This window comes from Danio aesculapii, chromosome 1, assembly GCF_903798145.1.
Source record: "Danio aesculapii chromosome 1, fDanAes4.1, whole genome shotgun sequence".
NCBI classification, from domain to species: Eukaryota; Metazoa; Chordata; class Actinopteri; order Cypriniformes; family Danionidae; genus Danio; species Danio aesculapii.
In genome coordinates this window covers 33,321,184-33,377,206 of record NC_079435.1, presented here as the reverse complement: position 1 = coordinate 33,377,206, position 56,023 = coordinate 33,321,184, and the positions used below count along the sequence as shown (strand labels likewise).

At 35.7% G+C, this 56,023-nt stretch overlaps 4 long non-coding RNA genes across 4 annotated transcripts; 3 read left to right on the top strand and 1 right to left on the bottom strand.

The window, feature by feature from the left end:
* The first annotated feature begins 11,350 nt into the window (after nucleotides 1-11,350).
* Nucleotides 11,351-11,863, top strand: LOC130245120 (uncharacterized). Its single transcript, XR_008839301.1, has 3 exons — nucleotides 11,351-11,432; nucleotides 11,524-11,598; nucleotides 11,719-11,863. It is a non-coding gene; the product is annotated as an uncharacterized LOC130245120 (long non-coding RNA).
* Nucleotides 11,864-12,011: 148 nt separating this feature from the next.
* LOC130220872 (uncharacterized) lies at nucleotides 12,012-12,526 on the top strand. Its single transcript, XR_008836239.1, has 3 exons — nucleotides 12,012-12,087; nucleotides 12,162-12,263; nucleotides 12,442-12,526. It is a non-coding gene; the product is annotated as an uncharacterized LOC130220872 (long non-coding RNA).
* A 229-nt stretch (nucleotides 12,527-12,755) lies between these two features.
* On the top strand, nucleotides 12,756-13,266 carry LOC130245064 (uncharacterized). The gene is made up of 3 exons (XR_008839289.1): nucleotides 12,756-12,882; nucleotides 12,975-13,068; nucleotides 13,154-13,266. It is a non-coding gene; the product is annotated as an uncharacterized LOC130245064 (long non-coding RNA).
* A 7,022-nt stretch (nucleotides 13,267-20,288) lies between these two features.
* On the bottom strand, nucleotides 20,289-20,935 carry LOC130220877 (uncharacterized). Its single transcript, XR_008836240.1, has 3 exons — nucleotides 20,858-20,935; nucleotides 20,473-20,516; nucleotides 20,289-20,350 (listed from the first exon to the last, which is right to left on the bottom strand). It is a non-coding gene; the product is annotated as an uncharacterized LOC130220877 (long non-coding RNA).
* Between the last annotated feature and the right edge of the window lie 35,088 nt (nucleotides 20,936-56,023).

Below are 56,023 nucleotides of genomic sequence, written 5' to 3'. Positions count from 1 at the left end.
CTCATTTCACTCAGTATTCCCTTGCAACTTGTTAAAACATGTTTAATACTGCATAGTATGTTGTTAAAAACAAAAACATTGTTAATTTTCTCTGTTTTGAGTGATTTTTATCACTTTGCTGTTTTTGGCCTTAGAAAGCTGAAATAAGCTGATTTCTGCAATGCAGAAATAGGCTGTTCTGCAAACTCTCTCATTTCACTCAGTATTCACTTGCAGCTTTTTAAAACATGTTTAATACTGCATATTATGTTGTTGAAAACAAAAAACATTGTTCATTTTCACTGTTTTGAGCAGTTTTTTACACTTGTTGTTTTTTCCCTTAGAAAGCTGAAATAAGCTGATTCCTGCAACGCATAAACCGGCTGTTCTGCAAACTCTCTCATTTCACTCAGTATTCACTTGCAACTTGGTAAAACATGTTTAATACTGCATATAATGTTGTTTAAAACAAAAACAATGTTCATTTTCACTGTTTTGAGCAATTTTTATCACTTGCTGTTTTTGGCCTAAGAAAGCTGAAATAAGCTGATTCCTGCAATGCAGAAATAGGCTGTTCTGCAAACTCTCTCATTTCACTCAGTTTTCAATTGCAACTTGTTAAAACATGTTTAATACTGCATATTATGTTGTTAAAAACAAAAACATTGTTCATTTTCACTGTTTTGAGCAGTTTTTATCACTTGCTGTTTTTTTCCTTGGAAAGCTGAAATAAGCTGATTCCTGCAATGCAGAAATAGGCTGTTGTGCAAACTCTCTCATTTCACTCTGTTTTCACTTGCAACTTGTTAAAACATGTTTAATACTGCATATTATATTGTTCAAAACAAAAACATTGTTCATTTTCACTGTTTTGAGCAGTTTTTATCACCTGCTGTTTTTGGCGTTAGAAAGCTGAAATAAGCTGATTCCTGCAATGCAGAAACCGGCTGTTCCGCAAACTCTCTCATTTCACTCAGTTTTCAATTGCAACTTGTTAAAACATGTTTAATACTGCATATTATGTTGTTAAAAACAAAAACATTGTTCATTTTCACTGTTTTGAGCAGTTTTTATCACCTGCTGTTTTTGGCGTTAGAAAGCTGAAATAAGCTGATTCCTGCAATGCAGAAACCGGCTGTTCTGCAAACTCTCTCATTTCACTCAGTATTCACTTGCAACTTGTTTAATACTGCATATAATGTTGTTTAATACTGCATATAATGTTGTTGAAAACAAAAAACATTGTTCATTTTCACTGTTTTGAGCAGTTTTTTTCACTTGTTGTTTTTTTCCCTTAGAAAGCTGAAATAAGCTGATTCCTGCAATGCAGAAACCAGCTGTTCTGCAAACTCTCTCATTTCACTCAGTATTCACTTGCAACTTGGTAAAACATGTTTAATACTGCATATAATGTTGTTTAAAACAAAAACAATGTTCATTTTCACTGTTTTGAGCAACTTTTATCACTTGCTGTTTTTGGCCTAAGAAAGCTGAAATAAGCTGATTCCTGCAATGCAGAAATAGGCTGTTCTGCAAACTCTCTCATTTCACTCAGTATTCACTTGCAACTTGTTTAATACAGCATATAATGTTGTTTAATACTGCCTATACTGTTGTTAAAAACAAAAACATTGTTCATTTTCACTGTTTTGAGCAGTTTTTATTACTTGCTGTTTTTGGCGTTAGAAAGCTGAAATCAGCTGATTCCTGCAATGCAGAAACCGGCTGTTCTGCAAACTCTCTCATTTCACTCAGTTTTCAATTGCAACTTGTTAAAACATGTTTAATACTGCATATTATGTTGTTAAAAACAAAAACATTGTTCATTTTCACTGTTTTGAGCAGTTTTTATCACCTGCTGTTTTTGGCGTTAGAAAGCTGAAATAAGCTGATTCCTGCAATGCAGAAACAGGCTGTTCTGCAAACTCTCTCATTTCACTCAGTATTCACTTGCAACTTGTTTAATACTGCATATAATGTTGTTTAATACTGCATATAATGTTGTTGAAAACAAAAAACATTGTTCATTTTCACTGTTTTAAGCAGTTTTTTTCACTTGTTGTTTTTTCCCTTAGAAAGCTGAAATAAGCTGATTCCTGCAATGCAGAAACCGGCTGTTCTGCAAACTCTCTCATTTCACTCAGTATTCACTTGCAACTTGGTAAAACATGTTTAATACTGCATATAATGTTGTTTAAAACAAAAACAATGTTCATTTTCACTGTTTTGAGCAATTTTTATCACTTGCTGTTTTTGGCCTAAGAAAGCTGAAATAAGCTGATTCCTGCAATGCAGAAATAGGCTGTTCTGCAAACTCTCTCATTTCACTCAGTATTCACTTGCAACTTGTTTAATACTGCATATAATGTTGTTTAATACTGCCTATAATGTTGTTAAAAACAAAAACATTGTTCATTTTCACTGTTTTGAGCAGTTTTTATTACTTGCTGTTTTTGGCCTCAGAAAGCTGAAATAAGCTGATTCCTGCAATGCAGAAATAGGCTGTTCTACAAACTCTCTCATTTCACTCAGTTTTCAATTGCAACTTGTTAAAACATGTTTAATACTGCATATTATGTTGTTAAAAACAAAAACATTGTTCATTTTCACTGTTTTGAGCAGTTTTTATCACTTGCTGTTTTTGGCCTTAGAAAGCTGAAATAAGCTGATTCCTGCAATGCAGAAATCGGCTGTTCTGCAAACTCTCTCATTTCACTCAGTATTCACTTGCAACTTGTTAAAACATGTTTAATACTGCATATTATGTTGTTAAACACAGAAAGACATTCATATTTCACTGTTTTGAGCAGTTTTTATCACCTTGCTGTTTTTGGCCTTAGAAAGCTGAAATAAGCTGATTCCTGCAATGCAGAAATAGGCTGTTCTGCAAACTCTCTCATTTCACTCAGTATTCACTTGCAACTTGTTAAAACATGTTTAATACTGCATATTATGTTGTTAAAAACAAAAAAATTGTTCATTTTCACTGTTTTGAGCAGTTTTTATCACTTGCTGTTTTTGGCCTTAGAAAGCTGAAATAAGCTGATTCCTGCAATGCAGAAATAGGCTGTTCTGCAAACTCTCTCATTTCACTCAGTATTCACTTGCAACTTGTTTAAAACATGTTTAATACTGCATATTATGTTGTTAAAAACAAAAACATTGTTCATTTTCACTGTTTTGAGCAGTTTTTATCACTTGCTGTTTTTGGCCTTAGAAAGCTGAAATAAGCTGATTCCTGCAATGCAGAAATAGGCTGTTCTGCAAACTCTCTCATTTCACTCAGTATTCACTTGCAGCTTGTTTAAAACATGTTTAATACTGCATATTATGTTGTTAAAACAAAAACATTGTTCATTTTCACTGTTTTGAGCAGTTTTTATCACTTGCTGTTTTTGGCCTTAGAAAGCTGAAATAAGCTGATTCCTGCAATGCAGAAACCGGCTGTTCTGCAAACTCTCTCATTTCACTCAGTATTCACTTGCAACTTGGTAAAACATGTTTAATACTGCATATTATGTTGTTTAAAACAAAAACAATGTTCATTTTCACTGTTTTGAGCTATTTTTATCACTTGCTGTTTTTGGCCTAAGAAAGCTGAAATAAGCTGATTCCTGCAATGCAGAAATAGGCTGTTCTGCAAACTCTCTCATTTCACTCAGTATTCACTTGCAACTTGTTTAATACTGCATATAATGTTGTTTAATACTGCATATAATGTTGTTAAAAACAAAAACATTGTTCATTTTCACTGTTTTGAGCAGTTTTTATTACTTGCTGTTTTTGGCCTCAGAAAGCTGAAATAAGCTGATTCCTGCAATGCAGAAACCGGCTGTTCTGCAAACTCTCTCATTTCACTCAGTATTCACTTGCAACTTGTTAAAACATGTTTAATACTGCATATTATGTTGTTAAACACAGAAAGAATCATAATTTCACTGTTTTGAGCAGTTTTTATCACTTGCTGTTTTTGGCCTTAGAAAGCTGAAATAAGCTGATTCCTGCAATGCAGAAATAGGCTGTTCTGCAAACTCTCTCATTTCACTCAGTATTCACTTGCAACTTGTTAAAACATGTTTAATACTGCATATTATGTTGTTAAAAACAAAAACATTGTTCATTTTCACTGTTTTGAGCAGTTTTTATCACTTGCTGTTTTTGGCCTTAGAAAGCTGAAATAAGCTGATTCCTGCAATGCAGAAATAGGCTGTTCTGCAAACTCTCTCATTTCACTCAGTATTCACTTGCAACTTGTTAAAACATGTTTAATACTGCATATTATGTTGTTAAAAACAAAAACATTGTTCATTTTCACTGTTTTGAGCAGTTTTTATCACTTGCTGTTTTTGGCCTTAGAAAGCTGAAATAAGCTGATTCCTGCAATGCAGAAATAGGCTGTTCTGCAAACTCTCTCATTTCACTCAGTATTCACTTGCAAGCTTTTTAAAACATGTTTAATACTGCATATTATGTTGTTGAAAACAAAAACATTGTTCATTTTCACTGTTTTGAGCAGTTTTTTTCACTTGTTGTTTTTTCCCTTAGAAAGCTGAAATAAGCTGATTCCTGCAATGCAGAAACCGGCTGTTCTGCAAACTCTCTCATTTCACTCAGTATTCACTTGCAACTTGGTAAAACATGTTTAATACTGCATATTATGTTGTTTAAAACAAAAACAATGTTCATTTTCACTGTTTTGAGCAGTTTTTATCACTTGCTGTTTTTGGCCTAAGAAAGCTGAAATAAGCTGATTCCTGCAATGCAGAAATAGGCTGTTCTGCAAACTCTCTCATTTCACTCAGTATTCACTTGCAACTTGTTTAATACTGCATATAATGTTGTTTAATACTGCATATAATGTTGTTAAAAACAAAAACATTGTTCATTTTCACTGTTTTGAGCAGTTTTTATTACTTGCTGTTTTTGGCCTCAGAAAGCTGAAATAAGCTGATTCCTGCAATGCAGAAATAGGCTGTTCTGCAAACTCTCTCATTTCACTCAGTATTCACTTGCAACTTGTTAAAACATGTTTAATACTGCATATTATGTTGTTAAAACAAAAACATGTCATTTTCACTGTTTTGAGCAGTTTTTATCACTTGCTGTTTTTGGCCTTAGAAAGCTGAAATAAGCTGATTCCTGCAATGCAGAAATAGGCTGTTCTGCAAACTCTCTCATTTCACTCAGTTTTCACTTGCAACTTGTTAAAACATGTTTAATACTGCATATTATGTTGTTAAAAACAAAAAACATTGTTCATTTTCACTGTTTTGAGCAGTTTTTATCACTTGCTGTTTTTGGCCTTAGAAAGCTGAAATAAGCTGATTCCTGCAATGCAGAAATACAGCTGTTCTGCAAACTCTCTCATTTCACTCAGTATTCACTTGCAACTTGTTTAATACTGCATATAATGTTGTTTAATACTGCATATAATGTTGTTAAAAACAAAAACATTGTTCATTTTCTCTGTTTTGAGCAGTTTTTATCACTTGCTGTTTTTGGCCTTAGAAAGCTGAAATAAGCTGATTCCTGCAATGCAGAAATAGGCTGTTCTGCAAACTCTCTCATTTCACTCAGTATTCACTTGCAACTTGTTAAAACATGTTTAATACTGCATATTATGTTGTTAAAAACAAAAACATTGTTCATTTTCACTGTTTTGAGCAGTTTTTTATCACTTGCTGTTTTTGGCCTTAGAAAGCTGAAATAAGCTGATTCCTGCAATGCAGAAATAGGCTGTTCTGCAAACTCTCTCATTTCACTCAGTATTCACTTGCAACTTGTTAAAACATGTTTAATACTGCATATTATGTTGTTAAAACAAAAACAATTGTTCATTTTCACTGTTTTGAGCAGTTTTTATTACTTGCTGTTTTTGGCCTCAGAAAGCTGAAATAAGCTGATTCCTGCAATGCAGAAACCGGCTGTTCTGCAAACTCTCTCATTTCACTCAGTATTCACTTGCAACTTGTTAAAACATGTTTAATACTGCATATTATGTTGTTAAACACAGAAAGAATCATAATTTCACTGTTTTGAGCAGTTTTTATCACTTGCTGTTTTTGGCCTTAGAAAGCTGAAATAAGCTGATTCCTGCAATGCAGAAATAGGCTGTTCTGCAAACTCTCTCATTTCACTCAGTTTTCACTTGCAACTTGTTAAAACATGTTTAATACTGCATATTATGTTGTTAAAAACAAAAAAAATTGTTCATTTTCACTGTTTTGAGCAGTTTTTATCACTTGCTGTTTTTGGCCTTAGAAAGCTGAAATAAGCTGAATCCTGCAATGCAGAAATACACTGTTCTGCAAACTCTCTCATTTCACTCAGTATTTACTTGCAACTTGTTTAATACTGCATATAAGGTTGTTTAATACTGCATATAATGTTGTTAAAAACAAAAACATTGTTCATTTTCTCTGTTTTGAGTGGTTTTTATAACTTTGCTGTTTTTGGCCTTAGAAAGCTGAAATAAGCTGATTTCCTGCAATGCAGAAATAGGCTGTTCTGCAAACTCTCTCATTTCACTCAGTATTCACTTGCAGCTTTTTAAAACATGTTTAATACTGCATATTATGTTGTTGAAAACAAAAAACATTGTTCATTTTCACTGTTTTGAGCAGTTTTTTTCACTTGTTGTTTTTTCCCTTAGAAAGCTGAAATAAGCTGATTCCTGCAATGCAGAAACCGGCTGTTCTGCAAACTCTCTCATTTCACTCAGTATTCACTTGCAACTTGGTAAAACATGTTTAATACTGCATATTATGTTGTTTAAAACAAAAACAATGTTCATTTTCACTGTTTTGAGCTATTTTTATCACTTGCTGTTTTTGGCCTAAGAAAGCTGAAATAAGCTGATTCCTGCAATGCAGAAATAGGCTGTTCTGCAAACTCTCTCATTTCACTCAGTATTCACTTGCAACTTGTTTAATACTGCATATAATGTTGTTTAATACTGCATATAATGTTGTTAAAAACAAAAACATTGTTCATTTTCACTGTTTTGAGCAGTTTTTATTACTTGCTGTTTTTGGCCTCAGAAAGCTGAAATAAGCTGATTCCTGCAATGCAGAAATAGGCTGTTCTGCAAACTCTCTCATTTCACTCAGTATTCCCTTGCAACTTGTTAAAACATGTTTAATACTGCATAGTATGTTGTTAAAAACAAAAACATTGTTCATTTTCACTGTTTTGAGCAGTTTTTATCACTTGCTGTTTTTGGCCTTAGAAAGCTGAAATAAGCTGATTCCTGCAATGCAGAAATAGGCTGTTCTGCAAACTCTCTCATTTCACTCAGTTTTCAATTGCAACTTGTTAAAACATGTTTAATACTGCATATTATGTTGTTAAAAACAAAAACATTGTTCATTTTCACTGTTTTGAGCAGTTTTTATCACCTGCTGTTTTTGGCGTTTGAAAGCTGAAATAAGCTGATTCCTGCAATGCAGAAACCGGCTGTTCTGCATACTCTCTCATTTAACTCAGTATTCACTTGCAACTTGTTTAATACTGCATATAATGTTGTTTAATACTGCATATAATGTTGTTGAAAACAAAAACATTGTTCATTTTCACTGTTTTGAGCAGTTTTTTTTCACTTGCTGTTTTTTTCCCTTAGAAAGCTGAAATAAGCTGATTCCTGCAATGCAGAAACCGGCTGTTCTGCAAACTCTCTCATTTCACTCAGTATTCATTTGCAACTTGTTAAAACATGTTTAATACTGCATATAATGTTGTTTAAAACAAAAACAATGTTCATTTTCACTGTTTTGAGCAATTTTTATCACTTGCTGTTTTTGGCCTTAGAAAGCTGAAATAAGCTGATTCCTGCAATGCAGAAATAGGCTGTTCTGCAAACTCTCTCATTTCACTCAGTATTCACTTGCAACTTGTTTAATACTGCATATAATGTTGTTTAATACTGCGTATAATGTTGTTAAAAACAAAAACATTGTTCATTTTCACTGTTTTGAGCAGTTTTTATTACTTGCTGTTTTTGGCCTCAGAAAGCTGAAATAAGCTGATTCCTGCAATGCCGAAATAGGCTGTTCTACAAACTCTCTCATTTCACTCAGTATTCCATTGCAACTTGTTAAAACATGTTTAATACTGCATAGTATGTTGTTAAAAACAAAAACATTGTTCATTTTCACTGTTTTGAGCAGTTTTTATCACTTGCTGTTTTTGGCCTTAGAAAGCTGAAATAAGCTGATTCCTGCAATGCAGAAATAGGCTGTTCTGCAAACTCTCTCATTTCACTCAGTTTTCAATTGCAACTTGTTAAAACATGTTTAATACTGCATATTATGTTGTTAAAAACAAAAACATTGTTCATTTTCACTGTTTTGAGCAGTTTTTATCACCTGCTGTTTTTGGCGTTAGAAAGCTGAAATAAGCTGATTCCTGCAATGCAGAAACCGGCTGTTCTGCAAACTCTCTCATTTCACTCAGTATTCACTTGCAACTTGTTAAAACATGTTTAATACTGCATATTATGTTGTTAAACACAGAAAGAATCATAATTTCACTGTTTTGAGCAGTTTTTATCACTTGCTGTTTTTGGCCTTAGAAAGCTGAAATAAGCTGATTCCTGCAATGCAGAAATAGGCTGTTCTGCAAACTCTCTCATTTCACTCAGTATTCCCTTGCAACTTGTTAAAACATGTTTAATACTGCATAGTATGTTGTTAAAAACAAAAACATTGTTCATTTTCACTGTTTTGAGCAGTTTTTATCACTTGCTGTTTTTGGCCTTAGAAAGCTGAAATAAGCTGATTCCTGCAATGCAGAAATAGGCTGTTCTGCAAACTCTCTCATTTCACTCAGTTTTCAATTGCAACTTGTTAAAACATGTTTAATACTGCATATTATGTTGTTAAAAACAAAAACATTGTTCATTTTCACTGTTTTGAGCAGTTTTTATCACCTGCTGTTTTTGGCGTTTGAAAGCTGAAATAAGCTGATTCCTGCAATGCAGAAACCGGCTGTTCTGCAAACTCTCTCATTTAACTCAGTATTCACTTGCAACTTGTTTAATACTGCATATAATGTTGTTTAATACTGCATATAATGTTGTTGAAAACAAAAAACATTGTTCATTTTCACTGTTTTGAGCAGTTTTTTTCACTTGCTGTTTTTGGCCTAAGAAAGCTGAAATAAGCTGATTCCTGCAATGCAGAAATAGGCTGTTCTGCAAACTCTTTCATTTCACTCAGTATTCACTTGCAACTTGTTTAATACTGCATATAATGTTGTTTAATACTGCCTATAATGTTGTTAAAAACAAAAACATTGTTCATTTTCACTGTTTTGAGCAGTTTTTATTACTTGCTGTTTTTGGCCTCAGAAAGCTGAAATAAGCAACCCAGGCTCATTAGAAAAACGTAGGCCTGACTACATTTCTAGAGAACCAGATATACGTACAAATAGGTACGCTTCCCTGCACTTTTTTAAAAATAACATCCGCTAGAGGCGCTAACTCGTTTTAAAATGCCTCCGCTTTAGATCATGCGTGTTTATTAAAAATAAAAACAAGGAAATTAAGGTTCGATCTTCTCTGTGCACACTCGTTTTAATGTGAATTAAGTGAGTGAGGAAAGACGTGTGGTATTTCAACATTCAACCTAGTTTGCTGGGATATACTCGGGATATAAACTACCGTGCCATGTTAGTTACATACCAAACAGCACAAAATTATTATTGAACAGCGATAAAATATTACTTTGTATGTGCATCTTTTGTTCGTTTCTCACATTAACGGGAATGACAACGTAAATGTAAGTCCATCTTATTTAAAATAATACGAGGAAAGCACGAAGAAATAATTTAGATAAAACGTAGCAAAGTTACATTTCAGTCAGGTGGTTTTATGTACTCCTGAAACGTACAAGATTTCTAGCAGATACTCGCTTCAAATGGTGAACAAAATATGATTTGTACGAGCAAAAAATTGACACGCTCATTTTTTCAAATTTTCTTCTTAACAAATGTGTTATATTTTAATTTGCCTGTTTCATTTGTTCTTTCATTTACAACGACAATTCAAGACTATTTTGAGCGATTAAAAGCACAACGTTTTCAGTCTAACAAATTAATAACTGTTTTATTTCGACTTGATTTAAATTTTGTCATATATTTGAAAAAAAAAAGTTAAATTGTGAGAGTAACCTATATGTAATACCTTATTATTAGACGGGTTTACTCCATAACACGCTTGTTATATATATATATATATATATATATATATATATATATATATATATATATATATATATATATATATATATATATATATATATATATATGCTTGTTTCGTTTTTTTGGCACTTTTAATTTATTTAAGGACAGCGGTGATCTGTTTAGACGATGATGTATATATCGTGCGTCGAACAGCTGGATATTGCAGAAACAGCGTGATCATTCAGGTAACCGTCATGTACTGTATAACGTTACACTGCTTTAAAATATATTATTATGCATGCCTCTGTGTTAGCTAGGTTTTATTAGTGTAATTATATTGTGAGTGATGTATAGAAATCATTTGATGTGCACTATCAAAGACAACCAAGTACTTATCAAAATAACCGTGCATATCAAGCAAATATAATATGCCGTAAATCATAGTATTGATTTTATTGCAGTTACATACTGTAGAAATATGCAAAATAATTACATGTGTTAGTAGTTTTTCTGCAAAAAAAGTTTATTATGCCACTGTAGGGTGTCTGAAGGAAATACAATTTGCTCTTCAAAACATTCTGTTGTATTTGTAGTTATAACCCAATTTAATATCTATGTGACAAAGAGTCTAATTTCACTATAGTCTGTCTTTGACTACATGAGCCAGGTTTTTACTGTGAAAGTATATTCAATAATTTATGACTTAGAACTGTAAAATAGGATCTATCAAGACTAATATTTTATATAATCTGTGCATACATACTGTAAATAGTATCTTGGCTTTTTGTATTTCTAGGAATGCTTCAAAGTACAAAAAAACAATTAGGATAATGGCCACCAATGATGATCATACCACCACAGAAGACATGGAAAGGGAATTACAGCTCGACATTGATGAAATAACATCTGATTTGCAAGAGTTACAGGTATGAATATGTTTCACAAACGCCTTACACAATATACTTAGTATCATTGTTATTAGAGTTTTTTTTTTTCTTGTTATGCACTGTTATGGTTAGGAGGAGACCGCTCCTAAACCGAGGCCTAAAAAGAAAAAGAAAGCTGTTCCAATTATTAGATGGAAAAAAAGAGACAAAAAAGGTCTCCTGGAGTATACAAAAACAGAACCCAAACGAGGAAGACGAGGCAAGTGATAATATAATAAATTGTTTTCATAAATTTCCTGTCTTCACAAACCTTTATCACCATCTTTACAGATAAATCCAGAGCTTCAACGGACAAAACATCAAGTGATGGAACTATGATTGATCCTGGTAAACCATATTTGTAAATATAGTAGTAAACAATAAATAAATCTAATGTATATATTTTTTAATCAAAAAATGTTTTTTTTTTTTTATATAGCAACTTCAAGTGGCACTGAGTGTTCAGTAAATGATTTTCCTGCAGATATGGGAACCCATGCGCAGCGTGCCATTGGTAAGTTACAAAATAATTTCTATCTTGTCAGAAGTTTCCTAAATGTTGGACATTTAAAACACTGTACACTAAGGACATTCACATTTTTGTTTTCTTAATATGGCATTTTTGTCTTTTAAGATATACAGTTACAGGAACTGAGTCAAGCGCTTATCTCAGACAAAAGTGTGTCTGCGTCTCACAATTGGACTTTAAGACAAGTATTATCTGAAAGCCATTGGTTACAAGCAAGACAAACCCTCTTGGACTACTCCCTAACATCAGAGATGGTAGAGTGCTTAGATTGTGATCACTGCAGAGCCAAAGCAGCAGTAATAAGGTGCAAGGACTGTTTGCCAAAACCACATTACTGCAGCAGCTGTGATGTGTCAGCTCACCAACACTATACTCTGCATAACAGAGAGTGTTATTTAGAAAACTTTTTTAACCCTATTCCTCCGTCAGCCGTTGTGATAGAAATCAATGGGAAGCAAACATTATGTGAGCAAGGTAAGCAACACTTTCGTTTGGGTATATGTTTTAAGTCATGCCTTAATATTAATATGGTTTTTATATTTCTTTAGCATGTTTGTTACCCATACAAGAGCCACGAAGTATTTGTGATTGTGAGGACCAAAACTTGTCTGTTAGCACTGGTCGATTAATACAGCTCATCAACATAAATGGTTTGTACTCCTTACATTTAAAATGTATCCTTTTTTGTATGTGTGTGTGTGTGTGTGTTTATATATATATTTATATATATAATATATATATATATATATATATATATATATATATATATATTTATTTTTTTATTTTATTTAATTTTTTTTAAATGTCTGTAATTTGATTTGATTGTAGGTCGCTATGATCTCTCTTTGCCTATGTGGTGCTGCAACACTTGCCACAAATCATGGACACCTGGGCTGCTGGACCTTGCCCGAAGTGGTTACTGGCCAGGCTCTGTAACATTTCAAACAATATATCAGGTTGATCTGTTCACTTCTTTTGAGCTGTTTAAACAAACAGAACTTTGGACGGGTAAAAATGCTTCAAATTACTCAAATGTTAAGAAAAAACAGCTCTTTAGCTCCATTGATGTTTTTTTTCCCCCAACTTTTAGAATGACACTATATGTGGCAAAACATTCCAGAAGGCATTTTTGGAGTGGACATATTGTCGTCATGAGAAAGAAAAGCTCAGTGCAATTGATCACTTCTCGTGTCCTGCATGTATCCCAAATGCTGTTGCAGTGTCTGCAGATGGAAACCGCAAACTATATCGGTTTAACAAAGCCAGAGAGTAAGAGCATACTACTCACAGTAGTAATTGCAAATGGATTATGCATATTAGTTTATGCTGACCATATAATATTTTTCCTCTGTTATTAATAGAGTCGAAGAACAGCCTTTTTTTAATGGTGTTTTCATTGCCAAGGATGAGGATGTGACCAATTTTGTCAATTTTGTTCAACAAAAGACCAGCTCAGTATGCTTTTATAATTTTATTTAACTATTATTTAACAAATATAGATAATTCACTTAATACTATTGATATGTTTTCTTTAATACAGGTACAAGGAAAAGGCACATGTGGAAAATCCACTTGGGCTGCTGCCAGAGAGACTTCAAGGAAGTCTAGTGGTAAATTGGATGAGGAGGGGTTGGAAGTGGCAGTGTGCAGACACAACATTTTGTTTAAAGCCCTGAATATGAGCAGGGGTGAGATTTTTGCATACCCTATGTATTTGCAAAAGGAAATAGCCTCAAAAACAAACTGCAGATTCTTCTGCACAGACATCATGTGCCGATACTGGCCCTACTTACAAAAGGTTGCACAAGTAGTTCCAAGTCTGCAGAAGTTAACAGAGATGAAGCCATTCCTTTCTATCATGCATGCAAAAGGATACTCTACAAGTTGTGAGGTAAGTTTTTAAATGACAAATAATTGTGCTAGGTCTTGTGTATTTAATTGTGTCTGTTAAAACTTCCTTGTTTGTTTAATAGGTCCAGTGGAGTGGCAGAAATCAATCAGGAGCAGGCACTACAATAGGAGAGGAAGTTGAGCAAGTTAACAGTTTTTTATCACGTGTTGCTCTTACAACAAAATATATGAGCAAGGCTGGTAAGTGTCATGTACATAGCAATGTAGTGTGTAGACTGAACATGTGTAAAGTGAAAAATCACTGGTAGTTGACCATGTGTATGTCATTTTCTTAAGCCCACTAGAAAACATCAAGTGAAAAATTTGTGTGACTTTATCTTGAATTTTATGAGGTTGCTTTAACAACATTGATAGTGTAATGATTGGTTTATAATTGGAATATAGTCAGTGAAATAGAACTTGTGAAGTTAAGTGCTGTGATTAACAGCAACTAAGCACTGAACAAAGAAAATAGTTTTCACATTTCACGTGTGTGTGTGTGTGTGTGTGTGTGTGTGTGCGTGTGTGTGTGTGTGTGTGTGTGTGTGTGTGTGTGTGTGTGTGTTATTTCTGTTTAGCACGAGTGGACATGATCACACTTCATGCAAAAGGATGGAATCAGCTGAAAAAGAAAAGCCTCCACGTGTACTTGTCTCAGCGATACTTAAAGGTATATGAATTCAAAATGCTGTTGTTTTAAACTGAAGTTTTTAACTTTAATATAACATTTATTTTTAAATGGTCTTTCCCAATGAAGTGTTGATATATATACATATATACATATATATATATATATATATATATATATATATATATATATATATATATATATATATATATATATACATATATATATATATATATATATATATATATATATATATATATATATATATATATATATAAATATATATATATATATATATATATATATATATATATATATATATATAAATATACATATATATATATATATATACACACTGTCACGGATTGGCCAGGCTCTTCCACCAGCATCACGCAAAGATCACCATCACCTGAGTATTAACCACACACAGCTGCACCCAATCACTTAGTCACTATATAAGCACACACCTCACTTCACTCAGTGTCCGGTCTCGTTCCTACGAAGCGGACTCTGAGTGAACAACTCCTGGTAATCACTAATCCTAGATCTCAGTTTATTGTACTTATCTGCTCTCTGTCTCTCCTAGTTCGTCCAGTGTTCCCGGTATCCTGTCTGCCTTGTGTTTATCGTCAGTCTGTCTTCCCCGCAAGCCCTCTGGTGTGTGCATTCGGTTCTCCTCAGTATCAGTCATCCAACCTGCCACAACGGATCGTCAGACCAACCTAACTCCACTCACTTCTCCTCCGTTCTCCTTGTGTGCTCATTTGTTGTTAAATAAACATCGTTGATAATTCACTCACCTCCTTTGTCCGTCTGCTTCCCATAACAGAAGACCGGACCTACTACAATCAACAGCATGAGCACTCACGATCCCATTCAGGAGTTGGTGGACTCGCTGAAGAGAGTCTTGTCACCATCTGCTCCACTTCCCGAAGCACCACCAGCACCGAGCACTTCTTCACCGTCCACCCACTCATCCAGTCCCATGGCTCGACCAGCGCCCTACTCTGGCGGGGCGGAGGAGTGCAATGGTTTTCTGTTACAATGTTCTCTAATATTCACCATGCAACCTGAGTTATATCCCACAGATCGGTCCAAAATCGCTTTCATCATCTCCCTTCTCTCTGGATCGGCTCTTCGGTGGGCAGAAACCATCTGGCAACAGTCTGGGCCGGTAACCAGCTCCATTCAAGCATTCATCAAGTACTTTAAGGAGGTTTTCGGTCGCGCAGATGCAGAAGTAGCAGCTGGAGAACAGTTATACCATCTCAAACAGGGAGCCATGTCCACTCAGGATTATGCGCTCCGGTTCCGTACTCTGGCTGCTGCTAGCGGATGGAATGAGCGATCTCTCCTCACCACCTACCGGCTCGGACTGGAGCCCAGCCTCCGACTACAGCTAGCAGCCCTCGACGATACCATGGGGTTGGAGAAATTCATCCAACAATCCCTCCGCTGTTCAGATCGTCTGAGGGTCTACCAGCACGATCTTCCATCTGCACCCCAAGCACTCCTCCGTTCGCCAGAGCCAGCAGTCCCTCCAGAACCTGAACCAATGATCGTGGAATCTGGTAGACTCACCATCACTGAGCGACAGAGGAGGCTGACCCGGGGTTTATGTATGTACTGTGGTGCCGACGGACATGTCAGGCTGGACTGTCCCATTCGTCCAGCACGTCCCTTGGTGAGTGTATTCAGTTCTCCCATTGAAAAAATGCATCCTCTCACCACCAATGTCCAGTTAACTACCCCTTCTGTATCTGTTTCAGTCACGGCCCTCATCGACTCCGGGTCAGCTGGAAATTTCATCTCGTTCGCCCTCTGTCGCCAGCTCCAACTTAACACCGAAGCCTCGACGCACGTCTACCAGATCCAACCCATAACTAACGCAATCCATTCCCAGGCACGTATCCATCGCAAATGTGAACCTATCAATCTCCAAGTGGGATTGCTCCACAAGGAGGAGATGCAATTTCTGGTTCTGGAGGGTGCATCTATGGACATCATTCTAGGGCGCCCGTGGCTGGTGAAGCATGATCCCATCCTCTCTTGGGGCACAGGAGAGATAAGAAAATGGGGTGAAGACTGCAAAACCAGATGTTTTCCCGACCTACCTGTTCAACTTCAGAAACCCCTTACTATCTATGTCACGTCAGTTGAAAGTCCAGTCGATAAACGATCCATTCAAATCCCGAAGATATACTCCGCATATGAAGACGTTTTTTGCCCCAAGAGAGCTTCCCAGCTACCTCCACATCGGCCATGGGACTGCGCCATAGACCTGCTGCCAGACGCTCCTATGCCCAAAGGTAGGATCTACCCGTTGTCCCTTCCGGAAACTAAGGCCATGGAGGAGTATATTCAGGAAGCACTGAGTCAGGGGTATATCCGCCAGTCCACGTCACCCGCTGCCTCAAGCTTTTTCTTTGTGGCCAAGAAGGATGGAGGGCTGCGTCCTTGCATCGACTATCGAGTTCTGAATCAAGGAACAATAAAGTTCCGGTATCCCCTTCCTCTCGTCCCTGCGGCCCTGGAACAACTCCGATCAGCCAAGGTATTCACGAAGTTGGACCTCCGCAGCGCATACAATCTGGTTAGAATACGTGAGGGGGACGAGTGGAAGACAGCGTTTGTGACCCCTACAGGGCACTACGAATACCTGGTCATGCCCTATGGTCTGGTCAACGCCCCCTCCGTATTCCAGAACTTCATTCACGAAGTCCTCCGGGAGTTCCTCCATATCTCCGTCATAGTCTACATTGATGACATCCTGATTTACTCCCGGAGTGAGGCCGAACACCGCCACCACGTTGCGGAGGTCCTACAAACCCTCAGAGACCATCAATTGTACCTCAAGGCTGAAAAATGCTCCTTCCACCTACCGTCTGTTCAGTTCTTGGGGTACATCATTGATCATGAAGGGGTTCGCATGGACGAGGGGAAGGTCACTGCCGTTGTCTCCTGGCCAAAACCAACAACTATTAAAGAACTCCAACGATTTCTAGGGTTTGCCAATTTCTATAGACGTTTCATCCACAACTACAGTCTCATTACCGCTCCGCTTACCAACCTACTCAAAAACCAACCCAAGAAACTCTCCTGGCCTCCCGAAGCCGACGCAGCCTTCCAAGCCCTCAAACAAGCCTTCACTCAAGCTCCACTCCTGACTCACCCAGATCCTGAAATCCCGTTCGTGGTCGAGGTAGATGCCTCGACAACTGGAGTGGGAGCCATCCTATCACAACATCATGGTACACCAGCATTACTCCATCCATGCGCCTATTTCTCCAGGAAGCTCAGCCTGGCGGAGAGAAACTATGACATCGGAAATCGGGAGCTATTGGCTATAAAGCTTGCCCTGGAAGAATGGCGACACTGGCTGGAGGGAGCCAAACATCCTTTCCAGGTGATTACAGACCATAAAAATCTCCAGTACCTCAAAGAAGCCAAAAGACTCTGTCCTCGTCAGGCCCGATGGTCCCTGTTCTTCTCCCGATTCCAATTCTCAATATCTTACCGACCTGGGTCAAAGAACATCCGAGCGGACGCACTGTCCCGAATTTATGATCAGCCGGAAATCATGGAGACCCCAGCCAGAATCCTTCCAGAACAGATCACGGTCTGTCCCATCACCTGGTCCGCTCCTACAGTCGTCGCCACTCCCGAATCCAGGCATCCGCCGGGCTGTCCCCCCAATCGTCGTTTCATTCCTGAAAACCAACGGGTAGATCTGATTCATTCCACCCATACATCTTTGGGCACAGGGCATCCCGGGGCCAACAACACCCTCTCGCTGCTATCCCAACGCTTTTGGTGGCCGCACATGGCGAGGGATGTGAGGAGATACGTTCAAGGCTGTAGAGAGTGCGCTATGTCGAAGAGTCCTCGCCATCTACCTGCAGGTAAACTCCATCCCTTGCCCATCCCGAACCGCCCCTGGTCACACCTAGGAGTTGACTTCATGACAGATCTCCCATCATCTGAAGGTAATACCTGCATTTTAGTCATTGTCGATCGATTTTCCAAATTCTGCCGTCTGATTCCCTTGAAGGGTCTGCCCACAGCCCTAGAAACCGCCGAAACTCTATTCAACCATGTCTTCCGATGCTTTGGGTTACCTGAGGATATAGTCTCGGACCGAGGACCCCAGTTCATCTCCAGACTATGGAAAGCCTTCTTCAGACTCCTAGGTGTGACCGTCAGCCTCTCGTCTGGCTATCATCCACAGACCAACGGCCAGACTGAGAGGAAGATCCAAGAAGTGGGGCGGTTCCTCAGAACATTCTGTCACGGTCATCAAAACTCCTGGAGCCAGTTTCTGGGCTGGGCAGAATACGCCCAGAATTCCCTGCGGCAACCTACCACCGGACTTACGCCATTCCAGTGTATTCTGGGATTCCAACCTCCACTCTTTCCCTGGGATGGCGAACCTTCTGATGTCCCCGCAGTGGATTACTGGTTCCGGGAGAGCGAGAGGGTCTGGGACGATGCTCATCACCATCTCCAGAGGGCAGTTCGCAGAGCCAAGGAGGTCTCCGACAAGAGGAGGATTCCAGGTCCCAGCTATGCGCCGGGGCAGAAAGTTTGGCTCTCCACCAGAGACATCCGCTTGCGACTGCCCTCCCGAAAACTTAGTCCCAGATTTGTTGGTCCCTTCACCATCCTGGAGCAGGTCAACCCAGTCACGTTTAAGTTACAGTTACCACCACAATATAGGATCCACCCCACATTCCACGTGTCACTCCTCAAACCCTTTCACGACCCTCTGATTCCCTCCACAGAGCCTGGCCATGAAGAGGAACCTCCTCCCCCACTGATGTCGGAAGTCGGATCCATCTACAAAGTCAAGGACATTCTACGGTCCCGACGTCGTGGTGGTCATCTGGAATATCTAGTCGACTGGGAGGGATACGGTCCGGAGGAAAGATCTTGGGTCCCCAGATCAGATATATCACCACGGCGTCGGAGGTATAGGCCCTCAGGAGCGGGCCCTGGGGAGGGGGGTAATGTCACGGATTGGCCAGGCTCTTCCACCAGCATCACGCAAAGATCACCATCACCTGAGTATTAACCACACACAGCTGCACCCAATCACTTAGTCACTATATAAGCCCGTGTAACTGCACAAAATTCATGCCTTATTCAGCTACAATGATATAAAAACATGTTTTTTTATTTATTTAAAGAATAAGCAAATTATTATTAAGAACGACAATATGAATTTTGTCTTTGATAGTGCATAATGTGACAATGTGAAAAAAGGCAAATTAAATTATTATTTACTATGTATTTTCTATTAAAGTGTTAATTCCTTAACACCCACCTCAATTTTCATCTGGTTATGATACATTTTACAATATTAATCTTCAATTACTTCCTACAAACATTGTTCACTTTTATTGTGAGTAAATGAAAGACAAATTTATAAAGTTATAAAATTGCATAAATTTTAGCAAGATTCTAATGCTTTACTTACCTTGAAGGATTCATACAGGATACAATTCGTTGCAAATGGCTATTTTGTAGCATATAAATAACAAATTTGGTTGGTATAGCAAATAGGAGAAAACTTCTATGATATATACGTATGTATGTGTACAGAAATAGAAACTGCATGTAAACATTGAATATACAACTGTGCAAATACAATTCTAGATCCAGTTTGGTGCTGATACTATAAAATAATTAACATAATTTAAATGCTTAATGATACCATTGTTGCACTTCATGTAATTGCTTTAAATGAAACAATTAAGTGCTTTGAAAACGGAATTACGTTTTAGAATAAAACATTAAATAAATGTCAACTATCCCAGTATGCAAATAAGCAGTCTGAACTTATTTACCAAACACAGTTAACTTTATTTGTGTTAAGCATACACACCATTTATATTTCCAAAAAATAACAACATACGTAATCATTATTAATAAACATATGCCATTTTATAAATTGCAGTGTGTGTATCTGAGTGGAACAGTTATTGTAAATTATTATTATTATTATTATTATATCTAACAAATACTGCATGTGGATTAGTGAGCAACATGGCTGAACTGATAATAACTGTCCTATCTGAACTGTTTTAGCAATGGTAAAAGCATGCTTTATTTATTTATTTATTTATTTTACATGAGCCTGTAGAATCACTAACAAATACACTTCAATATTACAGTCAAACAAATGATGATGGCTCCCAAGAGTCTTTCCACTTGATTCCACTATAACAGAAAAATAAGAAAAAGAAAAAAATACAATTTAAATCATGCAAGTTTAATAAAAGTGGATTAAGACAGAAGCTGTAACCAATGAAAATGTATTGAAATATAGCAAGAGTACATACCATGATGTGCAGGGAGCCCATCTAACAAGGACTTCGGAGTTACCCTGTGTGAAAAAGCAAAAATTAGAAAACAATATTCTGCCCCCAAAAATAACTCATGTGTAATGTAACATATCTAATGTCGATGATAAACTAAAACACTGAAGTGTCTTTGAACAACACTGAACTGTCTTTAAACAATTAAACTGTGTTTGCATCATTGAATGATAATTTTCCTCTAGATCACCCCAAAGTTGCTTTTAAACAATCTTTAAAATGCTATAAATAAACAACTGCCATAAGAATAAAGGTAACAAATTTAATCTCTAGAATTAAAAAAGTTGTAAAATGTAAAACATTACATGAAACAAGCAAAACTGCGAACTTACTTAACAAAATCACTTACTCCTTTCATTCTGTTTCTCAATATCCTCTGGTATGGGAAGCTGTTGTTCTCCAGCCGTTCCATGCATTCTGAACATTGGTCTGTTATAAATGAAACAAAAAAGAGTACATTACAAAATTAATAAATATATAGGAAATATACAAATATGTTATTACGCCTTTAACACATACCAGCAAAACCTAATATTTCTGTACTAGATATTAGCCTTTTGATATACTTCACCTTTATGTTTCTTGTCTTTAATTTTTTTTGTTGACTCTAAAAAAAGATTAGATTGGTAAATAAATATGGGATAAAATGTTTTACATTCACAACTGTTTAAAAACTTTGGAAATACATTTGCCTTTTTTTCTTTTAGTTGAAGAAGTGGTGGGGTCAGGAGCAGTGGGGTTCAGCACATGCACAGGGGCGGTGGGGTCCAGCACAGGCACAGTGGAATCCAGCACGGGCAGAGTGGGGTCCAGCACGGGCACAGTGAGGTCAAGCACAGGCACAATAGAATCCAGCACAGGCACAATAGGGTCCAGCACAAGCACAGGAGGTTCCAGCACAAGCACAGGGGGTTCCAGCACAGGCACAGGGGGGTCCAGCACAGGCACAAGGGGGTCCAGCACATGCACAGGAGCGTTGGGGTCCAGCACAGGCACAGGAGCGGTGGTGGGGTCCAGCATAGTCACAGCAGAGGTGATGCTAAAGCTATCTGAGGCCGCTCCTTTCTTTTTTCCTCTCTGAAAATGAACTTTAAAATTTGATAACAACATTTTAAATGGGAATCATTACAGAATAATAGTTTACAATTATTAGGAAACTATATGGGAAGTAATGCAGGATAAATAAGAACCACTACAGCTAGTTTATAATATGACAATCTTCAAAGAATTATTGATAAATAGATTAGATTGGTAAATAAATATGGGATAAAAAGTTTTACATTCACAACTGTTTAAAAACTTTGGAAATACATTTACCTTTTTTTCTTTTAGTTAAAGAAGTGGTGGGGTCAGGAGCAGTGGGGCCCAGCACAGGCACAGGGGCGGTGGGGTCCAGCACAGACACAGTGGGTTCCAGCACATGCACGGGCACAGTGAGGTCAAGCACAGGCACATTAGGATCCAGCACAGGGGGGTCTCGCACAGGCACAGTAGAGTCCAGCACCTGCACAGTCATGGTGGGGTCCAGCACAGGCACAGTGGGGTCAAGCACATGCACAGGAGCGTTGGGGTCCAGCACAGGCACAGGAGCGATGGTGGGGTCCAGCATAGTCACAGCAGAGGTGATGCTAAAGCTATCTGAGGCCGCTCCTTTCTTTTTTCCTCTCTGAAAATGAACTTTAAAATTTGATAACAACATTTTAAATGGGAATCATTACAGAATAATAGTTTACAATTATTAGGAACTATATGGGAAGTAATGCAGGATAAATAAGAACCACTACAGCTAGTTTATAATATGACAATCTTCAAAGAATTATTGATAAAGCCTTTTTATTATACTTTGACATTATACTTATTGTTTATTATACTTGTTATAAGCTAGTTTCTTATTGGCATGTATATTATTACAGTAATGTCTATTTTGAAGATAATAATTGTGGAACCAACTTGTGGAACCACTACTTGCCATACACTTTTATACACATATACACTTATTTAACCGCACACTTACTTGCCAATTTGCACATAACAGCTGCACATATAACATTGTATATAGTAATATAGCTGTACATACACTTGTCAATCTGTATATTTGCACTCACTACATACTTTTATTTTTTAAAATATATTTATTATCTGTTTTTTGTCCTGTCTCTGTAATCCTGTTGCACTGTAGAGGCTCTGTCACGAAAACAAATTCCTCGTATGTGTGAACCAGAGATGTATAGTAACGAAGTAGAACTACTTCACTACTGTACTTAAGTACTAAAAGGCAGTATCTGTACTTTACTGGAGTATTGTTTTTTTCTCCTACTTCCACTTTTACTTAAGTACATATTTTCGATGAGTTTAATACTTTTACTCCGATAGATTTTTTATGAGCTGCATCGTTACTCGTTACTAGAGGTGTCAAAATGGTCGAAATCGGTTCAGTAATAGATCATAACGGGTTATGACGTACTGACGTCATTTATCTCCTATGTGCGGTGTCGCAATACTATGGCGAAGGACGGAGGTGCGAGGGCGAGTGAAGGCGGCACAGCACATGACCCGCATTTTCACTGCTACAGAGAAATGTTGTGAGACTCCCATCTCTGCCTCTCTCACTTTGGAGATTTGACCCGCTGGCCTGGTAGGCGTGTATGAGGTGCAAGTTTTCTCCACTGTGTCTATTATAGATTACCTGTGATAACCGCGTATTATACATACATAGACTGTAACCGCGGCTGTTCTTCCCGCCATCAGTGAACAACGCTTTCATTTCTAAAGCCGATAGCAGCCCTTTCTGTTGAGAAGGTGACGACAATAACTAATCAAAGGGGTGTAAGACCTCGCCTGTCAGCGTTTAAAAAGCAGGCGGGAGAATATTTACATTAGTTTATTTGCTATAAATGCTCATGCTGTCTTCTGTGCATGAGTTTTGTTTGATACATTCAGAAAGAGTGTTTTCTTTGAGCGGGTCAAATTAAGGGTACAGTTCATATATCTTTCTGCTGTATTAAAGGACACAATTGTATTACAAAGTAACCATTTAACTGTCACACCAAGAAAAAAAACAATAGAATTTTTTTATTTATTGCATTTCATAATTCCTAATGTCGCTAGTTAACACAATCAATACATTTTCCCCCAACACATCCCATAGTTTCTAAAATATCAGCCTCTACCAAATGGTTGAGATGTTGGTTTATGGTAAAAGTACCAGAATGAATAAATATACTATAAAAATATGAAGTTTAGGACCAATTTAATTAAAACATAATCAAAATGAAACATTTTTGAATACTAAATCATAGCCATAAGCCATAAAATATTTCAGATTTTCATTTAACACAGTAATATACACGTTTTCTTTTTTTTACAATAAAATCAAAATCAAGTGAATTAGAACGTTCGTTTACAGCGTTTACAACCAGTAATTTGTGCTCCGAAATTGGGTTTCAATAGCGTTTTGAGTGGATTATGGACTGTTTTTGTGACACACAACTTTGAAAGGTGTGTGTTAAAGCTGTTATAATCTGTCAGATCTGTGGTTCGAGCGTGAGAGAAAAACAGTATTGTAAGTCATGTTTCTTTTCGTTCTGCTTAATGACGTGCCCCCAAAAAAGAGATTTAAAATAAACAAAACAATATGATGTCTTTTGACTGCATTCTTTAATAACTACATTACACAATACTTGTACTTTTACTTTCAGTACTTGAGTAGTAAATTTTGAAATAAACTACTTGGAATACTTAAGTACAAAAAATGTTGAATACTTTAGTACTTCCACTTAAGTATGGTGCTTGAAGAGCACTTTTACTTCTACTCAAGTCACTTTTTGATAGAGTACTTGTACTTTTACTTAAGTCTGGGTCTCTAGTACTTTATACATCTCTGGTGTGAACATACCTGGCAATGAAGCTCTTTCTGATTCTGATTATCACTATTTGAAAATTAGATATTATACATGAACATATTCTACCACTGTAGTCCAAGTTTAACAACTACTACTACCTTAACAACTACCACATTAAATTTAACAACTGCAATCCTATTAATAAGCACTAATAAAAAATACAATAAATTAAAAGTTGTTGTTAACAGTTAGTTAACAGTGAGAACTGGTCTCTAAAATAAATTATGATTAAATAACCAAACTGAAAAGCGAATGCAAGGCAAGAAACTTCTACAAACTTTTCAATACTGCTTCGTAGACAATCTTCAACCTCTGGAGGAGATCGTCATCTAACACATGGTCTCCACCAAATATGACATCAGCCACAATGGTTTGTTCCATGTTTTTCCCAAGAAGCAGTTATTGGGTGAAGGTTGAGAGCAGCTAACTTGTCAAGCTGAAATATTAAATAAAAAAATGCACAAAGAGATTGCTATTACATAATATCATCAATGTTAATAGTAAACATAAATTTAACAAAAAAAAACCTCTTCTTGTTTTTAATGATAAGTGTTCACTCAGTGTATTATATAATATTATGTATTAAATTTAACATAATTCTGACATTTATGAATGTCAGAACATCTCACATTAATAACAAAAATTCTAAACAATTTACATTACATTCATATTATTCAGTAATACATGTTCCCATATCAATGCAAACCTAGGGTTAAACACTTACCAAACAATAACTGCTGTTAACAACTTTAGCTTTGTTGCTGTTTTTTTTAACTGAGGCGGCCCATTTTGCTTTATTTAATTGAAATTTGTCCCTTGTTTTTTGTAATTTTGCCTTGTAAGGCTGGCAAGTCTTACAAGAAGGACATGTTTTACATGCCACACTTATTGTGGCCTTGCAGCTAATGCATTTCTTTTTGGTACTCCCAGGCATCCCTGCAAAGAAAAAAGGGCCAAGATGTTATACACAATACATACACACACATGACAATGCCACAATTTACACATTTCTTCTTTGCTGGATTTTGTCTTGGCTCATGTAATCACAGACTAACTATATTAAAACCACTCTTGTGCAAACAGAAATTGCACTGGATTATAACTACTACACCAGCAAAAGGAATGCTTGGAAATTGTATTTCCTTCAGACACACTAAACATTCTTTTAAGTGGCATCATACAATTTTATAAAGAAATGACAATAGCACTTTAAAATTCTATTAGTTAATGTTAGTTAATGCATTATTTAACACAAATTTACAATGAACTGTTACATTTAAAAAAAAAAATTGTTACCTAAACACATTAATGTGTTAATACATTAGTTAATATTAACTTCACTTAGCATCACAATTGTTGTTAATGTTAACGTTCTAATGCCTAATACATTAATCTTTACTTACACACACTAATATAATTAATTGTAGATTATGTAACATGAGCTAATAATGAACAACACATTTATTAAGAAATGCTAAATCTTTGTTTATGTAAACTTACAAATATATAAATGCATTAGTTAATGAATTAGTTAACATAAATAATGTACAAGACTTACTTACGTACATACTAATGCATGGTAAATTATTAATATTAGGACACATTCAAAATCACTGATCAAAGACAAAGAAGTTTTAAATGAAACCTTTTTTGGTGTTAAAGTTGACGCCTCAGCTTTAACTTGCATGTTGTTCATGTTGTGGACTTTTAAAATGATTCATCACTATAGACAATTGTTAAGGGAATTAGGAATTGTAAAGTGTACATTACTCCAACATTATCTAATGTGTTACTTTTAGTTAACATGTTACATACAGTCTAACAAATGCGAAACTAATAAACTGGATAATGAAATAATGCAATAAGGTTTAATAAGTTACTAACACTTGTTAGTACACAATATTTGCTTAATTTTACAGTATGCAATTACATAAATTCAATAATATTGCCCGCATGATTATGATCCACATTTATGTCTTGACTAAATAAACTAGACACATTAAATACACTATAACATTAATAAAACATAGGTAACACGGAGGCATGCATACAAATATATTTTAAAGCTGTGCACGGTACATGAAAAATTACCTGTTATCACGTTGTTTCAGCAAATCCAGCTCTTCGACGCATGATGTATACGTCATCCCAATTCACAGACCCCTGTTCTCAAATTCATTAAAAATGATAATAATCAAAAGTGTTCTAAAAGTTTATGGTGTAACGTTAACCTGCCTTTTGAAACTTCGCCATATTTAAAAAATTATAATAAAAACAAGGGTTGCACTTATAACCGTCACTCTTTCAAATGCTTTTAATTAATGCTAATTTAAATCAAGTCGAAATAAAACAGTTATTAATTTGTTAGACTGAAAACGTTGTGCTTTTAATCGCTCAAAATAGTCTTGAATTGTCGTTGTAAATGAAAGAACAAATGAAACAGGCAAATTAAAATATAATACATTTGTTAAGAAGAAAATTTGAAAAAATGAGCGTGTCAATTTTTTGCTCGTACAAATCATATTTTGTTCACCATTTGAAGCGAGTATCTGCTAGAAATCTTGTACGTTTCAGGAGTACATAAAACCACCTGACTGAAATGTAACTTTGCTACGTTTTATCTAAATTATTTCTTCGTGCTTTCCTCGTATTATTTTAAATAAGATGGACTTACATTTACGTTGTCATTCCCGTTAATGTGAGAAACAAACAAAAGATGCACATACAAAGTAATATTTTATCGCTGTTCAATAATAATTTTGTGCTGTTTGGTACGTAACTAACATGGCATGGTAGTTTATATCCCGAGTATATCCCAGCAAACTAGGTTGAATGTTGAAATACCACACGTCTTTCCTCACTCACTTAATTCACATTAAAACGAGTGTGCACAGAGAAGATCGAACCTTAATTTCCTTGTTTTTATTTTTAATAAACACGCATGATCTAAAGCGGAGGCATTTTAAAACGAGTTAGCGCCTCTAGCGGATGTTATTTTTAAAAAAGTGCAGGGAAGCGTACCTATTTGTACGTATATCTGGTTCTCTAGAAATGTAGTCAGGCCTACGTTTTTCTAATGAGCCTGGGTTGGAAATAAGCTGATTCCTGCAATGCAGAAATAGGCTGTTCTACAAACTCTCTCATTTCACTAAGTATTCCCTTGCAACTTGTTAAAACATGTTTAATACTGCATAGTATGTTATTAAAAACAAAAACATTGTTCATTTTCACTGTTTTGAGCAGTTTTTATCACCTGTTGTTTTTGGCGTTAGAAAGCTAAAATAAGCTGATTCCTGCAATGCAGAAACCGGCTGTTCTGCAAACTCTCTCATTTCACTCAGTATTCACTTGCAACTTGTTAAAACATGTTTAATACTGCATATTATGTTGTTAAACACAGAAAGAATCATAATTTCACTGTTTTGAGCAGTTTTGATCACTTGCTGTTTTTGGCCTTAGAAAGCTGAAATAAGCTGATTCCTGCAATGCAGAAATAGGCTGTTCTGCAAACTCTCTCATTTCACTCAGTATTCCCTTGCAACTTGTTAAAACATGTTTAATACTGCATAGTATGTTGTTAAAAACAAAAACATTGTTCATTTTCACTGTTTTGAGCAGTTTTTATCACTTGCTGTCGTTGGCCTTAGAAAGCTAAAATAAGCTGATTCCTGCAATGCAGAAATAGGCTGTTCTGCAAACTCTCTCATTTCACTCAGTATTCCCTTGCAACTTGTTAAAACATGTTTAATACTGCATAGTATGTTGTTAAAAACAAAAACATTGTTCATTTTCACTGTTTTGAGCAGTTTTTAACACTTGCTGTTTTTGGCCTTAGAAAGCTGAAATAAGCTGTTTCCTGCAATGCAGAAATAGGCTGTTCTGCAAACTCTCTCATTTCACTCAGTTTTCAATTGCAACTTGTTAAAACATGTTTAATACTGCATATTATGTTGTTAAAAACAAAAACATTGTTCATTTTCACTGTTTTGAGCAGTTTTTATCACTTGCTGTTTTTTTCCTTGGAAAGCTGAAATAAGCTGATTCCTGCAATGCAGAAATAGGCTGTTCTGCAAACTCTCTCATTTCACTCAGTTTTCACTTGCAACTTGTTAAAACATGTTTAATACTGCATATTATATTGTTCAAAACAAAAACATTGTTCATTTTCACTGTTTTGAGCAGTTTTTATCACTTGCTGTTTTTGGCGTTAGAAAGCTGAAATAAGCTGATTCCTGCAATGCAGAAACCGGCTGTTCTGCAAACTCTCTCATTTCACTCAGTATTCACTTGCAACTTGTTAAAACATGTTTAATACTGCATAGTATGTTGTTAAACACAGAAAGAATCATAATTTCACTGTTTTGAGCAGTTTTTATCACTTGCTGTTTTTGGCCTTAGAAAGCTGAAATAAGCTGATTCCTTGCAATGCAGAAATAGGCTGTTCTGCAAACTCTCTCATTTCACTCAGTTTTCACTTGCAACTTGTTAAAACATGTTTAATACTGCATATTATGTTGTTAAAAACAAAAACATTGTTCATTTTCACTGTTTTGAGCAGTTTTTATCACTTGCTGTTTTTGGCCTTAGAAAGCTGAAATAAGCTGAATCCTGCAATGCAGAAATACGCTGTTCTGCAAACTCTCTCATTTCACTCAGTATTCACTTGCAACTTGTTTAATACTGCATATAATGTTGTTTAATACTGCATATAATGTTGTTAAAAACAAAAACATTGTTCATTTTCTCTGTTTTGAGTGATTTTTATCACTTTGCTGTTTTTGGCCTTAGAAAGCTGAAATAAGCTGATTTCTGCAATGCAGAAATAGGCTGTTCTGCAAACTCTCTCATTTCACTCAGTATTCACTTGCAGCTTTTTAAAACATGTTTAATACTGCATATAATGTTGTTGAAAACAAAAAACAATGTTCATTTTCACTGTTTTGAGCAGTTTTTTACACTTGTTGTTTTTTCCCTTAGAAAGCTGAAATAAGCTGATTCCTGCAACGCAGAAACCGGCTGTTCTGCAAACTCTCTCATTTCACTCAGTATTCACTTGCAACTTGGTAAAACATGTTTAATACTGCATATAATGTTGTTTAAAACAAAAACAATGTTCATTTTCACTGTTTTGAGCAATTTTTATCACTTGCTGTTTTTGGCCTAAGAAAGCTGAAATAAGCTGATTCCTGCAATGCAGAAATAGGCTGTTCTGCAAACTCTCTCATTTCACTCAGTATTCACTTGCAACTTGTTTAATACTGCATATAATGTTGTTTAATACTGCATATAATGTTGTTAAAAACAAAAACATTGTTCATTTTCACTGTTTTGAGCAGTTTTTATTACTTGCTGTTTTTGGCCTCAGAAAGCTGAAATAAGCTGATTCCTGCAATGCAGTAATAGGCTGTTCTGCAAGCTCTCTCATTTCACTCAGTATTCCCTTGCAACTTGTTAAAACATGTTTAATACTGCATAGTATGTTGTTAAAAACAAAAACATTGTTCATTTTCACTGTTTTGAGCAGTTTTTATCACTTGCTGTTTTTGGCCTTAGAAAGCTGAAATAAGCTGATTCCTGCAATGCAGAAATAGGCTGTTCTGCAAACTCTCTCATTTCACTCAGTATTCACTTGCAACTTGTTTAATACTGCATATAATGTTGTTTAATACTGCCTATACTGTTGTTAAAAACAAAAACATTGTTTATTTTCACTGTTTTGAGCAGTTTTTTTTACTTGCTGTTTTTGGCCACAGAAAGCTGAAATAAGCTGATTCCTGCAATGCAGAAATAGGCTGTTCTACAAACTCTCTCATTTCACTCAGTTTTCAATTGCAACTTGTTAAAACATGTTTAATACTGCATATTATGTTGTTAAAAACAAAAACATTGTTCATTTTCACTGTTTTGAGCAGTTTTTATCACTTGCTGTTTTTTTCCTTGGAAAGCTGAAATAAGCTGATTCCTGCAATGCAGAAATAGGCTGTTGTGCAAACTCTCTCATTTCACTCTGTTTTCACTTGCAACTTGTTAAAACATGTTTAATACTGCATATTATATTGTTCAAAACAAAAACATTGTTCATTTTCACTGTTTTGAGCAGTTTTAATCACCTGCTGTTTTTGGCGTTAGAAAACTGAAATAAGCTGATTCCTGCAATGCAGAAACCGGCTGTTCTGCAAACTCTCTCATTTCACTCAGTATTCACTTGCAACTTGTTAAAACATGTTTAATACTGCATATTATGTTGTTAAACACAGAAAGAATCATAATTTCACTGTTTTGAGCAGTTTTTATCACTTGCTGTTTTTGGCCTTAGAAAGCTGAAATAAGCTGATTCCTGCAATGCAGAAATAGGCTGTTCTGCAAACTCTCTCATTTCACTCAGTTTTCACTTGCAACTTGTTAAAACATGTTTAATACTGCATATTATGTTGTTAAAAACAAAAACATTGTTCATTTTCACTGTCTTGAGCAGTTTTTATCACTTGCTGTTTTTGGCCTTAGAAAGCTGAAATAAGCTGAATCCTGCAATGCAGAAATACACTGTTCTGCAAACTCTCTCATTTCACTCAGTATTTACTTGCAACTTGTTTAATACTGCATATAATGTTGTTTAATACTGCATATAATGTTGTTAAAAACAAAAACATTGTTCATTTTCTCTGTTTTGAGTGGTTTTTATCACTTTGCTGTTTTTGGCCTTAGAAAGCTGAAATAAGCTGATTTCTGCAATGCAGAAATAGGCTGTTCTGCAAACTCTCTCATTTCACTCAGTATTCACTTGCAGCTTTTTAAAACATGTTTAATACTGCATATTATGTTGTTGAAAAAAAAAACATTGTTCATTTTCACTGTTTTGAGCAGTTTTTTTCACTTGTTGTTTTTTCCCTTAGAAAGCTGAAATAAGCTGATTCCTGCAATGCAGAAACCGGCTGTTCTGCAAACTCTCTCATTTCACTCAGTATTCACTTGCAACTTGGTAAAACATGTTTAATACTGCATATTATGTTGTTTAAAACAAAAACAATGTTCATTTTCACTGTTTTGAGCAATTTTTATCACTTGCTGTTTTTGGCCTAAGAAAGCTGAAATAAGCTGATTCCTGCAATGCAGAAATAGGCTGTTCTGCAAACTCTCTCATTTCACTCAGTATTCACTTGCAACTTGTTTAATACTGCATATAATGTTGTTTAATACTGCATATAATGTTGTTAAAAACAAAAACATTGTTCATTTTCACTGTTTTGAGCAGTTTTTATCACCTGCTGTTTTTGGCGTTTGAAAGCTGAAATAAGCTGATTCCTGCAATGCAGAAACCAGCTGTTCTGCAAACTCTCTCATTTAACTCAGTATTCACTTGCAACTTGTTTAATACTGCATATAATGTTGTTTAATACTGCATATAATGTTGTTGAAAAAAAAAACATTGTTCATTTTCACTGTTTTGAGCAGTTTTTTTCACTTGTTGTTTTTTCCCTTAGAAAGCTGAAATAAGCTGATTCCTGCAATGCAGAAACCGTCTGTTCTGCAAACTCTCTCATTTCACTCAGTATTCACTTGCAACTTGGTAAAACATGTTTAATACTGCACATAATGTTGTTTAAAACAAAAACAATGTTCCTTTTCACTGTTTTGAGCAATTTTTATCACTTGCTGTTTTTGGCCTAAGAAAGCTGAAATAAGCTGATTCCTGCAATGCAGAAATAGGCTGTTCTGCAAACTCTCTCATTTCACTCAGTATTCACTTGCAACTTGTTTAATACTGCATATAATATTGTTTAATACTGCCTATAATGTTGTTAAAAACAAAAACATTGTTTATTTTCACTGTTTTGAGCAGTTTTTATTACTTGCTGTTTTTGGCCTCAGAAAGCTGAAATAAGCTGATTCCTGCAATGCAGAAATAGGCTGTTCTACAAACTCTCTCATTTCACTCAGTATTCCCTTGCAACTTGTTAAAACATGTTTAATACTGCATAGTATGTTGTTAAAAACAAAAACATTGTTCATTTTCACTGTTTTGAGCAGTTTTTATCACTTGCTGTTTTTGGCCTTAGAAAGCTGAAATAAGCTGATTCCTGCAATGCAGAAATAGGCTGTTCTGCAACCTCTCTCATTTCACTTAGTTTTCAATTGCAACTTGTTAAAACATGTTTAATACTGCATATTATGTTGTTAAAAACAAAAACATTGTTCATTTTCACTGTTTTGAGCAGTTTTTATCACCTGCTGTTTTTGGCGTTAGAAAGCTGAAATAAGCTGATTCCTGCAATGCAGAATCCGGCTGTTCTGCAAACTCTCTCATTTCACTCAGTATTCACTTGCAACTTGTTAAAACATGTTTAATACTGCATATTATGTTGTTAAACACAGAAAGAATCATAATTTCACTGTTTTGAGCAGTTTTGATCACTTGCTGTTTTTGGCCTTAGAAAGCTGAAATAAGCTGATTCCTGCAATGCAGAAATAGGCTGTTCTGCAAACTCTCTCATTTCACTCAGTATTCACTTGCAACTTGGTAAAACATGTTTAATACTGCATATTATGTTGTTTAAAACAAAAACAATGTTCATTTTCACTGTTTTGAGCAATTTTTATCACTTGCTGTTTTTGGCCTAAGAAAGCTGAAATAAGCTGATTCCTGCAATGCAGAAATAGGCTGTTCTGCAAACTCTCTCATTTCACTCAGTATTCACTTGCAACTTGTTTAATACTGCCTATAATGTTGTTTAATACTGCATATAATGTTGTTAAAAACAAAAACATTGTTCATTTTCACTGTTTTGAGCAGTTTTTATCACCTGCTGTTTTTTGCGTTTGAAAGCTGAAATAAGCTGATTCCTGCAATGCAGAAACCAGCTGTTCTGCAAACTCTCTCATTTAACTCAGTATTTACTTGCAACTTGTTTAATACTGCATATAATGTTGTTTAATACTGCATATAATGTTGTTGAAAACAAAAAACATTGTTCATTTTCACTGTTTTGAGCAGTTTTTTTCACTTGTTGTTTTTTCCCTTAGAAAGCTGAAATAAGCTGATTCCTGCAATGCAGAAACCGTCTGTTCTGCAAACTCTCTCATTTCACTCAGTATTCACTTGCAACTTGGTAAAACATGTTTAATACTGCATATAATGTTGTTTAAAACAAAAACAATGTTCCTTTTCACTGTTTTGAGCAATTTTTATCACTTGCTGTTTTTGGCCTAAGAAAGCTGAAATAAGCTGATTCCTGCAATGCAGAAATAGGCTGTTCTGCAAACTCTCTCATTTCACTCAGTATTCACTTGCAACTTGTTTAATACTGCATATAATGTTGTTTAATACTGCCTATAATGTTGTTAAAAACAAAAACATTGTTCATTTTCACTGTTTTGAGCAGTTTTTATTACTTGCTGTTTTTGCTCTCAGAAAGCTGAAATAAGCTGATTCCTGCAATGCAGAAATAGGCTGTTCTGCAACCTCTCTCATTTCACTTAGTTTTCAATTGCAACTTGTTAAAACATGTTTAATACTGCATATTATGTTGTTAAAAACAAAAACATTGTTCATTTTCACTGTTTTGAGCAGTTTTTATCACCTGCTGTTTTTGGCGTTAGAAAGCTGAAATAAGCTGATTCCTGCAATGCAGAAACCGGCTGTTCTGCAAACTCTCTCATTTCACTCAGTATTCACTTGCAACTTGTTAAAACATGTTTAATACTGCATATTATGTTGTTAAACACAGAAAGAATCATAATTTCACTGTTTTGAGCAGTTTTGATCACTTGCTGTTTTTGGCCTTAGAAAGCTGAAATAAGCTGATTCCTGCAATGCAGAAATAGGCTGTTCTGCAAACTCTCTCATTTAACTCAGTATTCCCTTGCAACTTGTTAAAACATGTTTAATACTGCATAGTATGTTGTTAAAAACAAAAACATTGTTCATTTTCACTGTTTTGAGCAGTTTTTATCACTTGCTGTTTTTGGCCTTAGAAAGCTGAAATAAGCTGATTCCTGCAATGCAGAAATAGGCTGTTCTGCAAACTCTCTCATTTCACTCAGTTTTCAATTGCAACTTGTTAAAACATGTTTAATACTGCATATTATGTTGTTAAAAACAAAAACATTGTTCATTTTCACTGTTTTGAGCAGTTTTTATCACCTGCTGTTTTTGGCGTTAGAAAGCTGAAATAAGCTGATTCCTGCAATGCAGAAACCGGCTGTTCTGCAAACGCTCTCATTTCACTCAGTATTCACTTGCAACTTGTTTAATACTGCATATAATGTTGTTTAATACTGCATATAATGTTGTTGAAAACAAAAAACATTGTTCATTTTCACTGTTTTGAGCAGTTTTTTTCACTTGTTGTTTTTTCCCTTAGAAAGCTGAAATAAGCTGATTCCTCTCAGGTAGCAAAGAATTCTGGCCCAGATTTGGCACAAATCTGGCACATCAGGCATTCATCCGGCACTGGCATACAGCATGTGGGCCAAACATGGCCCAGGTTTGGCAGAGGTGGCACCGTCTTGAAGGCGGCAGACAAGACATGGGCCAGATGTCAAATGTAGTATTTGGCCCAGATGTTCAAAACTGATCTGTGGCCCACATAAGTTTGGCCTTTCTGGAACCACATTTAAAATACATAAAAATATTTTTTCGAGTAAAAAAATATTTCAACACACAGTCATTCCATCTTTCGCTTGCATCTTCTAATGCCTTCATTTTAATCTAGGAAAAAATAGTCTAGGATCAAGATTGAATTATTTGAATTAATCTATTCTCTCTTGTATGTTGCAACTAAATTTACCCTACATTACATATTTTTTATTATTCAAATTATTATTTTGCTAATTATATTATTATTAACCAATGATGATATACCAGAATATACAGACGGGAGTGTTAAAATGTTAAGTCAATTGTTTTTGTGCTGCTTGTCTCATGCACAAACACCAGAAAAAAATTCAAAAATCCAAATCTACCAATCAGGTTGCTTTGAGAAAAAGTGCGCCCGTAGCGCGCCTAATGCGCAATGCTTTATGGGTTTATCAATAGGATATTGCAGTCGTGTCCATTGGTCGTGACTCTCGGTTTTCTGTTCAATTTTCAAATATATTTTCTTCCGGTGAACGGTGTGTAACGTCAGTCTGCTGATTTAGCTAGCTTGGTTAATTTTAACCACGATTAAAAAATAACGAAACAAAACTTCTAATTTGAAAAATACTTCAATCTATTAAAGAGGACGGCGGCGGCGGGCGGCCACTTGTACGCACTTCACCAACCATCGTGGACCTAACGTTAACTGGAGCAAAGGCATTTTGGTAAGTAATAATTGGATTTCTAATAAATTGTTTCAGATCAGTTATCAGTTTCATCGTCGGAAATTTAAATGTCATCGGTGTGGTTGTTAGTGTATACCCATAAGCTCGATAAATATTTTTTAACGTTAGCTAAAGTTAATTTATCTCATGTTAAGTGGCACATCATGATAAATAAACTCCAAAATAATATGTAAATTAACAGAAGACGGCATCACACAATTTAAGGATATTTATTCGTTTTGTTTATCCTTATCGAACGTTACTGAGATTATCTCATTAAAAGTTGGACCATTTTCGTGCTGTGATGTTAACCCATAGCCCTTGCAAAGTTGCTGTTTACGTAATAAAGCGAGAGATGAAGGGCATTTCAAGCAAAAATAGAATGATCACTTGGAATGATTCAAAATATATTCTAAAATCACACCCCGCTCCAGCACGCACGCATGCATGCATGCATGCATTGGAAAGAGAGATCTTTCATGTATTATATTTGTATTATGAACAAAAATGAAGCCTAAATTATGAGGAAATATGCTTAATTAAAGCTAAGATATATCAAATTTGAGTATGCTGTATACATTATGTGCTTACGTGGATTAAAAAAAAGACTCTACTTTTATGTGCATGTGAATAAATAGGCAATTTTAGATAAGTTTGTTTCATGCCTGAACTATTAACGTTAAGTAAAAAGAGTGAACAGGTTAGAGAAATAGATTTAAAGGGATAGTTCACACAAAAATTAGTGTACAATTACTCTCCTCAAATGGTTCCAAATCTTTATGATTTTGTTATTTTTTTTCTATTAAACACCAAATAAAATGTTTTGAAAAAAGCAGAAAACATGTATTTGACTTTCATAGTAGGAAAAACTAATAGCAACAAATAAAAGAGTTAATGTTTCTAATAATGTTTTTTAAAAAATGTGCTTGTCAGTAACAGTAAAAAACAAAACAAAAAAAAAAAAAACAGAATAACAGTTTGACTTAGGGCTGCACGATTAATTGTATTATTTTCATGAGAACTAAATTTGTGGCCACCAATCAATAATTAAATATCATCGCGATTTTACATTATAAACACCAAGAAGTGTTTATAGAAGAAGGCGGAGAAAATGCGCTGTTTAGTTCCACCTCAAGATATTTAAATAAAACTAACACCGAACTGCTCAGCACGCTCAAAAAGTTCAACTAAATGCACAACTTGGTTGCACCCGCGGGATGCACAATGAACCAACACAACATTTTTTTTAATTCAATATTTGTGAAGTAACCAACCGCAGATTAGGCATGGGCCGGTATAAGATTCTGGCGTTATGATAACCTTGGATAAAAATTTTACTGTATCACATTATTGTGATTACTGCTCTAAAATATAATCTCTTTAAATGTCTGGGTAAAAAAAAAAAAAAAAAAAAAACTTTTCCCCTTTGAACACAATATATCTTGAGAAGCATTTATACAATTTTGGAGCAGTAAACATGTCAGGCTAAATAGTTAAAATAAATCATTGACTTCTGCCGTCTTCATTAGTTTCAAGAACAATTCATACCTTAGGAATGGTATTGCAGAAAATTTTGGCAGTTTTAAAACCTTTAGTTTTCCAAACCACTGTATAACTTAAAAACAGTTATCGTCCCATGCCTACTGCAGATACTTTGTCATGTTGGTCGCGACACTCTGCTTTCTAACTTACTAGTTTATTACAATAATTGCACTTAGCTTTGCCATCGTTCTTCACCACATGTAGCCACTCTTTTGAGTACAATTTACAGTCCATCTCTAAACAAAAGTTTAGATTATTATTGAAGGTGTTCTCCAGTGGCGAAGTTCCTAGCAGAGTAGCGAGTGAAAAAAATGTGCATGCAGAAATTGGACAAGAAATTGAAATCTAATCCCCACCCAGTTTTTTACAAGTTGTGTTTTTTTTTTATAGTTGTGGCTGTGAAGTTTAATATTCATTCATTCATTTTCTTGTCGGCTTAGTCCCTTTATTAATCTAGGGTCGCCACAGTGGAATGAACCGCCAACTTATCCAGCAAGTTTTTAAGCAGCGGATGCCCTTCCAGCCGCAACCCATCTCTGGGAACCATTCACACACACACACACACACACACACACACACACACACTTATACACTACAGACATAGTAATAATAACTAATTTCTAATAACTGATTTATTTTATCTTTGCCATGATGACAGTAAATAATATTTAATTAGATGTTTTTCAAGACACTTCTATACAGCTTAAGGTGACGTTTAAAGGCTTAACTAGGTTAATTAGGTTAACTAGGCAGGTTAGGGTAATTAGGCAAGTTATTGTATAATGATGGTTTGTTCTGTAGACTATCGAGGAAAAATATAGCTTAAAGGGGCTAATAATTTTGTCCCTAAAATGGTGTTTAAAAAATAAAAAAACTGCTTTTATTTTAGCTGAAATTAAACAACTAAGACTTTCTCCAGAAGAACAAATATTTTCAGATATACTGTGAACATTTCCTTACTCTGTTAAATATCATTTTGAAAATATTTTAAAAAAGAAGAAAAAAATTCAAAGGGTGCTAATAATTCTGACTTCAACAGTAAGTATATATCACAGCCACAACTATAAGAAAACACAACTAAAAATATATATATAAAGGAATAATCCTAATTTTTAATCGTGATTAACATTTTGAACAAATTAATAGTGATTATAATTATTATTATTATTATTTTGTTTTGTTATTGTGCAGTCCTAGTTTGACTAAATGTAGTTATTGAGTATTGAGAAAAGGCTGATAATTAGTTTTGGACTTCAAACGTTTGAATTAAATTGTATGTATGTGGTTGCTTTTTTCTAGATTAAGGATTCTATTGTGTCACTCAAGAATTTCTGTGCTTGCTCCATCTAATTTTTCTTTGACAAATTATGTAATGACTGCAAATGAGTGTTTTGGTTGTTTTTCACTTTTTTTATTAAATGAAAAGGAAAAAATATGTCTTTATACATTGTTTAGTTAGTTTATAAATAAAAACTACTAAGGGCTGCATTTTCCTGTTTCAGCTTCTTTAATTTCAAATTAAAAACAAAATATTAAAATGTACAAGCATCTTGTTATCTCATCCATTCACTTCTGATTTTCTTGATCGTTTTTGTCTGGTGTGTGTGCATTTTTGTGTAATGTTCTATTTTGTTTTGTTTCAGGTGGTACAAAAGACCAGAGTAAAGCCACGGTATGGAAAAGACTTGGATGTACAATGATAGGGGCAATTCAAGAAGAAGGGCATTAAGGCTAGTCAGTAAAGAGATGTCAAATGAGCACCATAGGGAAGGAAACATAAATGACAAGTCAAATATTGATGTTGATGATTTGGAGGAATCTGACATGCAAAATGGTGATGAAAGTGATGAAGATCTAATTGATGACATTCAGGATAAAGAAGTGTGTGAAAAGACTGCAGCTTCTATTGAAGATCTGCCTGATTTTGGAGAACAGTGTAGTGAGTTGGGTGGTCATTTGCAGAGTTCTCTGGCAGACTGGGCAATTGAATTTGGAATATCTCTAATAGCTTTAACAGCGCTTCTCAGCATTCTCAAAATCTATCATTCCCCTCTGCCAAAGGATGGACGAACCTTGCTGAAAACAAAAACAAGCTACAACATTACCAGTGTTGCTGGTGGCTTGTTTCATTATTGTGGTATTCTGAATTCTATTCAGAAATTTCTAGATTTAATTTGGTCTACTCTGCCAGACAAACATGTTTTTAAACTGCAGCTGAATTTTGATGGGCTACCTATCTTCAAGAGTACTAGTGTACAGTTCTGGCCAATTCTGGGTTTGTTGCAAGGCTACACCAAGAAACCAGTATTGATAGGACTGTTTTGTGGTACTTATAAGCCAAATTCATTGACTGAATATCTTAATGATCTGGTTCAAGAGCTGAAAGTGTTGAAAGATGGGTTTCTGTTCAAGCAGAAAATCTTCTTTTTGAATGTTGTTTCTGTTGTGTGTGACACCCCAGCTCGAGCCTTCATCAGAGGTGTAAAGTCACACAACGCTTATCATGGATGTGACAAATGTCATCAAACAGGCGTCCGCAAATCAAATAGAATGACATTTCCTGAGGTCAATGCAAGGTGCAGAAGTGATGATAGTTTTAGGCAAGTAACAGATGAACAACACCATGTCCAGCAATCACCTTTTATAGAAGTTGGCATTGACATGATCACTTGTTTTCCGTATGATTATATGCACCTGGTATGTCTGGGTTTCATGAGGCGTCTCTTAGATTTGTGGATTGGCACCACAGGTCCCTTGCACTGTCGTATTTCATGTAGTCAGGCGTCCATGGTTTCAGATAGACTTCTTGCACTGAGAAATTACATTCCAAGTGAGTTTGCTCGAAGGCCACGTGCACTGCTTGAACGATGCAGGTGGAAAGCCACAGAATTTCGACAATTCCTGTTGTACACTGGTCCGGTTGTGCTGAGGGGTGTTGTAGAGCCTCAAATCTATGACAACTTCATGCTATTGTCAGTAGGTGTGTACATTTTAGCAAGTCCTGAATATTGTATGGAGTTGAATGACTTTGCTAAAACTCTGCTGATATCATTTGTTAAACACTTTGGCCAGCTTTATGGTGAGGAGTTTTTGGTCTACAATGTTCATGGTCTGGTGCATCTTAATGAAGATGTCAAACTTCATGGCAATTTGGACCTCATATCAGCATTTCCTTTTGAAAATTTATTAGGAAAACTGAAAAAGTTGGTTCGAGGGCCACTAAATCCTTTAACTCAGGTGATACGTAGATTATCAGAGATAGAAAATATCACCAGTCCTGATATAAAAGTGAAAAACTGAAAAGTGAGCATAAGGATGGGCCAGTGCCAGAATGCTTTTCACCACAAGTTCGTCAATATAAAGTGCTAGCTACAGACGATGTAGTTGTGAGTGTCAAAGAGAGAGATTGTTGTATTAAAATTAGCAAAAAGTTGGTGTTAGTCCAGAACATTATTGAGGAAAAAGGAGTAGTTTACATTGTGGCCAATGAATATAAACAGGTGGAACACTTCTTTACATATCCTATTGACTCAAGAGAGCTGGGAATTTATGTTGTTTCCAAACTTTCCACTAACATCAAATGTTTCATAGTTAGACAAAAGCCCCAGAAGTTTGTGAGACTACCATTTGAAAAACGATTTGTTGTTGTTCCACTATTGCATTGAGGAAAACAGGCCTTTTAGTAGTTGTGTTGGCTAAAGAGTGTGTTTCTGTGGGTTTCTGATTTTTCTTTAGATGTTTCACATTGTTGTTTTTGACAAAACTAATGAGGTAGAAGTTGTGCCTTCCATCTGGATTAAAAATGGAGAGTGCTTGTGGCCTCCAAATAAAACTGATATAGCCAAAGCTGTCAGATTGCAAGATTGTCCTGGAGACGAATGGAAAGCCCATAAGGCCAGAATTATCTTCACTTCACGTAAGTTACATTCTTTCACCTCTTCTTTCAGATTAAACTAATGTTTTTTATTACTTAAAATTGTCTTTCTTACTCTCACAGATGACTACAATGAAGCAAGACGAAAATTACCCCAAGCTGTTGAACAGACTGATGTTGGAAGTGATGAGGGGAACTCACCACGTGCATTTAAAAGAAAAAGAATGTAAGGGGACAAATATGTTTTAGTGTTTTGTTCTTTATTTTCTTTTATTAACACATATTTTAATAGTTGATAAACAACATTTATTGATAGTTTTATACTATGAAATTACTGAATGTACTTAGGCCTAAAAACAATCTATTGCCTGGGGAGGATGATTCAGAGACAGAAAGCATTGTGAAAGAAAAAAAGTAAAAAAAAGGGTAAGAACCATTCACTAATTGTAATTAGTTTATTTTATTGCACTAGATGAAATGCTAAGATCTTTTGTATCTTTGAGTAGAAAATATTCATTGCCCAATGCTCCAAAAATCATCAAGCAGCACAAAACTTTAGCAGTTAACCCAGTAAAGAAAAACAGTCCCGGGTTCAACCCAACAGGCCGCATCACTGCTGTTTGTCACTATGATGACATGGAAGGCAGCCTGGAAAGAACAAAGTCACAAAACAGGTAAGAAGCCTCAGCATTTAAAATAAAAACTGTAAGATAATTTTTCACAGCTGATAAATGTTTTCTTCATTTGTGCAGAAACTTTTCATTGCCCAATGCTAGGAGTATTGCTAGACAGGACAACATTAATGAGTTAGAACCAGGAAAGCAAAGCAGCCCCAAGCTCCACGTACTCGATCAAACCACTCCTTCCCTCCACCAAAAGGGCCACATCACTTCTTACGACTATGAAAGAGGCCACAGCAGTCCTGAGCTTTTTCCAAGTGATGATAGTACTCCTGAGCTTTACTTAAAAGTGCACAGCACTCCTGAACTTTACTCAAGAGGCTGCAGCAGTCCTAATCTCTACTCCGGAGGCCATAGCAGTGATCACTTTTACCCAAGAGGACACAACAGCCAAAAGCTCCACACAAGTCAGCACCATGGGACTAATAAGTCATCTTCAAGGCATACCAGCAATGAGATCCACACATCAAGCACTGAGGTGGCTAGACCAAGTCATGTTGGCAGTAAAATTCATAGATCAAGCCATGTTAGCACTAAGATTCACGGACAAAGCCACTCTGCACCTTCTACAGTCACATCAAAGCACACTGAGCCACCCCAGACCAGAGAGCAGACATCAAATCTGCAAACATGTGAGTATATTGATTTTCATAGTAGTTGTTTGTATTTAGTACTTTTTCTCTGGTGAGTCACACTATGAGCCCTATCATACACCCGGTGCAATGTGGCGCAAGACGCGACGCAATAGTTGTTTGCTAGTTTCAGCTTGGCGCAAGAGTCGTTTTGACGTTTTCTGCCACGCTGTTTAAATAGCAAATGCGTTTGCGCTCATATGTGCGCCCATAGGCGTTCTGCTCTAAAAAGGAAGGCATTCTAAGGCGCGTTGCTATTTTGAGAAACTAATAGATTTTTCAATAGATCAGAACAAAGCTGGTCTATTGTCCAGAGCAGAGTTGTGACTCGCTTACACACTGCTTAATACACACAACATGTAGAGCAATATGCAAATATCTTTACACATGAAAAAGAATTAAAATATTAAGGATATATGTAGTATATAATAAGAATAGATATAGGATATAAATATAAGGGATTAAAATATTACAAAACATTATTTTCTAGCCTACATAAATATGAAAAACCACTGCTTTAATGCCTTCATCATCTCGGGAGGCTTTTTCATTTCATTCATAACAGTTTGCTTTTGTATAATGTTATTATTATTAGCAGTATTATTTATTATATCCATATTTATATTTGTTTTATTAAAAACAAGCTTATATTTTGGTTTTAGACCATATGGGGCACAGCATGTGTTTTAGGATATAACTCAGGTTTTTGAGCACACTTCATTATTATTGTTCATTTATTAGTTTGCTGGAAATTAGAACTGAATTTAAAAATAGATTTGAAACAAATCAACACTAATCTTTGCACTTTGCACATGGACTGTCAATATAGAGCACTAAATATTTGTTATAAACATAATGTATGTTTTAACACTGTACAGTTTTTATAGTCTTATACAAAAATGTAAAACTTTGTATGTTAGTGCTTCCAAAAACTCCTAACTAAAAATTGTTTTGTTAAGATGCTGTAATTTGAAACAATCCTCTAGAACCACCTGATTATCTGATTTTTAGTTTGCCATGTTAACTTGTAACTTGCATTGGAAATTATTAGAAAATAGTAATACCATCAAATGGGGAATTTTTACCTAATTAAAGACAAAATTAAAAACACATTTCATCTTTCTTGTTGTTTTTTTTAGCCCTTCTGCGTAATATATTAACAAAGCAGGAAATGATGATGGACCAACTTCGAATCATCTTCAAGACGCTGCAGAGTATGAAACCAACTGAAGAGGCAGAGGCAGTCCTGGATCGAAACTTGCTGCCAATAAAGGATGTTGGTTCTCTGGAAGACATTGAGGAACACCTACGTAGTAATCCTGACCTCCAGAAACAGTTGGTATGTTGGCAAATCAAATAATAAACAATGAAGCCAATATCCATGCAGATACGCATAATTGTCAAGCGCGTATGTTTTTAGCGCACTCACATCCAAAGCACTCTTCTGCTTTTTATGCTTGTTTTTTTAACATTTTTAAAAATAACATTTTTGTGTGCGAGAAAAAATATTACCAGTGACAGTTATATTATACATAGTTTTTCATTATTTATTCAAACCATTGCTTAAAAAAATAATGATTTATGGTTTCAGGTAAACAAATTGGCTCTGAAAGGTGGGGTGGACCTTCATGAGTGCATATGGAGAATTATGCATGGACTGATGACAAACTCTTTAGCCAGAAAAATCAACATGTGGGGAATCAATGGAAAGATTGGATTCCAGAGCTTACATTTACGAAATGTTGTTATTGGTAAGTTGAACTTTATACCACAAAAGGGGTTAAAGTCTTTAACAATAATCAAACTGTATTAATTTGATTAACTGAGGTTCCAAAAGGAGTACATTAGAGGTACAGTGATGAGCAGGAAAGAGAAGAGAAAAAAAGTTATTTATTTTACATGCACTTATTGTAATTAAAATAAAAAAATAACAAAGGTTATACACAGTTACTCTGAGCCAAACTCTAATACTAACCCTTCAGTAGATATGAGATTTGCGACAGTTTTGCCACAGCATACAGTACTATCAGGATATTGAAATGAGCTGCATAAAAGCTTTTGTTGCTTTAATTGTGAATTTAGTTAAATTAATGTCAACAACTGGATCTTTATTGTACAGTTTTAATGTACAATAGCATTATAAGTCACAGTCACAGAATGTTTTTTTTTCCCAATATTTTCACATGTAGTAGGCCAGAATAACAAAAAATGCCCATGTTTGAACTGAGCTAACCAATAAAGTTTTTAAACACACCAACGAAAATACAAAGTGAATATTCTTTAAAAAGCTTTCTAATCACACTTTATGACTGTAATTGATGGCTCCACTAAAACTAAACCCAGGGCGTTCTGGTATGGTTTGTACATGCATTGACCAGTTTAAATATAAATTGTAGACACATATCACTATAATTCACATAATCCATAGGCAGCATTTATACTGCATAGTTCAAGTGACTCAATTCCGTTTTTTTTTTCTCCTATGTGGCGCATAAACAGGAAAAAATTACATAAAATGAAATTACATTTTACTCAAATCAGATTCAGGCCTTGTTCATATGTGGAAGTTTTTCTGATATGAATCTGATCCGTGCCCTCTTGTCAGGTAGATTGGATTTTTACCTGTCAATGTGAGTCGCTTGTCATTAAAAAACAGCGAATGACATCAGGTTAGATGCTTTCATTTTGGAATAGACTTCAGCAGAAACTCAAACCTTGAGCATACATCACATGCATAAATTTTGCCATGGACATTACATTAAGACGCCTACTGGTTTAGAAAGGCCTAAATTAAAAGAAGATGGACAAATGAGAACTTTTCTGTCATAAACTATAGTAAAACAACAACTTGTGAAAAAGAATAAAAAAAAACGAAACCCCGTAAACACATTAAATACAGGCATAGAGAAAAGGGTCAATCACCGCCTGCTCTTTTTTTTTTTTTCCTGGTCATTGCATCTTTGCCGTGTGCTGTGTAAATGCAGACAATCAGATATGAGTCACTTTAAAAAAAAACGATGTAAATAAGTCAGCAAAAAAATCGGACAGTCAAAAAATCAAAATTGACCATCAAGATCGGCGGTGTAAATTTTTGCTGGTAAACAAAGATTGTTGAACCAATTGTAGCATTTTACTAAAGCAGAGATTTAAAAGAACACTGCCAAAATATATCTAGTTATTAAATTGCACACAGCTTTGTGAAAAGGAACTTGGACTGAATTCCTCCTGGAGCCATATTACTAAAATTACTTGCTTCAAATAAAAGTCTGTATAGCTGTAAAAGCATGTCTGTCAATATGTTCTGGTTGAGTTTTAATGTAATTGTTTTTTAAAAGCCAATATCCACATTAACTGTTGATAAAAAAGCTAATTTCAAACATTTACATATCTGTTTCAGCGGCTGTGAGATGAAACCGCCTGACATCTGAAGCCTCAGAAAAAGTCATTGACTCAACCATCAAAAGATGGCTATATCTGGCCCCGGATAGGGATGGTGGCAGGAAAGAGAGACAGAAGCGAAAGGAGAATCAGGAGAAAACTGGTTAAAGAACTTGCTTATATGGGATTTGCAACTTAAAAGAGTGCAAAATGCTGTGTGTTCTGATGTTAAAGATTTACAGTATGCTGATTTCTCTTATGTTTTCTTAAATGTGAAATAATAAATATTGTTCAGAACAGTCATTGTTGTGATTTGATCTGGGAAGGGTTTAGTTTGGCTGCAGGTTTAGTTTATGTGGATTAGGCTCAGGTGTGGCTCACTTTTGGGCTCTCTAGTTAAAGACTGGTCTTAACATGGTTTAATTATGGCTCAGTTTTGGTTCCAAATATTATCTTGATCTGGTTTGGTTGAGGGCCAGTTATGGCCCACTAGGCAAAATTTCTCTGGCCCAGCTCTGGCCCACACAATCAGCCTTTTGCTTGGCCCACATGCCGCAGTGAATTACGGTACATGACTGGACCAAGTCTGGCTTTCAGACAATGACCATTCATGTGCCATAACTGGCCCAGTTCAGGCCCAGTTATGGGTTACAAACTTGGCTAAGACCTGGCCCAGATATGGTCCGTGTTTGGCCCTTGCCCGGAAGCCAGACTTGGTCCAGTCATGTACCGTAATTCACTGCGGCATGTGGGCCAAGTAAAAGCTGATTGTGTGGGCCAGAGCTGGGCCAGATATATTTTGCTATGTGGGCTGCAATGCAGAAACCGGCTGTTCTGCAAACTCTCTCATTTCACTCAGTATTCACTTGCAACTTGGTAAAACATGTTTAATACTGCATATAATGTTGTTTAAAACAAAAACAATGTTCATTTTCACTGTTTTGAGCAATTTTTATCACTTGCTGTTTTTGGCCTAAGAAAGCTGAAATAAGCTGATTCCTGCAATGCAGAAATAGGCTCTTCTGCAAACTCTCTCATTTCACTCAGTATTCACTTGCAACTTGTTTAATACTGCATATAATGTTGTTTAATACTGCCTATAATGTTGTTAAAAACAAAAACATTGTTCATTTTCACTGTTTTGAGCAGTTTTTATTACTTGCTGTTTTTGGCCTCAGAAAGCTGAAATAAGCTGATTCCTGCAATGCAGAAATAGGCTGTTCTACAAACTCTCTCATTTCACTCAGTATTCCCTTGCAACTTGTTAAAACATGTTTAATACTGCATAGTATGTTGTTAAAAACAAAAACATTGTTCATTTTCACTGTTTTGAGCAGTTTTTATCACTTGCTGTTTTTGGCCTTAGAAAGCTGAAATAAGCTGATTCCTGCAATGCAGAAATAGGCTGTTCTGCAAACTCTCTCATTTCACTCAGTTTTCATTTGCAACTTGTTAAAACATGTTTAATACTGCATATTATGTTGTTAAACACAGAAAGAATCATCATTTTCACTGTTTTGAGCAGTTTTTATCACTTGCTGTTTTTTTTCCTTGGAAAGCTGAAATAAGCTGATTCCTGCCATGCAGAAATAGGCTCTTCTAAAAACTCTCTAATTTAATTCAGTTTTCACTTGCAACTTGTTAAAACATGTTTAATACTGCATATTATGTTGTTTAAAACAAAAACATTTTTCATTTTCACTGTTTTGAGCAGTGCATTGGTGCACCTGTGCAGAGGATTTTTGCAAACCTCCCTGGACCTAAACAGACATTTACAGAAACTGTAGCTGCCCTGGACGCTTACTTTACTCCACGGAAAAATGTTGTGCTTGAAAGACACAAATTCAGACTGAGATCTCAACTAAATGATGAAACAATTGACGCATTTGTGAATGCATTAAGGGAACTGGCAAAATCATGCGAGTTCGGCGCTTTAGAAAATGACATGATACGAGATCAACTCGTAGAGAAATGTGCACTTAGACGGTTAAGAGATAAACTGTTGCAAGAAGAAGGGCTTACACTGGAAAGAGCATTAACTATTGCTAGAATCTGTGAATCAGCCCAAGCTGAATCTAAAGTGCTCTCAGAAAACAGCGCTAAAGAAAAAGATAATCAAGTTTACTTTATGAAAGCTGCCAGAACAACAGACGCAAAATTGAAGCAAAATGCCAACAGGGGGCGACCTGAAAAGAGTAACAGCGACACCAAGTGTTACAGATGTGGATTGACAACACATAAAGCAGATGACTGTGGTGCAAAATCTGCAACCTGCCTGTACTGCAAAAAAAACGGGTCATTATGCACGAGTTTGCAGGAAGAAAAACAATTTAAAAGAGGACAATAGTCACAGAAATAAATCTAAAGATAAGCTGGACCATAAAGACAAACCCGTAAGAGCAGTAAAGGAAAGTTCTGATTCTGATGACTTTGTGTATTCAGTTGATTCAGAAGGAAAAGAGACCATTAAAGTTAATGGACAAAAATTGAAGATGATTATAGATACAGGAAGTGGAAGAAACTTCATTGGGGAAGAACTCTATCAAAAACTGTTTGCACAAGTTGAGCTGAAACAAACAAAGAGAAAATTCTATGCATATGCACAAACACACCCCCTTCACTGTGTTGGATTTTTTGAAGCCCAGCTAGAATGGAATTGTAATGGCATAAAAGATGACATTTTTGTAATAAAAGGAAACGTAGAGCCACTTCTGGGAAGACAGTCCTGTTTTGATTTAAAGATTCTAAATTCTGCTGATCAGGTCAGGCCGATTGAAAATTCATCTGAAAGATTTTTGAAACTGGAGAATAAATATCAGTCTTTGTTTAAAGGACTGGGACAAATCACAGGTTACAGCCATAAAATATCAGTGAATGAAAAGGTCAAACCTGTAGCTCAAGGTTTACGGAGAGTGCCTTATTTAATGATAGAGGCTGTGAATCAGGAGCTAGATAAAATGCTGGAAGATGAAATAATAGAGGAAGTGCATGAAGGATCTGAATGGGTCTCCAACATTCTTCTCATTCCAAAAAAGGACACTAAAGAAGTGAGACTTTGTGTTGACCTAAGAGAAGTGAACAAAGCAGTGGTACGAGAAAGACACCCAGTACCAACAATAGATTATATACTGCAAGCAATGCAGGGAGCAAAAGTGTTTGCTAAACTGGATGCCCGTAAAGGCTTTTGGCAAGTCGATCTAGCACCTGAATCCAGACAAATGACCACATTCATCACACACAGAGGATGCTACCGTTTTAAGAAGGTACCGTTTGGATTGTGTAGTGCTCCTGAAGCATACCAGAAAGCCATGGATTCTATGTTATGTGGGATGCCAGGTGTGGTGTGCTACATGGATGACATGGTAGTGTTTGCGGAAACTGAAAAGGAGTTGGAACAAAGACTGAGAAAAGTTTTTCAAAGACTTCAAGAGAAAGGACTTACACTGAATAAGGAAAAGTGTTTCTTTGGACTCAAACAGATTGAGATTTTGGGTCATGTCGTCTCAGCTGATGGAATAAAACCAGATCCACGGAAAGTAGAAGCAATCGGTAATGCTCCAAGACCCAGAAATGTAGCACAGTTACGTTCGTTTTTAGGCACTTGTGGATTTTTGATGAAGTTTGTGCCTAATTATGCAAATTTGTCAGAGCCTCTCAGAAAACTCACAAGACAAGGACAAGAGTGGCAGTGGTCATCTGAAGCAGAACATGCATTTAAAGGCCTACAAAAGGAATTGGTTAGTGAACCGTGCCTGGCATACTTTAACATACATGCACAAATATTTGTGATAAGTGATGCGAGTCCAGTTGGACTGGGAGCAGTTTTGCTTCAGACCCAAGCAGATGGAACAAAGAAACCGGTAGCATATGCAAGCCGCTCACTGACACCTACAGAACGGCGTTACTCTCAGATAGAACGCGAAGCCCTAGGATGTGTATGGGCAGTCGAACACTTTAGAGCATATTTATGGGGTGGCACATTTACCCTTCAGACAGATCACAGACCTCTCATTTATATGCTTAATCCAGAAAAATCAAAGCTTTTACCTCCAAGAATACAAAGACTCGGACTGAGACTGTGACCATACGACTATAAGATTGAACACATTGCAGGTAAAGCCAATGTTGCAGACTCACTTTCCAGACTTCCGTTACCAGAGATGGAAGACAACAGTTATGTGGATGAGTATATGGACAGAGTGCTTGCTGTAAATATGATGGATGTTCAAGCATTATCTCTGGAGGAACTAAAAAGTGCTACAGTGACAGACACTACATTGACACAACTGCTTTCCATAGTGGAGACAGGAAAGTGGCCTGCTAGGCTACCTAAAACCTTATAGCCATACAAGCAGTGCGCAGACGAGCTATCCGCTTATGATGGCCTTTTGCTGAGAGGAAATAGAATAGTTCTGCCCTCTGCACATATTCAACAAGCTTTGAAAATAGCACATGAGACACATCAGGGTATTGTTCGCACAAAGCAATTTTTAAGAAGCAAATTTTATTGGCCTAACATGGACATGGACGTAGAAAGAATGATCAGAAATTGTAATGCGTGTGTACTGAATCAACCCTTGCACGAAGACCAACCGCTGCACCCATTAGAACTTCCACCTAGGCCCTGGACAAAATTAGGTGTTGATTTGGTGGGTCCTATCGAGAATGTGTATTTACTCACTGTTATAGACTACTACACATCATACCCTGAAGCAGTAGTCATAAATGACATAACTTCGGAGACAGTTACCAAGGAAATGATGAAAATCTTTGCACGATTTGGGTATCCCTTGGAGGTTGTGGCGGATAACGGCAAGCAATTTGTGGGGAAAGTCTTCGAAGCGTTCCTGAAAACTAGTGGAGTTAAGCACATCAAAGCTTCACCGTACTATCCTAAAAGTAATGGTAAAATTGAAAGATTCCATCGCTATCTGAAGAAAGCCTTCAAAGCTGCTAAAAGTGAAGGAAGAAAATGGAGAGAAGAATTATCGAAGATTCTACTTGCTTATCGCTCAACACCACACAGAGCATCAGGTGAGACACCAGCCAAATTGATGTTCGGACGAGATGTTAGCACAAAGTTACCTAGCCTCCGCACTGAAAGTCGAGATACAAAACACATCGAAAGTCATCATAAACTCTACAAAGAAAAAATGAAACAGTATGCAGACATGGCAAATCGAGCTAAAGAACACAACTTTAAGTTGGGAGACATAGTATATGTTGCAAGTATGGAAGATGGAAAGCTAGACTCGAAATATAGAGACACTCGCTATGTATTGCTCAAGCATACGTCAGACAGTTCATTTGAAATTGTCAATGTAGAAGATGGATCCAGGATCGTGAGAAATGTGAAACACTTGCGCCATGTACCTGTTCCATTGGAGATCAGCATGCCAGATTCTACTGAAAACTGGAGTGATGAAGGAGCTCAAGAGACATTGTTGAAGTCAGATGTTTCAAAGCAGTCACAGAATTCCTCAGTTACAGTACCAGAGACTACTAACAAGCCTGTGACTACTCGTAGTGGTAGAGTGGTTAAGAAACCAGCTCGTTTCAAGGACATGATTATGTAGATGTTTACATAGGCCCCGTTTTCTGATTGTTTATTTAGTTTAGACTTAAAAGAGTAACAGTAACATGATAAGATAATTTGTGTTTTGGGGTTATTTAAAGTTCTTTAATACTAAAGATGGGAGGGGTGTAGTATAGCGATATCGCGAGAAGAGCGAGAAGAGAGACTTGAGAGAGATGAGAGTTAGAGATCAGACATGGAAGCATTAAGTTGAGAGTTGTTAATAAAATAGTTAAGTACCTGATTAAAGTCTGATGATTATTGAATTCAGCAACACAACAAGTATGTTGTTAAAAACAAAAACATTGTTCATTTTCACTGTTTTGAGCAGTTTTTAACACTTGCTGTTTTTGGCCTTAGAAAGCTGAAATAAGCTGATTCCTGCAATGCAGAAATAGGCTGTTCTGCAAACTCTCTCATTTCACTCAGTTTTCAATTGCAACTTGTTAAAACATGTTTAATACTGCATATTATGTTGTTAAAAACACAAAAAAAATGTTCTTTTTCACTGTTTTGAGCAGTTTTTATTACTTGCTGTTTTTGGCCTCAGAAAGCTGAAATAAGCTGATTCCTGCAATGCAGAAATAGGCTGTTCTGCAAACTCTCTCATTTCATTCAGTATTCACTTGCAACTTGTTAAAACATGTTTAATATCGCATATTATGTTGTTAAAAACAAAAACATTGTTCATTTTCACTGTTTTGAGCAGCTTTTATCACTTGCTGTTTTTGGCCTTAGAAAGCTGAAATAAGCTGATTCCTGCAATGCAGAAACCGGCTGTTCTGCAAACTTTCTCATTTCACTCAGTATTCACTTGCAACTTGTTAAAACATGTTTAATACTGCATATTATGTTGTTAAACACAGAAAGAATCATCATTTTCACTGTTTTGAGCAGTTTTTATCACTTGCTGTTTTTTTTCCTTGGAAAGCCGAAATAAGCTGATTCCTGCCATGCAGAAATAGGCTCTTCTGCAAACTCTCTGATTTCATTCAGTTTTCACTTGCAACTTGTTAAAACATGTTTAATACTGCATATTATGTTGTTGAAAACAAAAACATTGATAATTTTCACTGTAAACTCTTTTTATCACTTGCTGTTTTTGGCCTTGAAAAGCTGAAATAAGCTGATTCCTGCAATGCAGACATAGGTTGTTCTGCAAACTCTCTCATTTCACTAAGTATTCACTTGCAACTTGTTAAAACATGTTTAATACTGCATATTATGTTGTTAAACACAAAAAGAATGATCATTTTCACTGTTTTGAGCAGTTTTTATCACCCTCTGTTTTTGGCCTTAGAAAGCTGAAATAAGCTGATTCCTGCAATGCAGAAACCGGCTGTTCTGCAAATTCTCTCATTTCACTCAGTTTTCACTTGCAACTTGTTAAAACATGTTTAATACTGCAAATTATGTTGTTTAAAGCAAAAACATTGTTCATTTTCACTGTTTTGAGCAGTTTTTATCACTTGCTGTTTTTGGCCTTAGAAAGCTGAAATAAGCTGATTCCTGCAATGCAAAACCGGCTGTTCTGCAAACTCTCTCATTTCACTCAGTATTCACTTGCAACTTGTTAAAACATGTTTAATACTGCATATTATGTTGTTAAACACAGAAAGAATCATCATTTTCACTGTTTTGAGCAGTTTTTATCACTTGCTGCTTTTTTTCTTGGAAAGCTGAAATAAGCTGATTCCTGCAATGCAGAAATAGGCTGTTCTGCAAAGTCTCTCATTTCACTCAGTTTTCATTTGCAACTTGTTAAAACATGTTTAATACTGCATATTATGTTGTTAAAAACAAAAACATTGTTCATTTTCACTGTTTTGAGCAGTTTTTATCACCTGCTGTTTTTGGCCTTAGAAAGCTGAAATAAGCTGATTCCTGCAATGCAGAAATAGACTGTTCTGCAAACTCTCTCATTTCACTCAATTTTCACTTGCAACTTGTTAAAACATGTTTAATACTGCATATTATGTTGTTTAAAACAAAAACATTGTTCATTTTCACAGTTTTGAGCAGTTTTTATCACTTGCTGTTTTTGGCCTTAGAAAGCTGAAATAAGCTGATTCCTGCAACTGCAGAAATAGGCTGTTCTGCAAACTCTCTCATTTCACTCAGTATTCACTTGCAACTTGTTAAAACATGTTTAATACTGCATATTATGTTGTTAAAACACAAAAAATGATCATTTTCACTGTTTTGAGCAGTTTTTATCACTTGCTGTTTTTGGCCTTAGAAAGCTGAAATAAGCTGATTCCTGCAATGCAGAAATAGGCTGTTCTGCAAACTCTCTCATTTCACTCAGTATTCACTTGCAACTTGTTAAAACATGTTTAATACTGCATATTATGTTGTTAAAACAAAAACATTATTCATTTTCACTGTTTTGAGCAGTTTTTATCACTTGCTGTTTTTGGCCTTAGAAAGCTGAAATAAGCTGATTCCTGCAATGCAGAAATAGGCTGTTCTGCAAACTCTCTCATTTCACTCAGTATTCACTTGCAACTTGTTAAAACATGTTTAATACTGCATATATGTTGTTAAAAACAAAAACATTGTTCATTTTCACTGTTTTGAGCAGTTTTTATCACTTGCTGTTTTTGGCCTTAGAAAGCTGAAATAAGCTGATTCCTGCAATGCAGAAATAGGCTGTTCTGCAAACTCTCTCATTTCACTCAGTATTCACTTGCAACTTGTTAAAACATGTTTAATACTGCATATTATGTTGTTAAAAACAAAAACATTGTTCATTTTCACTGTTTGAGCAGTTTTTATCACTTGCTGTTTTGGCCTTAGAAAGCTGAAATAAGCTGATTCCTGCAATGCAGAAATAGGCTGTTCTGCAAACTCTCTCATTTCACTCAGTATTCACTTGCAACTTGTTAAAACATGTTTAATACTGCAATTATGTTGTTAAAACAAAAACAATGTTCATTTTCACTGTTTTGAGCAGTTTTTATCACTTGCTGTTTTTGGCCTTAGAAAGCTGAAATAAGCTGATTCCTGCAATGCAGAAATAGGCTGTTCTGCAAACTCTCTCATTTCACTCAGTATTCACTTGCAACTTGTCTAAAACATGTTTAATACTGCATATTATGTTGTTAAAACAAAAACATTGTCATTTTCACTGTTTTTGAGCAGTTTTTATCACTTGCTGTTTTTGGCCTCAGAAAGCTGAAATAAGCTGATTCCTGCAATGCAGAAACCGGCTGTTCTGCAACCTCTCTCATTTCACTCAGTAATCACTTTGCAACTTGTTTAAAACATGTTTTATACTGCATATTATGTTGTTAAAACAAAACGAATTATCATTTTCACTGTTTGAGCAGTATTTTATCACTTGCTGTTTTTGGCCTTAGAAAGCTGAAATAAGCTGATTCCTGCAATGCAGAAATAGGCTGTTCTGTAAACTCTCCCATTTCACTCAGTATTCACTTGTAATGTTTTAAAACATGTTTAATACTGCATATTATGTGGTTAAAAGCAAAAAAAAATGTTCATTTTCACTGTTTTGAGCAGTTTTTATCACTTGCTGTTTTTTGTCCTTGGAAAGCCGAAATAAGCTGATTCTGCAATGCAGAAATAGGCTCTTCTAAAACTCTCTGATTTCATTCAGTTTCACTTGCAACTTGTTAAAACATGTTTAATACTGCATATTATGTTGTTGAAAACAAAAACATTGATCATTTTCACTGTAAACTCTTTTTATCACTTGCTGTTTTGGCCTTAGAAAGCTGAAATAAGCTGATTCCTGCAATGCAGACATAGTTGTTCTGCAAACTCTCTAATTTCACTCAGTATTCACTTGCAACTTGTTAAACATGTTTAATACTGCATATTATGTTGTTTAAAAACAAAAAACATTGTTCATTTTCACAGTTTTGAGCAGTTTTTATCACTTGCTGTTTTTTGGCCTTAGAAAGCTGAAATAAGCTGATTCCTGCAACGCAAAATCGGCTGTTCTGCAAACTCTCTCATTTCACTCAGTATTCACTTGCACTTGTTAAAACATGTTTAATACTGCATATTATGTTGTTAAAAACAAAAACATTGTTCATTTTCACTGTTTTGAGCAGTTTTTATCACTTGCTGTTTTGGCCTTAGAAAGCTGAAATAAGCTGATTCCTGCAATGCAGAAATAGGCTGTTCTGCAAACTCTCTCATTTCACTCAGTATTCACTTGCAACTTGTTAAAACATGTTTAATACTGCATATTATGTTGTTAAAACAAAAACATGTTCATTTTCACTGTTTTGAGCAGTTTTTATCACTTGCTGTTTTTGGCCTTAGAAAGCTGAAATAAGCTGATTCCTGCAATGCAGAAATAGGCTGTTCTGCAAACTCTCTCATTTCACTCAGTATTCACTTGCAACTTGTTAAAACATGTTTAATACTGCATATTATGTTGTTAAAAACAAAAAACATGATCATTTTCACTGTTTTGAGCAGTTTTTATCACCTGCTGTTTTTGGCCTTAGAAAGCTGAAATAAGCTGATTCCTGCAATGCAGAAATAGGCTGTTCTGCAAACTTCTCTAATTTCACTTCAGTATTTCACTTGCAACTTGTTAAAACATGTTTAATACTGCATATTATGTTGTTAAAACAAAAACATTGTTCATTTTCACC